This window comes from Lissotriton vulgaris, chromosome 6 (assembly GCF_964263255.1).
Source record: "Lissotriton vulgaris chromosome 6, aLisVul1.2, whole genome shotgun sequence".
Classification (NCBI taxonomy): Eukaryota; Metazoa; Chordata; class Amphibia; order Caudata; family Salamandridae; genus Lissotriton; species Lissotriton vulgaris.
The window spans coordinates 1,883,876,836-1,883,948,604 of record NC_141694.1 but is presented as its reverse complement, the minus strand read 5'-3'; the positions used below and the strand labels follow the sequence as shown (position 1 = coordinate 1,883,948,604).

The 71,769-nt window shown below is 49.8% G+C and overlaps 1 long non-coding RNA gene across 1 annotated transcript; it reads left to right on the top strand.

Moving 5' to 3' along the window:
- Positions 1-11,981: 11,981 nt before the first annotated feature.
- Positions 11,982-68,294, top strand: LOC147709770 (uncharacterized). Its single transcript, XR_015296728.1, has 3 exons — positions 11,982-12,076; positions 34,359-34,511; positions 67,556-68,294. It is a non-coding gene; the product is annotated as an uncharacterized LOC147709770 (long non-coding RNA).
- Positions 68,295-71,769: the final 3,475 nt, after the last annotated feature.

Genomic DNA, 71,769 nt, shown 5'->3' with positions numbered 1-71,769 from the left:
CGCTCTTGGACCACTGACTGCTTGCACCCTGAATCAAGAAGGGCTTTGACCACATAGCCATTCATCCGCATACTCACATAAAAAGAGGACCCCAGTTCGGCGGAATAGAACACTGTCTTGGGCAGATACCCTACTTCCATGGGTTCTTCGGTGGTACGTTTCTTCGGACATAAACGAGCGATGTGCCCCCATTCGCCACAGTCAAAGCACTGCGGTCCACGCATCATGGGGGATTCCATCCTCGGTGGTCGTGGTCTGAACGGTTCCATCAGGGGTTTTGGTTTCTTCTCAGGTTTGGGAGGGGGCAGGTTCTTATTGTTTTTTTCCTGGTCCCATCCTGTGATTCGGGGCTGGGCCCGAGCATAATTCGCCGCCATTTCTATGGCCTGTTCGATGGTAAGTCCCGAGTGTTGGCGTAGCCACCTTTGTGAGCCATAGGGCAGAGCATCCATAAATTGTTCCAAATATATTTTCGCCATCACTTCTTCTTTGGTGCTAGACTCGGGTTTCAGCCATTTGTCGGCAGCCATCTTGAGTCTAAAAAACAAAGTCTTGGGGTTTTCATTGGGGCTTCCCTTTTCCTTACGGAAGCGCACCCTGTAGGCCTCTGGATCTAAGCCCAAATGATCAAGGATGACGTTTTTCACCATCGCGTAGGGGGCATTGCCCATGGGGTTGGCCACCTGATACGCGAACTGTGCCTCACCTGTCAGCAGTGGAGCCAGGAAAAAGGGCCATTTGTCCTCTGGCCACCCCAATGCCCGAGCGGCTCGCTCGAAGTTCATTAGGAACGCATTGGGATCCTCCCCCTGGACGTATTTCTGCAAAGCAATCCCAGAGGGGTTTGGGACATGACTCCTGCCCTCGACAGGTGCAGCAACGATGGAGGGTGGCGGGGTTTTCTGCAGGCCTTCCATATGTGCCGCAATGGTATTCTGGAACATCTCGCGGTCGGCCTGGGCTGAGGTGATTTGTTGCTGTACAGCCCACTCTAGTTTTTCCTGCCCCTTAATGATATGTTGAATTAGGGCGTCCATCTCGGTTTCACAGATGGGCTGCGGTGTTAATCCCACTTCTGACACCAGTTGTAAAGGAGCAGGAGTAGTGGGAGTAACTGAGTCCGAGACTTTGATCAGTGATTTTAAAGAAGGTTTTATTTTGATATAAGCTCTCCGGCTTCTACTAGTAAGTCTTTCCCTAGCAAACGCTGCAGGATCTGTTCTGGTGTTCTTAATAGGCTCCAGGATGTCTTCTCCTGTCAGAATCCGGTTTCGAGAGGGCCCAGTGGTCCGGAAAGGCAATCGACATGTAATGCAAGGGAAGAAAAGGAAATGGTCACTGGGACGTTCACTTCACGTCAGGCAGTGGGGCCGGGGGTGAAGGATAACCAAGTGCTCAAGTGATATGTTTACACAGCGATGCCGAGTGCTCGGGTGCTCGTGAAGGGGAGGGGGTCTCGCATCAACTGTACAATATTTACACTAGTGCTCGGTTATCACTCTGGAGGGTGCAGACGCCGTCCCACCCAACCCGCTACCTTGCCCCGTACCTCTGAAAGCCACACTCCTCCCCCGGGAGCGTGGCGGGGCGACTCGTGGGGTCGTTGGCCTCCTGGCTTGCTGGTGTCGCCGGGGCTCGTCTCGTCTCCTCCGTCCAGGCTCTCCTCCCGACTCAATGGTATCGCTCTCCTTCTCCGGTCTCCGATTGCGACTCCTTCTTCCTCCGGGGATACGCCGTCCGTCCACTTCCTGGGTTGTCCTTCTTTTGGCTCGGCATGGTCCGCCACGTCATCAAGGGGAGGAGTCTCGGCAATCTGAGAGGCGCAGTTAAAGGCGCCCGGTCCTTTAATGTTCTCCTCGTCCCAACTGTACCCGTAGTCTTTTGACAGCCAATCGTCCTCCTGACAGGGGGCTTCGCGCTGTTGAAAGGGGAGAGACATGGGTGTCAAGGGCGTCTCAGTCCACCACTCCCGGGCCTCCCCGTCACAATCTTGTTGAAGAACTCGGAGTGTAATCTAAGAATCTAAAATAGTGGCTTCTGCTGTGTCATCTGCTGTAATGAGCTGCAGAGGAAGAGATTCTGAAATGTGGCTCTGATCGTGTTTAGGCCAGAGACGAGTTTCTGAAATATCGCTCTTGATCGTTTATGCCATTATAGGGGTATGAATGGATTATAGCTGTATAGGGGCATAAGGTTACAGTATTGATTGGGGTCCTAGATTAGAACACGACAGTAAGGGTGTTAAGCCTTTTTCGGTTAAAGATAAAAAGCAGCCCCAGGGACAAGCTTCGGAAACTGATGTTCAGCCCAAGTCCAAAAAACAAAATTGGCCTAAAAAACAACAGAAACAGGGAAAGCAAACGCAACAACAACAAACACAGGTTTCTCGCCCTGCGTCTCTGTTACCTACACAGTCGGAACGTGTTTATGACTTGCGCGACCGCGCGACGATTAAGACACCTGATCGATTTCAGGCTTCTGACCAACGCTCTCCTCGTTCCTTTCAGGACTCATCGGCTCCGACGACGGTGGTGGAGGGGGCGGCAGGGGTCGGGGTGGTCAGCAAGGACGTGACCAGCCCCGCCCGAGGAACGGTTCAGAAAAGCAGGAGGGCTTTACGCCTAGGAGACCACAGTTTGCAAAGAAGAAAGTCGCAGCCTTAACAGCGCATCGATATGCCCCAGATAGTGAGAACGCGGCTTCGGAATCTGACGTGGGCTCTGACCTTGCTGGACAGCGCGGCGGAGATTACTATAGTGAGAGAGGCGCTCCGTCCACTACTGAAGGTGACAGCGACTGATACTTATGTTGTCATTGAAACAGCTGACACTAGTGTTGCTCCCCCTGATAGACTTTTTGAAATTGTCTTGTTAATTGAAGGTGACATACAACAAACCATAAAAGGGGTATTTTGGGAAAATCTTTCGTCTACATATGACATTTTGCTTTCGGAGGCTGACTGGCCCCCACCTTTTGTGCTCGCAGCTCCGCGAGGGGAGGAGGTAATCCTCCCCAGTTTCGCGAACACGGTCTCGAAAGAGGATGCGCTGCATTTTGCAGAAGAGTGGGCTCTAGCTCTGGCGCCGGCTGTGTACCGCAATCAGTGTGGGTGGGATAAATTGTCCCCACGCCACAAGATACCTTTACGGTCTCAGCCGCAGCCTCAACCTCAATATCCCATAAGACGTGAAGCGAAAGCTTCCGTCGCGGCAATCCTTGAACAATTGGAATATCAAGGTGTAATTGAAACATGTGTGTCACCAATGAATAACCCTCTTTTTACTGTAAACAAGCCTGACGGTTCGTATCGTTTGGTTTTGGATTACCGGCATTTGAACTCGCATTGCCGTAACTGTGCAGTACAGAATACTCACGGCTCTGCTCTTGTGAATAGTCTTGTGCGTAAGCGGTTTAAAACCACGCTTGACATTTCTAATGGTTTCTATGCCCACCAATTGGATGCTATGAGTTCCCAATTGACCAGTTTTACATGCGGCGGTGTCCAAAAACACTTTCGGTGTCCCCCTATGGGCTATAAGAATAGTCCTGGGGTCTTTTCCGCCCGCATAGTCTCTCTTTTGGAGAGGATCGACCCGGATGCTTGTTCGTATGTGGATGACATATATCTCACAGACGACAAACTTTGGGAGCATCTGTGTCGTGTAAACTGAATTATTTGTACCTTTGCAAACTTAGGGTACAAATTCAACTTTGCAAAATCGCACATTGCAGAGTACACAGTGTTGTTTCTGGGCTACAAGCTTAACAATGAAGGAAAGGGATTGGCTCCTCACTTCCTTGAGAAATGCGCACAATTGCGCGCTCCGACAACACTGAAGAAATTACAATCTTTACTGGGCTTTTTAAATTTCGGGAGAACTTACACTCCGGAATATGCCCAGCGTATCAAGCCATTGTATACTTTGATACAACCATCTTTTTCCAAATCATGCTGGCTGCCTGAGCACTCGGCTATACTGCAGTCTTTGCAGGCTGATCTGCTCGCTTCTAAATTCTTACTGACTCGTGATAATCAGACCAACCTGGTGATAATAATTATCCCTGGGACGGTAGGTTTCACGTACCTGACTTTTAATGAAGGAGACACAGCACCTATTGCTTACAAGTCACACTTGTACACTTCAGCTGAATTGCGCTTTTCCACTGTGGAGAAAGTTTTGACGGCTGTGCAGATGGCTATTCTTAAGGAACGAGCCCTGTCACAGGGAAAACGCATGTTGGTTGTTACCCCGTGTCCTGCCTTGGAGGCGGTCACAAAAGCCAGTGTACCTAATTCTAAAGCTTTGCACCCTCGGTGGATTCAATGGGCTGCGTCCTTGTCATCTCAGGATGTCACGTTTATTTTTGACGCCACATTAAGGTCGCAGGAGTACTTACAGTATGAATTCGTTCATCCTGCTCCTTTAGCAATGCGACCCCAGGAGGATTTCCATTGCATCATTTACACCGATGGTTCGGCGCAGGTTGCGCATGGCTCTAAACACGCCTACGTTTCCGCATTGTGGTCGGTGCCATGGTGAACGATCAGTTCAAGTCCAGTGTCATGCACACGCAGACACTCGGAGACTGAACTGCACAATTGGCAGAGCTTCGTGCTTTGATGCTTGCATTGGAGTACGCAGATCCTAGGGTGACTACTCTTATCTTAAGTGATTCTTACTACTGTGTCCAGTCTTACAATGAGAACTTGACCTACTGGATTCAGAATGAATTTCGTGATTCCATGGGTAGCACAATAAAACATAAAATGATCTGGGTCCGGGTGGCTGAGCTTAAAGAGCAGTTGCCACTTGTGTTTGTGATTCATACTCTCGGCCATCAGCGCGTAGGAGTCTACGCTGTCGGTAATTTGCTTGCTGATGAAGCAGCAAAATCAGCAGTATCTAAATATTTAGTTGCAGCAGTTACACGGTCCAAAAGTAAAATAGATGATGACATCTTGGCGGCTGTTGCTGCCACTGAGAAGGGAGGTAAATATCCTGCGGGGTTCCCTCCAAAGTACACATGCCAATTAAGTCCCGATAAGGTTCCTTATGTGAAAATTCCTGATGTTGGCAAACGTTTGGTTCCCAACTCGGATCGCAGAGCTACTCTGATTACAGCGGCTCATGAAGGTGTAGCGTCTGTGCATGCGGGCGTCTCAGCCACTGTAACTCAGCTACAACAGAGGTTCTGGTGGCGGGGACTGTACAAACAGATGCGTGATTATGTCCTTCAATGTGACATTTGCCAGCAGATCAAGCCTTCGACTGCTGCGCGTCCGCCACAGACACAGTTGTACATTTCTAATAAACCACTAGGATGTGTTTATTTAGATCACTGAGGTCCTTTTTCTTCTGATACTGCATATAAGTACATCTTAGTAGCAGTTGATCCATGCACACGCTTTGTGTGGGTATGGCCCCATTGCAGCGCTGATTCACGGACTGTCGTAAGAGATTTGCGTGTCTTTGTACGGATTTTTGCCTGTGGTACCTTCCATTCGGATCAGGGTCCGGCTTTCGCCTCTAAGGCGTATAAGGATGCTATGGTTTCGTTGGGGGTCCAAGTCAAGTTTTCGTCTCCGTACAGACCTGAGGGTAACAGTGTAGTGGAACGAATGAACAGTGACTTAAAGCAATCTTTGACAGCTCGAGTTATAGGCACTGGCAGAAACTGGCTGGCCCACCTCAATGGCGTGCAGCGTGCTCTTAATAATCTCCCTAGAAGGTCTCTGGGTGGGCGGACCCCATACGAAATGCTCTTTGGTATCAAGATGTATGTCCCTGACCTCGATGGTCTAGACTGCGTGGCTCAAGCCACGGCCTTTGACGTAGATGAACATTGCAATGTTTTACAGGATGTACAAAAGACCAGAGACAGTCTTGCTAAGGAACATTTGCCCTCCACATCGGATGATGCGTTGCAGATCCCGGTAGTTGGCAGGCTACCCAAAGTTGGAGAACTATTTTGAGAGAAGATCGATAACAAGAAAGAATTTGGTCCTTCCTATCGAGCACCAGTCCCCGTTCTTGGAGTGAAGGGCACAAGAACAGTCATTTTACCACCACTTCCAGGTCGTAAGGAAAACAGGTTTATCTCAATTGACAATGTCAAGATACACAGGGTGGCCAATTCTTCATAGCATACCACCGGCAGTCTCCTGTCCTTCGATTGTGAGAAATTCTGTTTTGGCCATTACTGCAGCTGCTGAGCCAGAAGTGGCCCTAGAGATGTCTGTCATTTCCAATCCTTTAATGAACACTTTCCCAGTTAATAACATTGATGACCTCGATTACACCTATCCTGCTGATTTATCGATGCCTGACTTACAAACACGTTTGGCCACAGACTCAAGATTCTCATTTGACTCTGCTTCAGTGACTTCGACAAAACCCTCACGTTGTGCAATTTATGCCTCTTTATTCAAGAAACATTTTTTGGTTCCCCCTTGAACATATATTTGGCTAGTGCTTTTTTCAGTTTACCTTTTTATGTCATTAGGTTTTCTGTTTTATTTTTTCCGAATCATGGATAGACACTATGTCGAGGAGAGAACAGGCATTCGACATCTTAATGGAACTTTGGCCCCCTTATCATCTTCACATTCTGCACACAGACTGAAAAGAGACTTGAACTTTGTTAACATCACAGCATGGCCGGTTCTTGATGGGATTGTGTGGGATGCAGTTAAATTTCAAATTCATGGCCCAACTGAAGTGGTTAATGTCCCAAATGTATTAAGAGTAAACATGGGGGATGTGGTTAAACAAAACATACGTTCTGATGATTGGAATGTTCAGGCCGTAGAATCATTATTTACTAAAATATTATGCTGCCTTTGATGCTGGAGATTTATATTTAGAATCTGCTAATTATGGTGACTTATTTTGCTTTTCAACATTATGGTAATCATTTCCTGCATAAAACAAGTTCCAGAAGGAGTACTGTAAATTACACACAGTGGGAACATTGCCCAGCACCATTACAAGGCAGCTCCAGTACATTTTTAAAGAAGTACACTTACTTTACAGACTTTGATCAATCAAGTCCTGAGTCCTTTTATTTTAAGATGGCACAGAAGCCCAAGTCCAAAGTTAGACTTACCAATACTAAATTGTTGTATTCGAAGTCCTTTATAGACAAATTAGATGTAGACGGCTATGAGCTATGGAAGGAAACCATTGACCTTAAATCGGTTTGGGGTTCTAAAAATTGGCAGGTACAAGGCACTGAGGCTTTGCACCGTGCATGTCTCATCCCGAATCACATGTTGTTTTTGAATTCTACTATTTCTCAGACAACGTGCTTTGGATTGGCTACTTCAAAAAAGTTAAATACCCCTGCTGTCCCTGATTTGGAAGAATACCCTGGGTGGGATAATTACACAAAGTTTTCCATTAGAGAATTGCAGACATTACTAGGTAATGCATCCCTTAATGTGTCCAGTTTTGATCCAAAGGGTTGGCTGCTGTGGCACAGAAGCTCTGACTCTTGCCAGCATCGCTTTCTGGGTTTAACTGAAGGTTTTACACGAATCAGGCCTGATCCACGTTTTGATCCTGACCACACTGTTACAACATACTCAGTTGGTAAATTATGTCAAAATTGGTTACAACATTCTACATTAGCTGCTGTTAAATTACATCTATCTAAGCTGACTGATGAGGTGGATATTAATGATTTCATTAAAGGCCCGGCAAGTGGTAGATCTAAACGTTGTATTTATGCTGCTTACAATGAAATCTGGAAGCTATCACAGATTGAGGCTGCTAAGCACCTGAGAGCAATTGATCAAGCAAATTTAGAAAAGGTGCTTGCAGTTGTCGATAACAGTATTAACATGCTTTCTTCCCGCATATACACGTTGAATAACATTGTTTCTTCTGTAGTTGATATTGTAAATGATGAGGTGTCTGTTTTATACCATGCCAAAATCAACTTCGTTCTGTAATGCAGTTTGCATGGACTCTACAGACTCTCAAATCTGACTGTGTGCCCTGGAATTACATGAACGTTTCCTCCCTCTTTGCCCCATTTAATTTGACTGACAAACAGCGCATGCTTTCAATGCGAGATGCATCATTTTCCATGTTACACATTGAGAGGTTGGAATCTTTACCGTTCTCTGTTGCTGAGGCCGCTGATGCAACGTGGCTTATCCACGGATTAATTACATTACCATTCGCGTTGTACAAATTCACTAGTTGTATGCGACATGTTGCGATAGGACGATATGAACCGTTAGGAGGTACCTTCCTCCATGAAGCATGGTCTCTTCCCTTCACATATAGGTGCCTGAAAGACAGCAGAGAAGTTTATCTGAATGGTGAAGAATGCACAGAGTCCCCTGACCATTCATTAATATGCAGACACATTCAATTGCATGGTTCCTGCAACCAGGAACAGCCTAACCTGGCCTGTGTTTTGAAAGGGACTCTTGTACCCGCAATAGTTCCCACGTTTACACTTTTGGCAAATGGTAGTTATTTGCTGTTGAATAAGGAGGAGTGTTGTGGTCTTATTGTCGGTATCGCTTATGTGGTAACTGTATCTGAACGTGTTGTGTGCTGCAAAAATGTAATGTATCCCCCCACGCATGGGAATTCAGATGTTTCCATCTGGCCGCGCATCCCAACCTTGAAAGCGGAGTATAATGGTATGGCTAGAATAAGAGCCCTTTTGTCGCAGAAAGAGGTGGCCCTGAGTTCGGCCCGAGAAACATTCGTCCTTTACATAGCTAACACACGCACAGAAGTGCAAGCGCTTTTAAATACTGATTTACCGTTACATTTCAGCCAGTTGGTTCATCAAATCATTAATGCCTCCTCCACTTCCGGCCTGGCTCACTTTTTTAAATTGGTTAGCAGCGGTCTCGTGACTTCATTTGAAAAAATATTTGGGGTCATCCCTGCTTTCTTTCATTCTATTTTTTCAAGTTTATTCGGAGGATTCCCTGTCTTGCTGGCTTTAGCTGCAGGCGTATTGGTGATATTTTGTTTTATTTCAAATGGATGGCCATCCTGCATTAGGAGCAGAAGAGCCCCTCCTGTCAATGTTGTGCATCCGGATGCTTGATTACTATGGCACCCTGCTGCTTGCGACTTTAAGCACGGCGTTTAGATTATCGTTTCGATTTTCCTATTTCACATGTGTCCAGCCTGTGTTTCATTGCCTGAGCTGCGATTTCCACTGGGCCCTTGATTTGTGTCTCTGCTTGATGGTTTCACATGACGTCGATTTTAATCATCTGATGAGCCCCGTAGTTGCTCACGAGTTGGTTTGTTCTGGCGAAAGGATTATGGCCTTGGCAGCGATGCATGGACTAATGGGTCATTGGGATGTAATCGCGGCAGCGCATGAGTTCTTGGCAAGGAGCTTTCTCGAGAACCCACTGAGTTGTCCTCTGATGTTAATAGAGGATCCGGTGACAGAAGAGCAGTATGTTCCTTCCCACTACTTAACTGGATGGCTGAACTGTTTTCGGATAATGACAGTGATTTCATATTGGAGGCTGTGGCTGCATATTTTGCATATTCAGTTCTATCATGAGATGCCATGGAGTTTTTACTTATTTCGGCACGTGCATTTTTATATTTTTGGACAGTGCCTTTTTTCATGTGTGAAAATTTTTTATATTCCTCCCAGACCTATTGACTTATATTTTCAAAGGTTGGAATAGTTACGCTTGGCCACTATAGGCCTTCATATATACGTTTGGATAATACATTAGGGGCCAGATGTAGGACGGTCGGTAACGGCCGAAAATCGGTATTTTCGGCCGTTACCCACCGGTATTCAAGAATTGGCATGTAGGAGCACAATTTTACAGAATCGGTAAATTTACCGAATCGGTAAATTTACCGATTCTGTAAAATACCGAATCAGTATTTTTACCGATTCGGTAAATCTCAGATGTAGGTGGGACTCTTCTGAGTCCCAAAGGCCCTACAAAATCGGTATTTTACCACACAATCCTATTGTGTGGTAAAATACCGAATTCAGGTGTGCATGCACATGTGTGCATGCTCACCTAGCCATGTGACAGACAGACATGCCCTTAGGGCATGTCTGTGTGCCACATGGCACACATGCCTATTTGTGGGGTGACAGAGGGTGTCAAAGTGACACCCCCTGCACCCTTGCAAAATTCGGTATTTACCGATTCTGTAAATACAGAATCGGTATTTCCCATTGATTCCTATGGGCTTCAAAGCCCATAGGAATCAATGGGAAATACCGATTCTGTATTTACAGAATCGGTAAATACTGAATGTTACAGATTCGGTATTTCCACATATGGAAATACCTACATATCCCCCCTTAGATTTTCCGATTTTTAATTACCGAATCAGTAAAATTCGGTAATTAAAAATCGGTAAATCTATTTTACCTACATCTGGCCCTAGATCATTATTATTGAACTCTGTTTTCAGGTTAATTCCCCGTCCTGGTTCTGAGTATACATGTTTTCTGACAGTGCTCTGATCATTGGGGGGGTGTCATATAGGTACTTCTTTTCTACATACTGTGTTAAGTTAGCATGAGTTTATTAAATGTTTGCACGCCGTTTTCATTCTTGCTTCACTTTGGCACACAACACATAATTGTTGTTTTAGCTTTCAACCTAGAAGAGCTTTGTGATTTATTAGAGAAATAATATGTTATTGCTTTGATATCAGTTTTGTTCTACACTCTGTCTGTACAGCGAGTGCTGAAGGCTACACAGATAACTTAACCCAGTGTCGTTGTAAGGTCTGATCTTTGCACCCCTATAGACATAACACACATGCTGCTGCCAAAATCTGGCTCTATGCGAGTTTTATATTGTTGTGCTAAACGCACAAAGACACACTTGATATGCTTCGCATGCAGAGAGCTGGTGGAAGGTGATGTGATCGTCCTGCCACTGAGATTTTGAGGTATGGGCCCGCCCTGCTAAAAACCAAATGAGACCTTCTTAGTTATAAAATACTATGCTAAATATTGAGGTTGTGAATTAGACATTGTTAATTTCTATTCATTCCAGCATCTTAGTATGCTGTCTCCATTCGCCTTTTATGGACTAATAACTATGCTGATAACTTTGTTGCTTATAATACGTTTGCTAGTATTATACAAGATACTGCGTTTGAGAACCTTGTATTAGTTAATAAATATTTCAAACATGCACGTGTCCTCTTTTACTCCACGTTCTGGTTTGTGATGATTATATAACGAAAGAGTGTTCATGTGTTCCACGATTCCTGAGGTACTCTAAGTTCATGTTCTGGTCTGTCTAAGCATTGGGAGTTTGTTATGACCAATGAGAGACTGTAGCTAGCTCAGTAAGGGGATTTTGGGTACTGAGGTGAGTTTTGGGCCATCCTAATTCACCGAGGTTCCAGGTCTCTATGCACAGTTCTGTAGGAGAATGGAATTCCCGCTACAGAACAGAGCTGGCTCTGTCAGAGGCCCCGGGAAGGCTGGGGCCTTTGGCCAGGGCCCACTTTGCCCATGCCAAATGTCTCTGCCAGCAGGAGTGTTACCAGCCCTGACTCTCAAGCTTTGCCCATGTCAAAGGTCTCTGCCAGCAGGAGTGTTACCAGCCTTGACTCTCAAGCTTTGCCCACGTCAAAGGTCTCTGCCAGCAGGAGTGTTACCAGCCCTGACTCTCAAGCTTTGCCCATGTCAAAGGTCTCTGCCAGCAGGAGTGTTACCAGCTCTGACTCTCAAGCTTTGCTTATGCTGTGGGGTGTGTGTCTTACAATGGAACTGTGCCCACGAGGACACATCCTGCTGCGCTCTGCTGTGCGCTGGAAATGCTGGCACCGGCTCCAGGACGTCAAACACCGGGACAGGTGAGGACAGGGGGCGGTGACTCTTAATGGGAGGCAGAGTGGGTGGAAGAAACAGGTCCATCCCACGCCCCCCATTGGCCAGCGTTGCCAAACAAACAGGCAGAGGCCTATAAATATGGTGGCCCCCACCACTTGGAATTCAGAGCATACATCGGATATCAAGATGAAGAGCACTAGCTGTTACCTGCTCGCCCTGGCCCTTGTGCTGGGCCCCGTGCTCCAGATGTGCGCTGTTCGTGAGTACAGACTCTGTGTGGCTTCTCTACACACTGCCCAGGGGCGGCTCCTCTGCTATGGTGGAGGAGTGTCCCCTACTGCAGATGCGGGCGAGGGTGCGAGCTTCCATGGAAGGGGGCTGTGTGCAGCTGCAGCACATGAGGGAGAGGGTGCGATCTTCCTTGGGAGGGAGCTGTGTTCAGCTGCAGCACATGAGGGAGAGGGTGCGAGCTTCCTTTGAAGAAGAGAGAGCTGTGTGCAGCTGCAACACATGAGGGAGAGGGTGCAAGCTTCCATGGGAGGGGGCTGTGTGCAGCTGCAGCACATGAGGGAGAGGGTACGAGCTTCCATGGGAGGGAGCTGTGTTCAGCCACAGCACATGAGGGAGAGGGTGCGAGCTTCCTTGGGAGGGAGCTGTGTGCAGCTTCCGCACACAAGGGAGAGGGTGCAAGCTTCCTTAGGAGTGGCTGTGTGCAGCTTCAGCACATGAGGGAGAGGGAGCGAGCTTCCTTGGGAGGGAGCTGTGTGCAGCTTCAGCACATGAGGGAGAGGGTGCGAGCTTCCTTGGGAGGGAGCTGTGTGCAGCTTCAGCACATGAGGGAGAGGGTGCGAGCTTCCTTGGGACGGAGCTGTGTGCAGCTTCAGCACATGAGGGAGAGGGTGTGAGGTTCCTTGGGAATGAGCTGTGTGCAGCTTCAGCACATGAGGGACAGGGTGCGAGCTTCCTTGGGAGGGAGCTGTGTGCAGCTTGAGCTGTGTGCAGCTTCAGCACATGAGGGAGAGGGTGCGAGCTTCCTTGGGAAGGAGCTGTGTGCAGCTTCAGCACATGAGGGACAGGGTGTGAGCTTCCTTGGGAAGGAGCTGTGTGCAGCTTCAGCACATGAGGGAGAGGGTGCGAGCTTCCTTGGGAGGGAGCTGTGTGCAGCTTCAGCACATGAGGGAGAGGGTGCGAGCTTCCTTGGGAGGGAGCTGCGTGCAGCCGCAGCACATGAGGGAGAAGGTGCGAGCTTCCTTGGGAGGGAGCTGTGTGCAGCTTCAGCACATGAGGGAGAGGGTGCGAGCTTCCTTGGGAGGGAGCTGTGTGCAGCTTCAGCACATGAGGGAGAGGGTGCGAGGTTCCTTGGGAGGGAGCTGTATGCAGCTTCAGCACATGAGGGAGAGGGTGCGACGTTCCTTGGGAAGGAGCTGTGTGCAGCTTCAGCACATGAGGGAGAGAGTGCGAGCTTCCTTGGGAGGGAGCTGTGTGCAGCTTCAGCACATGAGGGAGAGGGTGCGAGGTTCCTTGGGAAGGAGCTGTGTGCAGCTTCAGCACATGAGGGAGAGGGTGCGAGCTTCAGTGGCAGGGAGCTGTGTGCAGCCGCAGCAGATGAGGGAGAGGGTGCGAGCTTCAGTGGCAGGGAGCTGTGTGCAGCCGCAGCACATGAGGGAGAGGGTGTGAGCTCCCTTGGCAGGGAGCTGTGTGCAGCTTCAGCAGATGAGGGAGAGGGTGCGAGCTTCCTTCGGAGGGGGCTGTGTGCAGCTGCAGCACATGAGGGAGAGGGTGCGAGGTTCCTTGGGAGGGAGCTGTGTGCAGCTGCAGCACATGAGGGAGAGGGTTCGAGCTTCAGTGGCAGGGAGCTGTGTGCAGCCACAGCAGATGAGGGAGAGGGTGCAATCTTCCTTGGGAGGGAGCTGTGTGCAGCTTCAGCACATGAGGGAGAGGGTGCGAGCTTCCTTGGGAGGGAGCTGTGTGCAGCTTCAGCACATGAGGGAGAGGGTGCGAGGTTCCTTGGGAAGGAGCTGTGTGCAGCTTCAGCACATGAGGCAGAGGGTGCGAGCTTCAGTGGCAGGGAGCTGTGTGCAGCCGCAGCAGATGAGGGAGAGGGTGCGAGCTTCAGTGGCAGGGAGCTGTGTGCAGCCGCAGCACATGAAGGAGAGGGTGCGAGCTCCCTTGGCAGGGAGCTGTGTGCAGCTTCAGCAGATGAGGGAGAGGGTGCGAGCTTCCTTCGGAGGGGGCTGTGTGCAGCTGCAGCACATGAGGGAGAGGGTGCGAGGTTCCTTGGGAGGGAGCTGTGTGCAGCTGCAGCACATGAGGGAGAGGGTGCGAGCTTCAGTGGCAGGGAGCTGTGTGCAGCCGCAGCAGATGAGGGAGAGGGTGCGATCTTCCTTGGGAGGTAGCTGTGTGCAGCTGCAGCAGATGAGGGAGAAGGTGCGAGCTTCCTTGGGAGGGAGCTGTGTGCAGCTGCAGCAGATGAGGGAGAGGGTGCGAGCTTCCTTGGGAGGGAGCTGTGTGCAGCCACAGCACATGAGGGAGAGGGTGCGAGCTTCAGTGGCAGGGAGCTGTGTACAGCTGCAGCACACGAGGGAGAGGGTGCGAGCTCCCTTGGAAGGGAGCTGTGTGCAGCTGCAGCACATGATGGAGAGGGTGCGAGGTTCCTTGGGAGGGAGCTGTGTGCAGCTTCAGCACATGAGGGACAGGGTGCGAGCTTCCTTGGGAGGGAGCTGCGTGCAGCCGCAGCACATGAGGGAGAAGGTGCGAGTTTCCTTGGGATGGAGCTGTTTGCAGCTTCAGCACATGAGGGAGAGGGTGCGAGCTTCCTTGGGACGGAGCTGTGTGCAGCTTCAGCACATGAGGGAGAGGGTTCGAGGTTCCTTGGGAGTGAGCTGTGTGCAGCTTCAGCACATGAGGGAGAGGGTGCGAGGTTCCTTGGGAAGGAGCTGTGTGCAGCTTCAGCACATGAGGGACAGGGTGCGAGCTTCCTTGGGAAGGAGCTGTGTGCAGCTTCAGCACATGAGGGAGAGGGTGCGAGCTTCCTTGGGAGGGAGCTGTGTGCAGCTTCAGCACATGAGGGAGAGGGTGCGAGGTTCCTTGGGAAGGAGCTGTGTGCAGCTTCAGTACATGAGGGACAGGGTGCTAGCTTCCTTGGGAGGGAGCTGTGTGCAGCTTGAGCTGTGTGCAGCTTTAGCACATGAGGGAGAGGGTGCGAGCTTCCTTGGGAGGGAGCTGTGTGCAGCCGCAGCACATGAGGGAGAGGGTGCGAGTTCCTTGGGAAGGAGCTGTGTGCAGCTTCAGCACATGAGGGAGAGGGTGCGAGCTTCCTTGGGAGGGAGCTGTGTGCAGCTTCAGCACATGAGGGAGAGGGTGCGAGGTTCCTTGGGAAGGAGCTGTGTGCAGCTTCAGTACATGAGGGACAGGGTGCTAGCTTCCTTGGGAGGGAGCTGTGTGCAGCTTGAGCTGTGTGCAGCTTCAGCACATGAGGGAGAGGGTGGGAGCTTCCTTGGGAGGGAGCTGTGTGCAGCCGCAGCACATGAGGGAGAGGGTGCGAGTTCCTTGGGAAGGAGCTGTGTGCAGCTTCAGCACATGAGGGACAGGGTGTGAGCTTCCTTGGGAGGTGTGGGAGAGTAGGGTCTGCTTTCCTATGGTCACCCCACTTTTTGCTTTTTGCTTCACTGGTTTTCGACTTAATGTGGCTGTGGGCCTGCCAATCAGACCCACAGCCCTGCTGTTCTCTTTCTAAATTCACACCAATGCACTTTAGGTGCATTACCAATTGGGAGGGATCACCTTATGAGCCCCTGTACAGTGTACCCTAGGTACCCAGGGCATAGGTGCATCCAAGGCCTAACAGGGGCTGCAGCATGTATTATGCCACCCCTGACTAGCCTTTACATTTGACACAACTGGCTGATCACTCAGCTAGGGCAAGGTGGTGTAATCACCCTTTGCTTTAGATATAGTATACCTATATCTAACCTATATCTAGACACATATATACCTATAAGTCACTCCTATGGCAGGCCTTAACAATCCTGGAGGCAGAGTGCTTGGTTTTATGTGAGATGGTGCTCTAGCATGAGCTGAGCCTGTCTGCAGCTTTCGGAACCATGTCCTTATAGCTGTTCTAGGATATTGCCATACCATATACTCTTAAGTGCATTATGAACCTCGCGGTTAAATGCTAACTCTGGTTTGGCTTTATCAAAACATGTCGAGTAAGGTGTCATACGGTTTGGAATACTACCCCCTCACCAGTTCTGGCAACCGGGGTAGCATTCCACCCTTCTAGAGGGACACAACATGTACCTAACTAGAACCCCGGTTAAAGTTAAACAGAGCCTAAGCATCACAAAATTGATGCTGCTGCTAAGACACAAGTCTGACCTCCTGCTGCTGGGAGTCCTTCCAGCGAGGGAGGCTTGGACAAAGGGTTTCCTGCCTTGGGAGGTGCGAGCACCACCCCAGACAGGATTTTGTGTATTAAACTAGGCAGGGCTGAAAGGAATGAGACATGCCTAGGGCACACAAGGGGGCAGATTCTGATCCTGGATTTTTATTTCCAATACAAATCGGATCTCTATTTTTTTCCATACAAATTGTACAAGTCCCTTCCAACCCGTGTAGTACGATTCGTACGGGAAAAATACATACAGATCGGCCCGAACCTTACAAATCGGATCGGGAAAAGCTGTACGGCACGGACTTGTAAAAAAGACCATACAATTTGTAAAAAGGTGCAGCACATGAGGGAGAGGGTGCGAGGTTCCTGTTGGACAGGCCACATGAAGGGCCGCTCTCCCCCGGCCCAACCAGGCCCGAGCCCGGTCACGCAAGTACCACACACCACCATTGCACGTCCTCCGTCCCCTCAGGGACCCCTGCCCTCGAACACGTTAACCCCGTGGGTCCGATCCGCTGCCGGCCCACGCGCCCAGCCTGGGCCGCCATCTTGGACACTTCACCACGAGGCCGCCTGGCCCCCGATCGACCTCAACCCTGGGCCTAGCCCGGCCTCAGACATTCCGGCACCACCCTCCACCCAGGAGGTGAGCGGGCTACTTGGCAAGTCGATGGGAGAAAGAGGTGCCGATGGCTCTCCCCCGCCAAGTGCCGCTCGCCCATCGCCTCCCCGGGCGCTGGCTCCACCCCCCTGCTGGGTGTCTGGACTCCCTCATCCCGGACCTCCCGACCTCCAAGTGCGAGGGTCCGGACATCAAAGCACGCCAGCCCTATAACTGGGGCAGCTCCAGAGCAGGAAGGCAGTTGTATCTTGGAGTCGAGAGACGTAAAGAGGAACTCATCCTGGACGGACTACTGGCGCTGCCGTAGCTCTGTCCTGTGCACCATCATCCTGCCTGTTGGCGCTGCCACAGCCGTCGTAACCTTCATCCTTCATCGTCGTCGGGATCTGCTGGCGTGGCCGCGGACCGTTGTAACCGTCATCTTCACCGGGACCTGCAGGCTCCGCCGCGGACCGTCGTTTTCCTTCGTCCACCTCGGGACCTGCTTGGCTCCGCCACGGCCCGATCATCTAGAACGCCGAGCTCGAGGATTGAGAGCTATTTTGTACTCATTGGTAACTAAGACTGTCCCGCTACCCCTTTCCTCAACCAAAGACTAGAATCGAGGGGACCCCAGAGTCCAGACCTCCTTGTATCATACCATCGTAACCTAAGAATTGCATATAAAGTCTCGTTAACCTTCAGTCTTGTGTGGCGTCCGTCTGTGGGGGGGAAGTTACTTATCTGTACAGTCGTTGGAGACGGCTCTCCCTGGAGACCTCTCCCCGTAATCTCGGCCGACCCTCCCGGTCCGTCTAACATTGGTGGCCAGCGGCGCGATCCGAATCACCGCATAACGTACAGAGAGTAGCTCACCCCACAACGAACCACAATGACAACTAAAGAAAGCGGATCAACTGAGAAGTTCCAAATGGAAAAACTAGAGGAGTACAGCCATCGTGAACTAAAGCAGTTCTGCATCGAACTAGGTATCGCTACCACCGGACTAAGCACCAAGGACGATTTTAAGCATGCCCTAGAATCTTGGGCAGAGACCGGGGATGCCGAAGCCCCTGAGCAAAGCACCGCGAAAAAAACCAACACGGCCCCTGAAGGGCAAAGAGCCGGTCTCTCGCAAGACGAGATCCAAGAAAGAGAAAAAACCCGACTACACGAGTTAGAAATGGCCCGACTCAAGATGGACGTAGAACTCAAGTTGGCCGAACAAAAAATCAACTTAGAGCACCTACGTCTCCGAGAAGAAAGAGAGGAGAAACAGAGACAAAGGGAGCTCGAGGAAAAGAAACTGGCGTACGAGCACGAACGGAACCTAGCCGAGATCAACCTGCGCAAGCAGAATAAAGAGTTAGGGGTGCCCGAGAGACCACACACCCCAGGGACCACGGAGAAAAAAGTACACATCCCCAAGGATGTTGTCCGAGAATATTTCCGAGAGGACGACATCCAGCAATGGTTTAAGGCCTATGAAATCGCTATGACTGCGCACCGGATCGATAGAAACGATTGGGGAGCCGGCCTATGGGGCAGATTCCTCAATGAGGGCCGCGATACCCTGTTACAGCTCCCAGACCACCAGATGACCTCCTACGACCATATGAAAGCGGCCCTCCTCACCCGCTATGGCCTCACGCCCGAGATGTACCGTCAGAGGTTCCGAGACTGCACCCGCATCCCGGGTACAACTTGGGTGGACTATGTAACGTACTTTAGCCGAGCTTTCGAAGGCTGGATCAGAGGAAACAACGTCACGACATACGAGCAGCTGTTCAATCTGATGGTATGGGAGCATCTGTCCAACAATTGCTTCATTGAACTACGCCAACACCTCCTCGACAGCAAGTTAACCGATCCCCGGCAGCTCGCAGCCGAAGCTGACCGGTGGGAGATCACCAGAGTGGGCCGGAATGGGTCCTACGAGCAGAACAGGAACAACAATGGTCACCACCGACCCAGAGGAGGAGGAGGGGGCCAAGGACGAGGAAGAGACAACACTCCGGCCGCCCCCGCTGCCAGCACCACCCCCCCGGCCAACCGGGGCAGCACCCCGGCGCGACCGGGGTACAGAGCCAATGTCACGTGTCACCGATGCCAACGAGTCGGCCACTATGCAAACGACCCAAGCTGCCCGCAGTATCAGAGTCCAAAACCCCGCCAAGTGGCCGCCGCGGCACTAGGGGAAGAACAGATCTCCGAGGAACAAGAAACAGACGAGCAAGAGGATCAAGAGTGGGAGCCAGCCGCCATGACTCTCGCGTGCTTAGGGGGAAGAGACATGGTCCCGCGGGTCCCCCTACCCGCTAACACCCAGAAGTACGGCCAATGGGTGAGCATCAATGGACGACGGGCCGAAGCCCTTCGGGACACCGGGGCCAGTGTAACAGCCGTCCGCTGTCACCTGGTGACCCCAGAACAATATCTACCGAACATTCTCTGCCCTGTGCGATCAGCCGACAACTCGGAAAGTCTGTGTCGGATGGCCTGCGTCCCCTTTGAGTGGGGAGGGGTCTCCGGCATGTTGAAGGTAACGGTCCGAGACGACGCCCCCGTGGACTGCCTCCTCGGAAATGACCTGGAGAGCTCCCCGTGGGCAGCCGTGGAGCGAAGAGAACACTTGGGGATGTTAGGCGTCCCAGACTGGGCGTGCGTCACCACCCGGTCCATGGCCGTCCGTGCCAACCATCACCCGGAAGAACCAGAATGGCCGGCGCCACCGCCTCCGGTCGCCCCAGCCGAGACCACCGACCATGACACCCCCCCCGAACCTGCTCAACCTTCCGACTTCGCTAACCTTGACCAGTGGGCCCAAGAGGGGGGGCCCACACAAGAACAATTTCGCCAGGAACAGAAGACCTGTCCCTCCCTCGAGGGACTCCGCCAACAAGCGCTCGCCCAAAGTGCAGGGGATACCTCCGGAACTCATTGGGTCTACTGGGACGATGATCTGTTGTACAGCGAGCAAAGAATCGCCGAGCTGGGGGCCAACCGAGTACTAGTAGTGCCCCTCCGCTTTAGAGACTTCCTGCTAAACCTGGCCCACGATGTCCCCCTGGCAGGGCACCTGGGACAAGATAAAACCTACAGTCGCCTAGTGACCCACTTCTTCTGGCCCAAAATGAGAAACGATGTGCACCAGCATTGCCGATCTTGCCCCACGTGCCAAGCCAGTGGGAAGAGCGGCCGCAAACTAAAGGCCCCCTTGCAACCTTTTCCAGTAGTCACGACCCCATTTGAGAGGGTCGGAATAGACATTGTGGGACCCCTGGACCCGCGCACAAAACAAGGCCATCGCTTCATCCTGGTGCTAGTGGACCACGCCACCCGCTACCCTGAGGCTGTTCCTCTCCGGACCGTGACAGCCCCAGTGGTCGGCCGGGCCCTGATGGGGATCTTCTCCCGTGTGGGGTTCCCCCGAGAAGTCGTCAGCGACAGAGGCACGAACTTTATCTCTAAATACATGAAATCCCTCTGGCAACAGTGTGGGGTCACCTACCGATTCACGACCCCCTATCACCCCCAAGGGAACGGACTTGTTGAGCGGTTCAACCGCACGCTAAAAGGGATGATCGGGGGATTGGAAGAGCCCCTCCGTCGCCAGTGGGATGTGCTGCTGCCGTGCCTCCTCTTCGCCTACCGAGAAGTCCCACAGAAATCCCTAGGCTTCAGCCCATTTGAACTGCTATACGGGCACCCAGTGCGGGGGCCGCTCAGCCTGATCAAAGAAGGCTGGGAGATGCCTCCGGCCAAGAACCCTCCAGATGTCTTCCGGTACCTCCTCACCCTCCGCAACCAGTCCCAGCGGTTCAGAGACCTAGCAAAAGCCAACCTAGAGGCCAGTCAGGAGGACATGAAAAAATGGTATGACCAGAACGCCTCATCCATTGAATTCGAACCGGGGCAACAGGTATGGGTAATGTCCCCCACGGAGCCATGCGCTCTCCAAGACAAATGGACGGGGCCCTTCAAGGTAGTCGAGCGCAAGGGTCCTGCCACCTATCTCATCGATATGGAGTCCTCCCGGAACCCACTCCGGGTCCTCCACACCAACAGACTGAAACCCCACTTTGCACGAACAGAACTCAGCCTCCTGATGGCCACAGACAATGGGGTTGAAGACGACTCCGAGCCTCTCCCTGACCTCCTGCGGACCCAGGAGCAAGACGGCTCCGTGGATGGGGTCCGACTCTCGGAGACCCTCACCAGAGAACAACGCCAAGAGTGTCAAGCCCTCCTGTCACAATTCGCCAGTCTGTTCTCCCTCACCCCCGGTGTCACTTCCTGGTGTGTGCACGATGTGGACACCGGAGACAGCCCTCCTATCCGCCACCGGGCCTACCGCGTACCTGATCGGGTACGGGCCTGCATCCAGGCGGAAGTGGCCAAGATGCTCACGCTCGGGGTCATCGAGCCCTCAGACAGTCCATGGGCCAGCCCGGTCGTACTGGTCCCCAAAGCAGCCGCCCCCGGAACCACACCAGAACTCCGGTTCTGCGTCGACTACCGGGGTCTGAATGAAGTCACCAGAACAGACGCACATCCCATCCCCCGGGCAGATGAACTGGTCGACCGAATGGGAGCTGCCCGCTACCTCAGCATCTTTGACCTGACAGCAGGTTATTGGCAGATCGGCCTCACACCCCGAGCACAAGAACGTTCTGCCTTCTCCACCCCCGATGGCCACTACCATTTTACGGTCATGCCCTTCGGCATGAAGAATGCCCCAGCGACTTTCCAACGGCTCGTCAATCAGGTCCTGGCGGGGCTCGAAGGGTTCAGCGCCGCCTACCTAGACGACATCGCTGTGTACAGCCACCATTGGACCGAGCACCTCCACCACCTCCGAGCAGTGCTGCAAGCCCTTCAGCGAGCTGGCCTCACGATCAAGGCCAGCAAGTGTCAAATTGGACAAGGGTCTGTGACCTACCTCGGACACCAGGTGGGAAGCGGCCTAGTGGCCCCTCTACAGCTGAAAATTGCCGCCATCCAGGACTGGCAGCCCCCCATCACCCAAACCGAGGTACGAGCCTTCCTGGGCCTCACGGGCTATTACCGAAGGTTCGTGAAAGACTATGGTACCATAGTGGGGCCTCTCACAGAACTCACGTCAAAGAATCAGCCCAAGAAAGTGAACTGGACCCCAGAGTGTCAAACGGCATTCGAACAGTTGAAGGCCGCCATGTGTTCCGCTCCTGTGCTCCAAGCCCCAGACTACAGCCGGGAGTTCGTCGTCCAGACGGACGCCTCCGACCAGGGCATTGGGGCGGTCCTGTCTCAAGTGAACCCCGAAGGCCTTGATCAACCGGTGGCCTTCATCAGCCGGAGACTCCTACCACGGGAGCAACGCTGGAGCACCATAGAGAGGGAAGCCTTCGCTGTGGTATGGGCCCTCAAGAAGCTCCGGCCCTACCTTTTTGGCACCCACTTTCGGGTGCAGACCGACCACCGACCCCTGCAGTGGCTGATGCATATGCGGGGGGAAAACCCAAAGTTGCTACGCTGGTCCATCTCCTTGCAAGGTATGGACTTCACAGTCGAACACCGGCCTGGGCCAGATCACGCCAACGCGGATGGCCTGTCCCGGTTTTTCCGCCTCGACGAGGAGAGTCCCCAAGAGGATGGGTAACTCTCCCCGCCTTCAGCTGGGGGGGACGCATGTTGGACAGGCCACATGAAGGGCCGCTCTCCCCCGGCCCAACCAGGCCCGAGCCCGGTCACGCAAGTACCACACACCACCATTGCACGTCCTCCGTCCCCTCAGGGACCCCTGCCCTCGAACTCGTTAACCCTGTGGGTCCGATCCGCTGCCGGCCCACGCGCCCAGCCTGGGCCGCCATCTTGGACACTTCACCACGAGGCCGCCTGGCCCCCGATCGACCTCAACCCTGGGCCTAGCCCGGCCTCAGACATTCCGGCACCACCCTCCACCCAGGAGGTGAGCGGGCTACTTGGCAAGTCGATGGGAGAAAGAGGTGCCGATGGCTCTCCCCCGCCAAGTGCCGCTCGCCCATCGCCTCCCCGGGCGCTGGCTCCACCCCCCTGCTGGGTGTCTGGACTCCCTCATCCCGGACCTCCCGACCTCCAAGTGCGAGGGTCCGGACATCAAAGCACGCCAGCCCTATAACTGGGGCAGCTCCAGAGCAGGAAGGCAGTTGTATCTTGGAGTCGAGAGACGTAAAGAGGAACTCATCCTGGACGGACTACTGGCGCTGCCGTAGCTCTGTCCTGTGCACCATCATCCTGCCTGTTGGCGCTGCCACAGCCGTCGTAACCTTCATCCTTCATCGTCGTCGGGATCTGCTGGCGTGGCCGCGGACCGTTGTAACCGTCATCTTCACCGGGACCTGCAGGCTCCGCCGCGGACCGTCGTTTTCCTTCGTCCACCTCGGGACCTGCTTGGCTCCGCCACGGCCCGATCATCTAGAACGCCGAGCTCGAGGATTGAGAGCTATTTTGTACTCATTGGTAACTAAGACTGTCCCGCTACCCCTTTCCTCAACCAAAGACTAGAATCGAGGGGACCCCAGAGTCCAGACCTCCTTGTATCATACCATCGTAACCTAAGAATTGCATATAAAGTCTCGTTAACCTTCAGTCTTGTGTGGCGTCCGTCTGTGGGGGGGAAGTTACTTATCTGTACAGTCGTTGGAGACGGCTCTCCCTGGAGACCTCTCCCCGTAATCTCGGCCGACCCTCCCGGTCCGTCTAACAGTTCCTTTGGAGGGAGCTGTGTGCAGCTGCAGCACATGAGGTAGAGGGTGCGAGCTTTAGTGGCAGGGAGCTGTGTGCAGCCGCAGCAGATGAGGGAGGGGGTGCGAGCTTCCTTGGGAGGGAGCTGTGTGCAGCTGCAGCAGATGAGGGAGAGGGTGCGAGCTTCCTTGGGAGGGAGCTGTGTGCAGCTGCAGCAGATGAGGGAGAGGGGGCGAGCTTCCTTGGGAGGGAGCTGTGTGCAGCCACAGCACATGAGGGAGAGGGTGTGAGCTCCCTTGGGAGGGAGCTGTGTGCAGCTGTGGCACATGAGGGAGAGGGTGCGAGCTTCATTGGCAGGGAGCTGTGTGCAGCCGCAGCAGATGAGGGAGAGGGTGCACGCTTCAGTGGCAGGGAGCTGTGTACAGCTGCAGCACATGAGGGAGAGGGTGCGAGCTCCCTTGGGAGGGAGCTGTGTGCAGCTGCAGCACATGAGGGAGCGGGTGCGAGCTTCAGTGGCAGGGAGCTGTGTGCAGTTGCAGCAGATGAGGGAGAGGGTGCGAGCTTCAGTGGCAGGGAGATGTGTGCAGCCGCAGCACATGAGGGAGAGGGTGCGAGCTCCCTTGGCAGGGAGCTGTGTGCAGCTTCAGAAGATGAGGGAGAGGGTGCGAGCTTCCTTCGGAGGGGTCTGTGTGCAGCTGCAGCACATGAGGGAGAGGGTGCGAGCTTCAGTGGCAGGGAGCTGTGCGCAGCCGCAGCAGATGAGGGAGAGGGTGCGAGCTTCCTTGGGAGGGAGCTGTGTGCAGCTGCAGCAGATGAGGGACAGGGTGCGAGCTTCCTTGGGAGGGAGCTGTGTGCAGCTGCAGCACATGAGGGAGAGGGTGCGAGGTTCCTTGGGAGGGAGCTGTGTGCAGCTGCAGCACATGAGGGAGAGGGTGCGAGCTTCAGTGGCAGGGAGCTGTGTGCAGCTCAGCAGATGAGGGAGAGGGTGCAATCTTCCTTGGGAGGGAGCTGTGTGCAGCTTCAGCACATGAGGGAGAGGGTGCGAGCTTCCTTGGGAGGGAGCTGTGTGCAGCTTCAGCACATGAGGGAGAGGGTGCGAGGTTCCTTGGGAAGGAGCTGTGTGCAGCTTCAGGATATGAGGCAGAGGGTGCGAGCATCAGTGGCAGGGAGCTGTGTGCAGCCGCAGCAGATGAGGGAGAGGGTGCGAGCTTCAGTGGCAGGGAGCTGTGTGCAGCCGCAGCACATGAGGGAGAGGGTGCGACCTCCCTTGGCAGGGAGCTGTGTGCAGCTTCAGCAGATGACGGAGGGGGTGCGAGCTTCCTTCGGAGGGGGCTGTGTGCAGCTGCAGCACATGAGGGAGAGGGTGCGAGGTTCCTTGGGAGGGAGCTGTGTGCAGCTGCAGCACATGAGGGAGAGGGTGCGAGCTTCAGTGGCAGGGAGCTGTGTGCAGCCGCAGCAGATGAGGGAGAGGGTGCGATCTTCCTTGGGAGGTAGCTGTGTGAAGCTGCAGCAGATGAGGGAGAGGGTGCGAGCTTCCTTGGGAGGGAGCTGTGTGCAGCTGCAGCAGATGAGGGAGAGGGTGCGAGCTTCCTTGGGAGGGAGCTGTGTGCAGCCACAGCACATGAGGGAGAGGGTGCGAGCTTCAGTGGCAGGGAGCTGTGTACAGCTGCAGCACACGAGGGATAGGGTGCGAGCTCCCTTGGAAGGGAGCTGTGTGCAGCTGCAGCACATGAGGGAGAGGGTGCGAGGTTCCTTGGGAGGGAGCTGTGTGCAGCTTCAGCACATGAGGGACAGGGTGCGAGCTTCCTTGGGAGGGAGCTGCGTGCAGCCGCAGCACATGAGGGAGAAGGTGCGAGTTTCCTTGGGATGGAGCTGTGTGCAGCTTCAGCACATGAGGGAGAGGGTGCGAGCTTCCTTGGGACGGAGCTGTGTGCAGCTTGAGCACATGAGGGAGAGGGTGCGAGGTTCCTTGGGAGTGAGCTGTGTGCAGCTTCAGCACATGAGGGAGAGGGTGCGAGGTTCCTTGGGAAGGAGCTGTGTGCAGCTTCAGCACATGAGGGACAGGGTGCGAGCTTCCTTGGGAAGGAGCTGTGTGCAGCTTCAGCACATGAGGGAGAGGGTGCGAGCTTCCTTGGGAGGGAGCTGTGTGCAGCTTCAGCACATGAGGGAGAGGGTGCGAGCTTCCTTGGGAAGGAGCTGTGTGCAGCTTCAGCACATGAGGGAGAGGGTGCGAGCTTCCTTGGGAGGGAGCTGTGTGCAGCTTGAGCTGTGTGCAGCTTCAGCACATGAGGGAGAGGGTGCGAGCTTCCTTGGGAGGGAGCTGTGTGCAGCCGCAGCACATGAGGGAGAGGGTGCGAGTTCCTTGGGAAGGAGCTGTGTGCAGCTTCAGCACATGAGGGACAGGGTGTGAGCTTCCTTGGGAGGTGTAGGAGAGTAGGGTCTGCTTTCCTATGGTCACCCCACTTTTTGCTTTTTGCTTCACTGGTTTTCGACTTAATGTGGCTGTGGGCCTGCCAATCAGACCCACAGCCCTGCTGTTCTCTTTCTAAATTCACACCAATGCACTTTAGGTGCATTACCAATTGGGAGGGATCACCTTATGAGCCCCTGTACAGTGTACCCTAGGTACCCAGGGCATAGGTGCATCCAAGGCCTAACAGGGGCTGCAGCATGTATTATGCCACCCCTGACTAGCCTTTACATTTGACACAACTGGCTGATCACTCAGCTAGGGCAAGGTGGTGTAATCACCCTTTGCTTTAGATATAGTATACCTATATCTAACCTTTATCTAGACACATATATACCTATAAGTCACTCCTATGGCAGGCCTTAACAATCCTGGAGGCAGAGTGCTTGGTTTTATGTGAGATGGTGCTCTAGCATGAGCTGAGCCTGTCTGCAGCTTTCGGAACCATGTCCTTATAGCTGTTCTAGGATATTGCCATACCATATACTCTTAAGTGCATTATGAACCTCGCGGTTAAATGCTAACTCTGGTTTGGCTTTATCAAAACATGTCGAGTAAGGTGTCATACGATTTGGAATACTACCCCCTCACCAGTTCTGGCAACCGGGGTAGCATTCCACCCTTCTAGAGGGACACAACATGTACCTAACTAGAACCCCGGTTAAAGTTAAACAGAGCCTAAGCATCACAAAATTGATGCTGCTGCTAAGAACAAAGTCTGACCTCCTGCTACTGGGAATCCTTCCAGCGAGGGAGGCTTGGACAAAGGGTTTCCTGCCTTGGGAGGTGCGAGCACCACCCCAGACAGGATTTTGTGTATTAAACTAGGCAGGGCTGAAAGGAATGAGACATGCCTGGGGCACACAAGGGGGCAGATTCTGATCCTGGATTTTTATTTCCAATACAAATCGGATCTCTATTTTTTTCCATACAAATTGTACAAGTCCCTTCCAACCCGTGTAGTACGATTCGTACGGGAAAAATACATACAGATCGGCCCGAACCTTACAAATCGGATCGGGAAAAGCTGTACGGCACGGACTTGTAAAAAAGACCATACAATTTGTAAAAAGGTGCAGCACATGAGGGAGAGGGTGCGAGGTTCCTTTGAAGGGAGCTGTGTGCAGCTGCAGCACATGAGGTAGAGGGTGCGAGCTTTAGTGGCAGGGAGCTGTGTGCAGCCGCAGCAGATGAGGGAGGGGGTGCAAGCTTCCTTGGGAGGGAGCTGTGTGCAGCTGCAGCAGATGAGGGAGAGGGTGCGAGCTTCCTTGGGAGGGAGCTGTGTGCAGCTGCAGCAGATGAGGGAGAGGGGGCGAGCTTCCTTGGGAGGGAGCTGTGTGCAGCCACAGCACATGAGGGAGAGGGTGTGAGCTCCCTTGGGAGGGAGCTGTGTGCAGCTGTGGCACATGAGGGAGAGGGTGCGAGCTTCATTGGCAGGGAGCTGTGTGCAGCCGCAGCAGATGAGGGAGAGGGTGCGCGCTTCAGTGGCAGGGAGCTGTGTACAGCTGCAGCACATGAGGGAGAGGGTGCGAGCTCCCTTGGGAGGGAGCTGTGTGCAGCTGCAGCACATGAGGGAGCGGGTGCGAGCTTCAGTGGCAGGGAGCTGTGTGCAGCCGCAGCACATGAGGGAGAGGGTGCGAGCTCCCTTGGCAGGGAGCTGTGTGCAGCTTCAGAAGATGAGGGAGAGGGTGCGAGCTTTCTTCGGAGGGGTCTGTGTGCAGCTGCAGCACATGAGGGAGAGGGTGCGAGCTTCAGTGGCAGGGAGCTGTGCGCAGCCGCAGCAGATGAGGGAGAGGGTGCGAGCTTCCTTGGGAGGGAGCTGTGTGCAGCTGCAGCAGATGAGGGACAGGGTGCGAGCTTCCTTGGGAGGGAGCTGTGTGCAGCTGCAGCACATGAGGGAGAGGGTGCGAGGTTCCTTGGGAGGGAGCTGTGTGCAGCTGCAGCACATGAGGGAGAGGGTGCGAGCTTCAGTGGCAGGGAGCTGTGTGCAGCCACAGCAGATGAGGGAGAGGGTGCGAGCTTCAGTGGCAGGGAGCTGTGTGCAGCCGCAGCACATGAGGGAGAGGGTGCGAGCTCCCTTGGCAGGGAGCTATGTGCAGCTTCAGCAGATGAGGGAGGGGGTGCGAGCTTCCTTCGGAGGGGGCTGTGTGCAGCTGCAGCACATGAGGGAGAGGGTGCGAGGTTCCTTGGGAGGGAGCTGAGTGCAGCTGCAGCACATGAGGGAGAGGGTGCGAGCTTCAGTGGCAGGGAGCTGTGTGCAGCCGCAGCAGATGAGGGAGAGGGTGCGATCTTCCTTGGGAGGTAGCTGTGTGCAGCTGCAGCAGATGAGGGAGAGGGTGCGAGCTTCCTTGGGAGGGAGCTGTGTGCAGCTGCAGCAGATGAGGGAGAGGGTGCGAGCTTCCTTGGGAGGGAGCTGTGTGCAGCCACAGCACATGAGGGAGAGGGTGCGAGCTTCAGTGGCAGGGAGCTGTGTACAGCTGCAGCACACAAGGGATAGGGTGCGAGCTCCCTTGGAAGGGAGCTGTGTGCAGCTGCAGCACATGAGGGAGAGGGTGCGAGGTTCCTTGGGAGGGAGCTGTGTGCAGCTTCAGCACATGAGGGACAGGGTGCGAGCTTCCTTGGGAGGGAGCTGCGTGCAGCCGCAGCACATGAGGGAGAAGGTGCGAGTTTCCTTGGGATGGAGCTGTGTGCAGCTTCAGCACATGAGGGAGAGGGTGCGAGCTTCCTTGGGACGGAGCTGTGTGCAGCTTCAGCACATGAGGGAGAGGGTGCGAGGTTCCTTGGGAGTGAGCTGTGTGCAGCTTCAGCACATGAGGGAGAGGGTGCGAGGTTCCTTGGGAAGGAGCTGTGTGCAGCTTCAGCACATGAGGGACAGGGTGCGAGCTTCCTTGGGAAGGAGCTGTGTGCAGCTTCAGCACATGAGGGAGAGGGTGCGAGCTTCCTTGGGAGGGAGCTGTGTGCAGCTTCAGCACATGAGGGAGAGGGTGCGAGCTTCCTTGGGAAGGAGATGTGTGCAGCTTCAGCACATGAGGGAGAGGGTGCGAGCTTCCTTGGGAGGGAGCTGTGTGCAGCTTGAGCTGTGTGCAGCTTCAGCACATGAGGGAGAGGGTGCGAGCTTCCTTGGGAGGGAGCTGTGTGCAGCCGCAGCACATGAGGGAGAGGGTGCGAGTTCCTTGGGAAGGAGCTGTGTGCAGCTTCAGCACATGAGGGACAGGGTGTGAGCTTCCTTGGGAGGTGTAGGAGAGTAGGGTCTGCTTTCCTATGGTCACCCCACTTTTTGCTTTTTGCTTCACTGGTTTTCGACTTAATGTGGCTGTGGGCCTGCCAATCAGACCCACAGCCCTGCTGTTCTCTTTCTAAATTCACACCAATGCACTTTAGGTGCATTACCAATTGGGAGGGATCACCTTATGAGCCCCTGTACAGTGTACCCTAGGTACCCAGGGCATAGGTGCATCCAAGGCCTAACAGGGGCTGCAGCATGTATTATGCCACCCCTGACTAGCCTTTACATTTGACACAACTGGCTGATCACTCAGCTAGGGCAAGGTGGTGTAATCACCCTTTGCTTTAGATATAGTATACCTATATCTAACCTATATCTAGACACATATATACCTATAAGTCACTCCTATGGCAGGCCTTAACAATCCTGGAGGCAGAGTGCTTGGTTTTATGTGAGATGGTGCTCTAGCATGAGCTGAGCCTGTCTGCAGCTTTCGGAACCATGTCCTTATAGCTGTTCTAGGATATTGCCATACCATATACTCTTAAGTGCATTATGAACCTCGCGGTTAAATGCTAACTCTGGTTTGGCTTTATCAAAACATGTCGAGTAAGGTGTCATACGATTTGGAATACTACCCCCTCACCAGTTCTGGCAACCGGGGTAGCATTCCACCCTTCTAGAGGGACACAACATGTACCTAACTAGAACCCCGGTTAAAGTTAAACAGAGCCTAAGCATCACAAAATTGATGCTGCTGCTAAGACACAAGTCTGACCTCCTGCTGCTGGGAGTCCTTCCAGCGAGGGAGGCTTGGACAAAGGGTTTCCTGCCTTGGGAGGTGCGAGCACCACCCCAGACAGGATTTTGTGTATTAAACTAGGCAGGGCTGAAAGGAATGAGACATACCTGGGGCACACAAGGGGGCAGATTCTGATCCTGGATTTTTATTTCCAATACAAATCGGATCTCTATTTTTTTCCATACAAATTGTACAAGTCCCTTCCAACCCGTGTAGTACGATTCGTACGGGAAAAATACATACAGATCGGCCCGAACCTTACAAATCGGATCGGGAAAAGCTGTACGGCACGGACTTGTAAAAAAGACCATACAATTTGTAAAAAGGTGCAGCACATGAGGGAGAGGGTGCGAGGTTCCTTTGGAGGGAGCTGTGTGCAGCTGCAGCACATGAGGTAGAGGGTGCGAGCTTTAGTGGCAGGGAGCTGTGTGCAGCCGCAGCAGATGAGGGAGGGGGTGCGAGCTTCCTTGGGAGGGAGCTGTGTGCAGCTGCAGCAGATGAGGGAGAGGGTGCGAGCTTCCTTGGGAGGGAGCTGTGTGCAGCTGCAGCAGATGAGGGAGAGGGGGCGAGCTTCCTTGGGAGGGAGCTGTGTGCAGCCACAGCACATGAGGGAGAGGGTGTGAGCTCCCTTGGGAGGGAGCTGTGTGCAGCTGTGGCACATGAGGGAGAGGGTGCGAGCTTCATTGGCAGGGAGCTGTGTGCAGCCGCAGCAGATGAGGGAGAGGGTGCGCGCTTCAGTGGCAGGGAGCTGTGTACAGCTGCAGCACATGAGGGAGAGGGTGCGAGCTCCCTTGGGAGGGAGCTGTGTGCAGCTGCAGCACATGAGGGAGCGGGTGCAAGCTTCAGTGGCAGGGAGCTGTGTGCAGTTGCAGCAGATGAGGGAGAGGGTGCGAGCTTCAGTGGCAGGGAGATGTGTGCAGCCGCAGCACATGAGGGAGAGGGTGCGAGCTCCCTTGGCAGGGAGCTGTGTGCAGCTTCAGAAGATGAGGGAGAGGGTGCGAGCTTCCTTCGGAGGGGTCTGTGTGCAGCTGCAGCACATGAGGGAGAGGGTGCGAGCTTCAGTGGCAGGGAGCTGTGCGCAGCCGCAGCAGATGAGGGAGAGGGTGCGAGCTTCCTTGGGAGGGAGCTGTGTGCAGCTGCAGCAGATGAGGGACAGGGTGCGAGCTTCCTTGGGAGGGAGCTGTGTGCAGCTGCAGCACATGAGGGAGAGGGTGTGAGCTTCCTTGGAAGGGAGCTGTGTGCAGCCGCAGCAGATGAGGGAGAGGGTGCGAGCTTCAGTGGCAGGGAGCTGTGTGCACGTTGACGCTCCCTCTGGGTTGTCCTGCACACAGACAGTGCTCACGGATACATGTGTCTGCACACTGATGCTTTCGGTGCTCTGTGTAAGGCTGGACTCTGATGCTTTTGGTGCTCTGTGTAAGGCTGGACTCTGATGCTTTTGGTGCTCTGTGTAATGCTGGACTCTAATGCTTTTGGTGCACTGTGTAAGGCTGGACTCTGATGCTTTTGGTGCACTGTGTAAGGATGGACTCTGATGCTTTTGGTGCTCTGTGTAATGCTGGACTCTGATGCTTTTGGTGCACTGTGTAAGGCTGCACTCTGATGCTTTTGGTGTGCTGTGTAAGGCTGGACTCTGATGCTTTTGGTGCTCTGTGTTAGGCTGCACTCTGATGCTTTTGGTTCACGGTGTAAGGCTGGACTCTGCTTTTGATGCTCTGTGTAAGGCTGGACTCTGATGCTTTTGGTGCTCTGTGTAAGGCTGCACACTGATGCTTTTGGTGCGCTGTGTAAGGCTGGACTCTGATGCTTTTGGTGCTCTGTGTTAGGCTGCACTCTGATGCTTTTGGTTCACGGTGTAAGGCTGGACTCTGCTTTTGATGCTCTGTGTAAGGCTGCACTCTGATGCTTTTGGTGATCTGTGTAAGGCTGGACTCTGATGCTTTTGGTGCTCTGTGTAAGGATGCACTCTGATGCTTTTCGTGCTCTGTGTAAGGCTGGACTCTGATGCTTTTGGTGCTCTGTGTAAGGCTGGACTCTGATGCTTTTGGTGCTCTGTGTAATGCTGGACTCTGATGCTTTTGGTGCTCTGTGTAAGGCTGCACTCTGGTGCTTTTGGTGCTCGGTGTAATGCTGGACTGTGATGCTTTTGGTGCTCGGTGTAAGGCTGGACTCTGATGCTTTTGGTGCTCGGTGTAAGGCAGCACACTGATGATTTTGGTGCACGGTGTAAGGCTGCACACTGATGCTTTTGGTGCACGGTGTAAGGCTACACACTGATGCTTGTGGTGCACGGTGTAAGGCTGGTCTCTGATGCTTTTGGTGCTCTGTGTAAGGCTGCACACTGATGCTTTTGGTGCGCTGTGTAAGGCTGAACTCTGACACTGATGCTTTTGGTGCTCTGTGTAATGCTGAACTCCGATGCTTTTGGTGCACTGTCTTAGGCTGCACACTGATGCTTGTGGTGCACGGTGTAAGGCTGGACTCTGATGCTTTTGGTGCACGGTGTAAGGCTGCACACTGATGCTTTTGGTGCACGGTGTAAGGCTGCACACTGATGCTTGTGGTGCACGCTGTAAGGCTGGACTCTGATGCTTTTGGTGCTCTGTGTAAGGCTGCACACTGATGCTTTTGGTGCGCTGTGTAAGGCTGGACTCTGAGGCTTTTGGTGCACTGTGCAAGGCTGCACACTGATGCTTTTGGTGTGCTGTGTAAGGCTGGACTCTGATGCTTTTGTTGCGCTGTGTAAGGCTGCACACTGATGATTTTGGTGCACTGTGTAAGGCTGGACTCTGATGCTTCTGGTGCTCTGTGTAAGGCTGCACACTGATGCTTTTGGTGCTCTGTGTAAGGCTGCACACTGATGCTTCTGGTGCTCTGTGTAAGGCTGGACTCTGATGCTTTTGGTGCCCTGTGTAAGGCTGCACACTGATGATTTTGGTGCACTGTGTAAGGCTGGACTCTGATGCTTCTGGTGCTCTGTCTAAGGCTGCACACTGATGCTTTTGGTGCTCTGTGTAAGGCTGCACACTGATGCTTCTGGTGCTCTGTGTAAGGCTGGACTCTGATGCTTTTGGTGCTCTGTGTAAGGCTGCACTCTGATGCTTTTGGTGCTCTGTTGCTCTGTGTAAGGCTGGACTCTGATGCTTCTGGTGCTCTGTGTAAGGCTGGACTCTGATGCTTTTGGTGCTCTGTGTAAGGCTGGCTTTTGGTGCTCTGTGTAAGGCTGCACACTGATGCTTCTGGTGCTCTGTGTAAGGCTGGACTCTGATGCTTCTGGTGCTCTGTGTAAGGCTGCACACTGATGCTTTTGGTGCACTGTGTAAGGCTGCAGACTGATGCTTTTGGTGCTCTGTGTAAGGCTGGACTCTGATGCTTTTGGTGCTCTGTGTAAGGCTGAACTCCGATGCTTTTGGTGCTCTGTGTAAGGCTGAACACTGATGCTTTTGGTGCTCTGTGTAAGGCTGGACTCTGATGCTTTTGGTGCGCTGTGTAAGGCTGCACACTGATGCTTTTGGTGCTCTGTGTAAGGCTGAACTCTGATGCTTTTGGTGCTCTGTTGCTCTGTGTAAGGCTGGACTCTGATGCTTTTGGTGCGCTGTGTAGGCTGGACTCTGATGCTTTTGGTGCGCTGTGTAAGGCTAGACTCTGATGCTTTTGGTGCTCTGTGTAAGGCTGGAATCTGATGCTTTTGTTGCTCTGTGTAAGGCTGGACTCTGATGCTTGTGGTGCTCTGTGTAAGGCTGACTCTGATGCTTTTGGTGCTCTGTGTAAGGCTGGACTCTGATGCTTTTGGTGCACTGTGTAAGGCTGGACTCTGATACTTTTGGTGCATGTGTAAGGCTGCACACTGATGCTTTTGGTGCTCTGTGTAAGGCTGGACTCTGATGCTTTTGGTGCTCTGTGTAAGGCTGGACACTGGTGCTCTGTGTAAGGCTGGACACTGATGCTTCTGGTGCTCTGTGTAAGGCTGGACACTGATGCTTTTGGTGCTCTGTGTAAGGCTGGGCTCTGATGCTTTTGGTGCTCTGTGTAAGGCTGGACACTGGTGCTCTGTGTAAGGCTGGACACTGATGCTTCTGGTGCTCTGTGTAAGGCTGCACACTGATGCTTTTGGTGCACTGTTTAAGGCTGGACTCTGATGCTTTTGGTGCGCTGTGTAAGGCTGCACACTGATGCTTCTGGTGCTCTGTGTAAGGCTGGACTCTGATGCTCTCTGTGCTCTGTGCTCAACCATCTTCTGCATTGTACAAACTGGCTCCAATGATCAAGGAAACTCTTCAGGGGCTGTCTCTGAACGATGAAGCCGCCGACTAACCGATTCTTACATTTTGTTCATTACAGAGGGAGACCTCAAGTGTGGTGCGCTAGATGAGGCTGTGATAGCAGCGTGCGAGAAAACCTTTGATCTCAACAATCAATGCGGCACGGACAGAGTCTGCACTCCGCCAAAGAAATGCTGCCAAAGGAACTGCGACTTGAATTGCTTTCCATTAGGTACGGGGGCAATGCAGGGGTCTCATGGCAACGCCTGGAGGGAGGGGGGCTCACACACTTCCGGCTGCTTTGGGTCCGGCAGCCCCACGGAACTGGCACAAAGCAGGGGCCTGATCTTTACCATAAGTGTAATACTGAACATACATTCAGACGTGTAGGGCTGCAGGCAGAGGGGGCATCCATGGCATTGTCAGAGTCCAGCCTGTGCCTCTCTGAGAATAAACCCATCACAACTTCACACTTCACAGGTGACCCAGAGCAGGCCCAGGCGCACCTGATAGAGAGACGTCATCCCTGATGTGAAGGTTAGGGAGAAATATCTATATATGTATAATAATGAACCTCAATACATGGCATGCCGGAGCCATGGTTAGGGGTCCCAGGGCAAAAAAAGGTTCCTTCGAACTCTATTCAGATGAAGAAAAGCAGTGCAAGCTTCCTGCACACACGGAACATGCGCAGCACTGACTGCAGCAGTGCAAGCTTCCTGCACACATGGAACACGCGCAGCACTGGCTGCAGCAGTGCAAGCTTCCTCCACACACAGAACAGGGGCAGCACTGGCTGCAGCAGTGCAAGCTTCCTCAACACACAGAACAGGGGCAGCACTGGCTGCAGCAGTGCAAGCTTCCTCAACACACAGAACAGGGGCAGCACTGGCTGCAGCATTGCAAGCTTCCTGCACACACAGAACAGGGGCAGCACTGGCTGCAGCATTGCAAGCTTCCTGCACACACGGAAAAGGGGCAGCACTGGCTGCAGCAGTGCAAGCTTCCTGCACACACGGAACACGCGCAGCACTGGCTGCAGCAGTGCAAGCTTCCTGCACACATGGAACACGCGCAGCACTGGCTGCAGCAGTGCAAGCTTCCTCCACACACGGAAAAGGGGCAGCACTGGCTGCAGCAGTGCAAGCTTTCTCCACACACAGAATAGGGGCAGCACTGGCTGCAGCAGTGCAAGCTTTCTCCACACACAGAATAGGGGCAGCACTGGCTGCAGCAGTGCAAGCTTTCTCCACACACAGAATAGGGGCAGCACTGGCTGCAGCAGTGCAAGCTTTCTCCACAAACAGAACAGGGGCAGCACTGGCAGCAGCAGTGCAAGCTTCCTCCAGAAACAGAACAGGGGCAGCACTGGCTGCAGCTGTGCAACCTTCCTCCACACACAGAACAGGTGCAGCACTGGCTTTAGCAGTGCAAGCATCCTCAACACACAGAACAGGCGCAGCACTGGCTGCAGCAGTGCATGCTTCCTCCACAACCAGAACTGGGGCAGCACTGGCTGCAGCAGTGCAAGCTTCCTCCACAACCAGAACAGGGGCAGCACTGGCTGCAGCAGTGCAAGCTTCCTCCACACACAGAACAGGAGCAGCACTGGCTGCAGCAGTGCAAGCTTCCTCCACACACAGAACAGGTGACGCACTGGCTGCAGCAGTGCAAGCTTCCTCGACACACAGAACAGGCGCAGCACTGGCAGGAGCATTGCAAGCTTCCTCCACACACAGAACAGGGGCAGCACTGGCTGCAGCTGTGCAACCTTCCTCCACAACCAGAACAGGGGCAGCACTGGCTGCAGCAGTGCATGCTTCCTCCACACACAGAACAGACGCAGCACTGGCTGCAGCAGTGCAAGCTTCCTCCACACACAGAACAGGGGCAGCACTGGCTGCAGCTGTGCAACCTTCCTCCACACACAGAACAGGTGCAGCACTGGCTTTAGCAGTGCAAGCTTCCTCAACACACAGAACAGGCGCAGCACTGGCTACAGCAATGCAAGCTTCCTCGACACGCAGAACAGGCGCAGCACTGGCTGCAGCAGTGCAAGCTTCCTCGACACACAAAACAGGCGCAGCACTGGCTGCAGCAGTGCAAGCTCCCTCCACACACAGAACAGGGGCAGCACTGGCTTCAGCAGTGCATGCTTCCTCCACAACCAGAACAGGGGCAGCACTGGCTGCAGCAGTGCATGCTTCCTCCACACACAGAACAGACGCAGCACTGGCTGCAGCAGTGCAAGCTTCCTCCACACACAGAACAGGTACAGCACTCGCAGGAGCGTTGCAAGCTTCCTCTACACACAGAACAGGGGCAGCACTGGCTGCAGCTGTGCAACCTTCCTCCACACACAGAACAGGTGCAGCACTGGCTTTAGCAGTGCAAGCTTCCTCAACACACAGAACAGGGGCAGCACTGGCTGCAGCAGTGCATGCTTCCTCCACAACCAGAACAGGGGCAGCACTGGCTGCAGCAGTGCATGCTTCCTCCACACACAGAACAGGCGCAGCACTGGCTGCAGCAGTGCAAGCTTCCTCGACACACAGAACAGGCGCAGCACTGGCTGCAGCAGTGCAAGTTCCTTCACACATGGAACAGGGGCAGCACTGGCTCCAGCAGTGCAAGCTTCCTCCACAACCAGAACAGGGGCAGCACTGGCTGCAGCAGTGCAAGCTTCCTTCACACACAGAACAGGGGCCGCACTGGCTGCAGCAGTGCAAGCTTCCATCACACACAGAACAGGCGCAGCACTGGCTGCAGCAGTGCAAGCTTCCTCGACACACAGAACAGGCGCAGCACTGGCTTTAGCAGTGCAAGCTTCCTCAACACACAGAACAGGGGCAGCACTGGCTGCAGCAGTGCATGCTTCCTCCACAACCAGAACAGGGGCAGCACTGGCTGCAGCAGTGCATGCTTCCTCCACACACAGAACAGGCGCAGCACTGGCTGCAGCAGTGCAAGCTTCCTCGACACACAGAACAGGCGCAGCACTGGCTGCAGCAGTGCAAGTTCCTTCACACATGGAACAGGGGCAGCACTGGCTCCAGCAGTGCAAGCTTCCTCCACAACCAGAACAGGGGCAGCACTGGCTGCAGCAGTGCAAGCTTCCTTCACACACAGAACAGGGGCCGCACTGGCTGCAGCAGTGCAAGCTTCCATCACACACAGAACAGGCGCAGCACTGGCTGCAGCAGTGCAAGCTTCCTCGACACACAGAACAGGCGCAGCACTGGCTGCAGCAGTGCAAGCTTCCTCGACACACAGAACAGGTGCAGCACTGGCTGCCGCAGTGCAAGCTTCCTCGACACACAGAACAGGTGCAGCACTGGCTGCAGCAGTGCAAGCTCCCTCCACACACAGAACAGGGGCAGCACTGGCTGCAGCAGTGCAAGCTTCCTCGACACACAGAACAGGCCCAGCACTGGCTGCAGCAGTGCATGCTTCCTCGACAGACAGAACAGGCGCAGCACTGGCTGCAGCAGTGCAAGCTTCCTCTACACACAGAATAGGGACAGCACTGGCTGCAGCAGTGCAAGCTTCCTCTACAAACAGAACAGGGGCAGCACTGGCTGCAGCAGTGCAAGCTCCCTCCACACACAGAACAGGGGCAGCACTGGCTGCAGCGGTGCAAATTTACTGCAGAAACAGAGATAGTGGCACCAGTACAAGCACCCACAACATGCATAGCACTGACTGTAGCAGTGCATGCTTCCTTCATGCATAGAACAGGGACAGCACTGGCAGGACCATTGCAAGCTTTCTTTACACACAGTAGAGCGTACTACCCAAACGGAACAGGCACAGAGCAAGTATCAGCGGTTCAAGTATGATTCACACATCCATACCAGTGACACCAGTGGTAGTAGCAGTGCAAGCTTCCTCCGCACATGGACCTCATGCAGGATTACACATACACCTCACAATGCAACACATTACACATTCAAACATAGCAAATACATCACACAAACCCACATTCCACCTCCAGGGGTAAAACGGTGCAAACTTTCTGTTGCATTGTTCTGATGTTTTGGACAATCAATAATCTTCAGTTATGATTTAGTCACACTTGGCATCGATTCATTCACCTTTAACGTTCTGTTGCTTTAATTGATCTGTGTCTAATCTGCTACTCTTAGAACAGTCAAATAAGGTTTATGCAGTTCCATACAGAGAAAAAAAAGAGAGTCAAAAAGAGGTAAAAAATTCCCATTTTAGCTCCTATGGGAACTGTTGCTCTCATCTACAGCCAAACCCAATGAACATATGTACACCAACTTGGCAGGAATTTCAAACTTCACTCAGAAGGTGTGTTTTCGTTGATTCGATCCAAATTCCCTCAATACTTTTAGAGGAATTAGCGTTTGAAAAAGGTAGAGAATAGGCCTGAAAGGGTTAACACTTTGTATATCCTCTTTACATCTTTTTTTGGGAATTTATTGATTTTAGGAACAAAATCACATTACTCTTTAGTAACTTGACCCATCCCCCACTCCCACTAAACAAAGAGATGTAAATCCATAAATGACACTGGATCACGTAAACACACCTACTCTCATATCAAATTAGAGCAGACAAACATCACAGACACATATAAAAAGTATTTTCTTCTTTATATCTTGTCAGTTGAAAAGTCATTTATTGATTTGCTTTTTGCTTTGGCTCTGTTTGACATGCATGACGTTTCGCAAACACATAGGGCCTGATTACTAGTTTGGCGGTGCGATGCCAGGTCTGCCCCGCAGCCGCACCGCCAAACCCGTGGTCACGCCCTATGTGTTTGCGAAATGTCATGCAAACGTTGAGTCTCCTCCTATATGGCGGGCTTTTTTCTAATGTTCCCACAGCGCTGCCCTGAAAATGGACACCGTAATGGGAACGCTAAAACAGTTCCTGCATGGCATGGACCGTAAAGCCAATCAGGAGCTGGTCTGCATGGACACGGGGGGGCACATGTTGAGCCCCCGTGTGTGCATCCACAGGGTGTGATGCATCCACAGAGTGTGATGCATCCACAGGGTGTGATGCGTCCACAGGGTGTGTGCATCCACAGGGTGTGGTGCATCCACAGGGTGTGATGCATCCGCAGGGTGTGTGCATCCACAGGGTGTGATGCATCCGCAGGGTGTGATGCATCCACAGGGTGTGATGCATCCACAGGGTGTGATGCATCCGCAGGGTGTGATGCATCCACAGGGTGTGATGCATCCACAGGGTGAGATGCATCCACAGGGTGTGATGCATCCACAGGGTGTGATGCATCCACAGGTGTGTGTATCCACAGGGTGTGATGCATCCACAGGGTGTGTGCATCCATAGGGTGTGATGCATCCACAGGGTGTGATGCGTCCACAGGGTGTGTGCATCCACAGGGTGTGGTGCATCCACGGGGTGTGATGCATCCGCAGGGTGTGTGCATCCACAGGGTGTGGTGCATCCACAGGGTGTGATGCATCCACAGGGTGTGATGCATCCACAGGGTGTGATGCATCCACAGGGTGTGATGCATCCGCAGGGTGTGATGCATCCACAGGGTGTGATGCATCCACAGGGTGAGATGCATCCACAGGGTGTGATGCATCCACAGGGTGTGATGCATCCACAGGTGTGTGCATCCACAGGATGTGATGCATCCACAAGGTGTGTGCATCCACAGGGTGTGTGCATCCACAGGATGTGATGCATCCACAGGGTGTGTGCATCCGCAGGGTGTGATGCATCCGCAGGGTGTGATGCATCCACAGGGTGTGATGCATCCACAGGGTGTGATGCATCCACAGGGTGTGTGCATCCACATGATGTGATGCATCCACAGGGTGTGATGCATCCACAGGGTGTGATGCATCCACAGGGTGTGATGCATCCACAGGGTGTGTGCATACACAAGGTGTGATGCATCCACAGGGTGTGTGCATCCACAGGGTGTGTGCATCCACAGGATGTGATGCATCCACAGGGTGTGTGCATCCGCAGGGTGTGATGCATCCGCAGGGTGTGATGCATCCACAGGGTGTGATGCATCCACAGGGTGTGTGCATTCACAGGATGTGATGCATCCACAGGGTGTGTGCATCCACAGGGTGTGATGCATCCACAGGGTGTGTGCATCCACAGGGTGTGATGCATCCACAGGGTGCGATGCATCCACAGGGTGTGATGCATCCACAGCGTGTGATGCATCCAGAGGGTGTGATGCATCCACAGGGTGTGTGCATCCACAGGGTGTGATGCATCCACGGGGTGTGATGCATTCACAGGGTGTGTGCATCCACAGGGTGTGATGCATCCACAGGGTGTGATGCATCCACAGGGTGTGTGCATCCACAGGGTGTGTGCATCCACAGGGTGTGATGCATCCACAGGGTGTGATGCATACGCAGGGAGTGATGCATCCACAGGGTGTGATGCATCCACAGGGTGTGATGCATCCACAGGGTGTGTGCATCCACAGGATGTGATGCATCCACAGGGTGTGCATCCACAGGGTGTGATGCATCCACAGGGTGTGATGCATCCGCAGGGTGTGATGCATTCACAGGGTGTGATGCATCCACAGGGTGTGATGCATCCACAGGGTGTGATGCATCCACAGGGTGTGTGCATCCCCAGGATGTGATGCATCCACAGGGTGTGTGCATCCACAGGGTGTGATGCATCCACAGGGTGTGTGCATCCACAGGGTGTGATGCATCCACAGGGTGTGATGCATCCACAGGGTGTGATGCATCCACAGCGTGTGATGCATCCAGAGGGTGTGATGCATCCACAGGGTGTGTGCATCCACAGGGTGTGATGCATCCACAGGGTGTGATGCATCCACGGGGTGTGATGCATCCACAGGGTGTGTGCATCCACAGGGTGTGATGCATCCACAGGGTGTGTGCATCCACAGGATGTGATGCATCCACAGGGTGTGTGCATCCGCAGGGTGTGATGCATCCGCAGGGTGTGATGCATCCGCAGGGTGTGATGCAGCCGCAGGGTGTGATGCATCCACAGGGTGTGATGCATCCACAGGGTGTGATGCATCCACAGGGTGTGTGCATCCACAGGGTGTGATGCATCCACAGGGTGTGATGCATCCACAGGGTGTGATGCATCCACAGCGTGTGATGCATCCAGAGGGTGTGATGCATCCACAGGGTGTGTGCATCCACAGGGTGTGATGCATCCACAGGGTGTGATGCATCCACGGGGTGTGATGCATCCACAGGGTGTGTGCATCCACATGATGTGATGCATCCACAGGGTGTGATGCATCCACAGGGTGTGATGCATCCACAGGGTGTGTGCATACACAAGGTGTGATGCATCCACTGGGTGTGTGCATCCACAGGGTGTGTGCATCCACAGGATGTGATGCATCCACAGGGTGTGTGCATCCGCAGGGTGTGATGCATCCGCAGGGTGTGATGCATCCACAGGGTGTGATGCATCCACAGGGTGTGATGCATCCACAGGGTGTGTGCATTCACAGGATGTGATGCAACCACAGGGTGTGTGCATCCACAGGGTGTGATGCATCCACAGGGTGTGTGCATCCACAGGGTGTGATGCATCCACAGCGTGTGATGCATCCAGAGGGTGTGATGCATCCACAGCGTGTGATGCATCCAGAGGGTGTGATGCATCCACAGGGTGTGTGCATCCACAGGGTGTGATGCATCCACGGGGTGTGATGCATCCACAGGGTGTGTGCATCCACAGGGTGTGATGCATCCACAGGGTGTGTGCATCCACAGGGTGTGTGCATCCACAGGATGTGATGCATCCACAGGTGTGTGCATCCGCAGGGTGTGATGCATCCGCAGGGTGTGATGCATCCACAGGGTGTGATGCATCCACAGGGTGTGATGCATCTACAGGGTGTGTGCATCCACAGGATGTGATGCATCCACAGGGTGTGCATCCACAGGGTGTGATGCATCCACAGGGTGTGATGCATCCGCAGGGTGTGATGCATTCACAGGGTGTGATGCATCCACAGGGTGTGATGCATCCACAGGTGTGATGCATCCACAGGGTGTGATGCGTCCACAGGGTGTGTGCATCCACAGGATGTAATGCATCCACAGGGTGTGTGCATCCACAGGGTGTGATGCATCCACAGGGTGTGTGCATCCACAGGGTGTGATGCATCCACAGGGTGTGATGCATCCACAGCGTGTGATGCATCCAGAGGGTGTGATGCATCCACAGGGTGTGTGCATCCACAGGGTGTGATGCATCCACAGGGTGTGATGCATCCACGGGGTGTGATGCATCCACAGGGTGTGTGCATCCACAGGGTGTGATGCATCCACAGGGTGTGTGCATCCACAGGATGTGATGCATCCACAGGGTGTGTGCATCCGCAGGGTGTGATGCATCCGCAGGGTGTGATGCATCCGCAGGGTGTGATGCATCCGCAGGGTGTGATGCATCCACAGGGTGTGATGCATCCACAGGGTGTGTGCATCCACAGGATGTGATGCATCCACAGGGTGTGTGCATCCACAGGGTGTGATGCATCCACAGGGTGTGATGCATCCACAGGGTGTGATGCATCCACAGGGTGTGATGCATCCACAGCGTGTGATGCATCCAGAGGGTGTGATGCATCCACAGGGTGTTTGCATCCACAGGGTGTGATGCATCCACAGGGTGTGTGCATCCACAGGGTGTGATGCATCCACAGGGTGTGATGCATCCACAGGGTGTGATGCATCCGCAGGGTGTGATGCATCCGCAGGGTGTGATGCATCCACAGGGTGTGATGCATCCGCAGGGTGTGATGCATCCGCACGGTGTGATGCATCCACAGCGTGTGATGCATCCAGAGGGTGTGATGCATCCACAGGGTGTGATGCATCCGCAGGGTGTGATGCACCCACAGGGTGTGATGCATCCACAGGGTGTGATGCATCCAGAGGGTGTGATGCATCCACAGGGTGTGATGCATCCACAGGGTGTGATGCATCCACAGGGTGTGATGCATCCAGAGGTTGTGATGCTTTCACAGGGTATGATGCTTCCACAGGGTGTGATGCATCCACAGGGTGCGATGCATCCGCAGGGTGTGATGCATCCACAGGGTGTGATGCATCCGCAGTGTGTGAAGCATCCACAGGGTGTGTGCATCCACAGGGTGTGATGCATCCACAGGGTGTGATGCATCCACAGGGTGTGATGCATCCACAGGGTGTGATGCATCCACAGGGTGTGTGCATCCACAGGGTGTGATGCATCCACAGGGTGTGTGCATCCACAGGGTGTGTGCATCCACAGGGTGTGATGCATCCACAGGGTGTGATGCATCCACAGGGTGTGATGCATTCACAGGATGTGATGCATCCACAGGGTGTGATGCATCCGCAGGGTGTGTGCATCCACAGGGTGTGTGCATCCACAGGGTGTGTGCATCCACAGGGTGTGATGCATCCACAGGGTGTGATGCATCCACAGGGTGTGATGCATCCACAGGGTGTGATGCATCCACAGGGTGTGATGCATCCGCAGGGTGTGTGCATCCACAGGGCGTGATGCATCCACAGGGCGTGATGCAACCACAGGGTGTGTGCATCCACAGGGTGTGATGCATCCACAGGGTGTGATGCATCCACAGGGTGTGTGCATCCACAGGGTGTGTGCATCCACAGGGTGTGATGCATCCACAGGGTGTGATGCATCCACAGGGTGTGATGCATCCACAGGGTGTGATGCATCCACAGGGTGTGATGCATCCATAGGGTGTGTGCATCCACAGGGTGTGTGCATCCACAGGGTGTGATGCATCCACAGGGTGTGATGCATCCACAGGGTGTGATGCATCCACAGGGTGTTATGCATCCACAGGGTGTGTGCATCCACAGGGTGTGATGCACAAGGAGGCCCTGGAGGGCCCCTTTTGTTTCCTCCCTGCCACAGTTTTCATGGTGGAACCGCCATGAAAACCGCGGTGGAGAAGAAGCTATTAATATGCTTGGCAGAACTGCGGCCGTCCTGATAAAGCATATTACTGCCTCTACACTGCCACACCACTACCAGGGAATGGCTGATCCCTGGAGCTACGGGGGCAATGTTGGTCTGACCGCCTTATTGTGATAGGGAGGTCCGGAGACCGCCACCGCTGCGCCCCCACGAGTCTGGAGGTCAATGGACCGCCAGACTCGTAATTAAGCCCTTAGTATGTGGCGATTACTCTTGTATTTTCAACTTTGTGCAGATCCACCAAGGGGGGACTGGCAGGCTAAACATAAAGGGGTGCTAACAAGTGCTGATTTTCTAGTAAACTTGCCACTGCATGACCCATCTGCAGACAATCTGGCAGATGCCAACAAGTATGCGTTTCTACTGGTATGTCATGTGTTACCGAGGTGGCTCTCACTTTACGACTCCAGGGTCACACCCTTCATGTTTTCTGGCCCATTTTCATTATAAGAGAGTGAATAAAAGCTCATTATTCACTCTGAGTGTACAAAGAAATGGCATCAAGCAGCAGACTGAGGCAGCTAGTGACAGTGTCTGACGGCTGGTGCAGGCAGAGTAGGGCTCCAGCACTAGCCATCAGAGAGATTATCCAGGGCTGGCGAAACCCCCAGGCCTGCCGGCAGGACCCTGGCGCACCTCAGTGCCTCCCCACCTGTGATGTGCTAAAGAGCCATATCTAAATGTATCTCAAACGCTCCGTCCATCATCCCCTTTGGTATCGCTTTGTTCGCCATAAGTTGGAAAGGTATGCTCAGACAAGATAAAAGATGATTTTAAAGTTATGTTTAATGGCAGCACGAATGACCTTCATCTGTGTCCTGTTCCAGGCTGAACTGAGCTCCCAACAGTCTATTAACTTGGCTCCTCAGCTCTGGAACACAGAACACTTACAAAAGAAAACATGGCACATGCACCACAGTAATGAACTTAAAGATACAGAATACAGAATATAACAAGACCCTTGCTCACTTTGCCACTGGATTCAAGATAGCCTGGCTGATGAGGGTTATGCACCCGAAACCGGTCCCAGGATGCTTGTTTCCGGTCCAGGGAAGGCATGGCTTGGCAGTTCGGGCTAGACTGTTCCCATGAGGCACAGGGTCAGACTGATTTGCATATGGCCATGTCTGAACTGGGGTGGCGGAGTGAGCTAAAGAATGGTGATGAATCAAACCCAGATCAGTTGACTGGGGGTGAGTGTTTGATTTGCTCAAATGCTCCGTCCATCATCCCCTTTGGTATCGCTTTGTTCGCCATAAGTTGGCAGGGTATGCTCAGACGTGAGACCCTTGCTCACTTTGCCACTGGATTCAAGCTAGCCTGGCTGATGAGGGTTATGAACCCGAAACCGGTCCCAGGATGCTTGTTTCCGGTCCAGGGAAGGCATGGCTTGGCAGTTCGGGCTAGACTGTTCCCATGAGGCACAGGGTCAGACTGATTTGCATATGGCCATGTCTGAACTGGGGTGGCGGAGTGAGCTAAAGAATGGTGATGGATTAAACCCAGATCAGTTGACGGGGGGTGAGTGTTTGATTTCCTCAAACACTCCGTCCATCATACCCTTTGGTATCGCCATATCTAAATGAAGCCCTGCAGTGACTGTGTCTACACATCAATCAGCCAGTCAACCCACCCATTCCCAACTCGTCACATACTGGCACATGCATCAACAATGCCATTTGCGATTCCTTTTCAGCGAAAATAAAGATTCACTAATAAGGAATAGCAAAAGGCTATACATGTAGAAATTGCTTACAAATTTGCGATTTCTAAACATTCCTTAATTGCGACTCGCATAATTGCGAGTCGCAATTAAGGAATAACTCCCCATTCATTCCTATGGGCCTAGAGGCCTATAGGAATGAATGGGAAGACATTCTCAATTTGCGATTCTCAATTAGAGAATCGCAAATTGAGAATGCAATTTCAAGAGTGCCAGGGTGTCAAAAGTGAGAGTCGTATCAATAGTATCAAACTCCTGTGTAACAAGTATCACATATTTACTGAAATAGAGACCAATCTTATGGAAGGCAAAGGAGACACGGAGAGGTTATGAAATCTGTTCTTCAAAAAGTTTTATATAGATTCAGTAAAGTGAATTTTGAGTCAAAATATGGGGAGACATACATAAAAGGCAAAGAAGAAGTGAAAAGGGGTATATATCACTTCACCACATCAATTCACAACTTAAACATCAAACTCCAATCAATTTATAACAACAACCAAAAGAAATCAATTGGTGATGGTTGTATGCCTGTGCCCAAGCAACAGTAAAGGAGATGATGTAGCTGTCGACGTTTCGGTCTTATATTGCTGCCGTCGTCAAGACCATCATCAGGACCATGAAGTTCATTTGCAGGTAAAATAAACCCCCTGACAAGGGCACGGACGCTCGAGTCTGCTGGTCGGAAAAAAATGTAGGCTGACTACATTTTTTTCCGACCAGCAGACTCGAGCGACGACGAAAGGCAATCCCTGCCTTACTCGGAACACCACCCCCTGCAGGACTTGTACTGCCACAGAGCATTCTAAAACACAGGGGCCACTACCTACAAGACAACACATATCAGTGATTGTTCTATAGTACCAGCGTCCGTGCCCTTGTCAGGGGGTTTATTTTACCTGCAAATGAACTTCATGGTCCTGATGATGGTCTTGACGACGGCAGCAATATAAGACCGAAACGTCGACAGCTACATCATCTCCTTTACTGTTGCTTGGGCACAGGCATACAACCATCACCAATTGATTTCTTTTGGTTGTTGTTATAAATTGATTGGAGTTTGATGTTTAAGTTGTGAATTGATGTGGTGAAGTGATATATACCCCTTTTCACTTCTTCTTTGCCTTTTATGTATGTCTCCCCATATTTTGACTCAAAATTCACTTTACTGAATCTATATAAAACTTTTTGAAGAACAGATTTCATAACCTCTCCGTGTCTCCTTTGCCTTCCATAAGATTGGTCTCTATTTCAGTAAATATGTGATACTTGTTACACAGGAGTTTGATACTATTGATACGACTCCCAACTGAGTTTTAACATTACACAAACAAATCCCTTGTAGCATTTCTTCGACTTAAAATAACCATTGCCCAAGCCTACAAGGGTTCATTGGGTTTCCCCTGTTACGTTTAGGGTGTCAAAAGGACACCGTGTTACACCCCTGAAATCTGCATATGAGAATATCTTGCGCACACACATGCCCCAAGGGTATGTATGTGTGTAAAATGGAACTTTGAAAAATGCACTTAAGTGCATTTTTCAAAGTTTTTGCTAATTACCATGAAGTTCAAATTCATGGTAATTTGCTCCCCCTATTAGCAAAATCACTAGTTTTTTTTTTACTTTAATGCATTGCATTTAAGGAATCTCAATTTGTGATTCCTTAAATGCAATGGCAATTTAAGGAATCGCAATTTAGAGATTACTTGGATGATGCAGCCCAAATACAAAAATACAGGTCGCAAAGGCACAGATTCTGAGAATCTGCCCATTTGCGACCGGTTTTTTCTTTGATGCATGTGGGCCATAGTTGGCAAACGGTGGGGTGAAAGAGATGACTGAAAGCTCAGATCTGTGACTGCAAATCCGAGGTTTAAGGTTCATGCTTCTGCCCTGATAGCAGAAAGAAGGACTCCAAACAGGAACAAAGAAGCAACAGGGAGAGTACAAAACAACCTTTAAACGCTTTGTATGTATGCATGAGAGCGTGTTCTTGTGAGTGAGTGCATGTATGAGCGAAATGTCTGTGTGTCTATGTGTGACTGTGTGAGTGTCAGTGAAGGAGTGAGTCAGAGTGAGTGAGAATGAGAGACAGGACAAGTGAGCACAAGTGAGGATGAATGAGAGTGAGAGAGAAGGACTGGATGAGTCACTATCTGAATGAGTCATAGTCAGAGAATGAGTGAGATAGAGTGAGAAAGAGTGAGAATGAGTGAGATAGATGGAGTAAGAGTGAGAATGAGTGAGATAGAGTGAGTCAGAGTGAGAATGAGTGGGACTGAGGAAGTATACGTGAGATTAAGTGTGTAGGAGTGAATCAGAATAAGATTGAATAAAATCAGGAGGTGTTAATCAGGCAGCGCTTACGAGTCAGGAGGTGGCTGAGTGAGAATGAGTGAGACGGAGTATGGGTGAGTCAGAGTGAGACTGAGTTGAACGGAGACTCAGTGAGAATGAATGAGTCACAGTGAGATTGAGCGAGTCAGAATGATTTAGGATAAGATGGACTTAGTGCGACTAGGTGAGTCAGAGTGAGATTAAGTTAATCAGAATGAGTGAGAGAAAACAAGACTGAGTGAGATTAAGTGAGACAGAGTAAAACACTGGGTGAGTCACTGAGACAGACTGGGTCAGAGTGAGTACAGGTAAGTGAAAGTACTAATGTCATTAAGTAAATGAGGGTAAGGGACAACGATTGATAGAGTAAGACTGAGTGCCAGTGAGTGTGAACAAACACCACTCACACTCTGAGAAGCAGCCAGGCTTACTCATTAGAACTTGGAACAAGGATTGCACTTCACTACTTTTAAAAATCACCAGCCACCACTGCTGTGTCAGCTCATCATAGGGAGGGAAAAAGTTAAAGACTGTCTATAAAGTGTTGTTTTGCTTATATCTTTGGTGTTTGATGAATTAGCATCAAATGCAGCAGTCAGTAGGCACGATCCACCAGGACCAGTGTTTCAGGTTTTATTAGGCAGATCTAATGAGAAGAGAATAAAACGAAGGATTCAACTATGTTTTAATGTACTTATAACTTTGGCACAGTTTCACTATCAACACAAATTGTGGCAGCCATCTTGTATGTTTAGCCAACCCCCAGGGACCACCACCTCCTCTGGGCTCCAATCTAATTAGAGAAGTGTGGGAGGGGGGTCCTGCCCCTCCCCACACTGACCCGGGGACTACAACCTCCTCTGGGCACTAAATATGTTAATGTGGGGGTCCGTTGCAGATCCCCGGGGACCACCGCCTCCACAGGGCTTTAAACTTGTTGAAGCCCTCCATGTCCCTGGGGACCGCCACCCCCCAGGGCCGGCTCCAGTAATGGAGTGCCCACCCCAGGGACATTGCAGTTTGCTCCCACCCTGTCATTGCAAACTCTGCTTCGCTTCATGGAGCGAGAGCAGACAACCTTCTCTCGCTTTCATGAAGCAAAGCAGATTGCTTTTGGACAAGGGTAGCTGCATGTCAGCAGCTCCCCTTTGTCCAAAAGCAATTTGGGCTCCCGCAGGAGGCAGGGAGCCAACTGGGACCACGGATCAGAGGTGGTCCAAGGCCATGCCCCTTTTTACACCACTCTGCAAACGCGCCTCTTGGCACACTGCTGGAGGCGCGTTTGCAGAGTGATGGAGAAAGGGGGCATGGCCTGTGTCCACCTCTCATCAATCCCACTATCTGGGGCCTACTGAAGGTATCAGGTAGGCTAGTTGGACCCTAAGAACCCCCAGCAGCAATAGGGACTTTAATCCCCATCGAAGAGCACGCCAGGGATCGTGTTTGCAGACTGGTGGTCAAAAGGGGCGTGGCCTGCAATGAGTACTTACCAATGCTGCTGTGTGGGACTAACTGGAGGTAATAGGAGGGATAGTTGGCCCCCAAGGTTGTTCTCGGGGTCCAACTACCCCTTCTGTTACCTCCTGTAGAGGTCTTCGGGGGCCAAGCCCCCCTTTCTCCACCACTCTGCAAACGCCCCTCCTGGCACACTATATGTTCGGGGATGAAGTCCACTATTCTCCTGAGGGACTTTGGGGGCTAAGAAGCCCTCCTGGTACCTCCTGTTAGTCCTACGCAGCATAATTCCTAAGGGCTGGTCGGAGGTACCGCCCCCTTTCTCCACCACTCTGCAAACGAGACTACCAGTTAAAGAAGCATTTGTAATGTAATAGATCTCGCATTTGAAAGAGTTAGATGTTGGTGTTGTAAATGTAAACATTTTTACTAATGTTTTTTGAAGTTGAGTGGATGTATGTTGTGTGTAGTGGAATTATGTGGTATGTTGTACAGTGAAATTATGTGAATAGAAAGTATGTGGTATTTAGTGTATAGGTATTATGTAGAGTGGGATTATGTGTTATAGAGAGTAATTATGTGGTATGGTAGTCTGTGTTATGGAGTGATAACCTCAGGTTTAGTCTTCCTCGTTTCCGTAGAAGCTAAACTATGAACTCAATAAGACAAAAAAAAGAAGGAATCACTGAGGAGCACTTCTGGACCTAGTCAGAGGAAGGAGCAGGGCCACTGGAATTATGCAACTGCTTGGCTGCACTGACTTTCGCACAATTAAACATTTTCCGCATTAGCCATATAATCCATCATCTGCTGCCTAATCTACAGATTTGAACAAAAAAAGCCTTGTTTCTAGCTCAAATGTCTCAAACATTATCAAAAATGCAGCGACAAGTGTTACAGCGTGGTGAAGGTCAGTTGCAAACCTAGAATGGTCACCTGTTTCTTATTGCTAAATGGGGGTGCTAAATTGGTACTAATGGTGTGCAAGCAAATCTTGCCACGTTCTGCATTTCTGTTACTTACTTTTGTACCTTTCTTTCTTTTTCTGCCCTTCTCTTGCCTCTTTCTGCTAATCTCTTCTACTTTCTGCACCTCTTTTGCCTCTTTCTGCAGCTCTGTTGCCTCTTTCTGCACCTCACTTGCTTCTTTCTGCACCACTGTTGTTTTTTTCTGCACTTTTCTTGCCTCTTTCTACACCTCTGTTCCGTCTTTCTGCACCCATCTTACCTCTTTCTGCACTTCTCTTCCCTCTTTCTGCATCCCTTGCTTCTTTCTGCACATCTGTAGCTTCTTTCAGCAAATTTCTTGCTTGTTTCTCCACCTCTCTTACTTCTTTCTGCACCCCTCTTGTGTTTTTCTGTACCGCTCTTCCCTCTTTCTACAGTTCTCTTGCATATTTCTGTACCTCTGTTGATTCTCTCTGCACTTCTCTTGCCTTTCAGCATCCCTCTTTGCACCTCTGTTTGATCTTTCTACAGTTCTATTGCCTCTTTCTGCACCTGTCTTGCCTTTCCCTGCACATCTCTTGCCTCTTTATTCACTTCTCATTCTTTCTGCACTTCCCTTGCCTCTTTCTGTACTTCCCTTGCTTCTTTCTGCACTTCTATTGCCTTTTTCTGCACTTATCTTGCCTCTTTCTGCAACCATCTTGCCTCTTTCTGCACCTCTGTTGCTTCTTTCTGCACTTCTCTTGCTTCTTTTTGCTCCCTTATTACCTCTTTCGGCACTCAAGTTCCCCTTTTCTGCACCTCTCTTGTCTCTTTGTGTACCTCTCTTGTCTTTTTACGTACCTCTTTGCCTCTGTCTGCACTTGGCTTGGCTCTTTCTGCACCTCTGTTATTTCTTTCTACACTTCTCTTCCCTCTTTCTGCAATTCCGTTCCTTCTTTCAGCACTTCGCTCACCTCTTTATGTACCTCTGTAACTACTTTCAGCACTTCCCTTGTTTCTTTCTGTACCCCAGCTTGCTCTTTCATATTTTTGCATCCCTATTCACTCTTTCTGCAACTCTCTTGCCTCTCTTTTTCTGCAGTGATCTTGCCTCCTTCTGCACCTCTGTTACTTCTTTGTGCCTTTCTCTTGCCTCTTTCTACATCCATTTTGCTTCTTTCTGCACCCCTCCTTCTACTTTTTGCACCTCTCTTGCCTTTATCTGTACTTCTCTTTCTACATTTCTGTTGCTTGTTTCTGGATGTCTCTTTTGTACCTCTCTTCCCTCTTTCTGTACCTCCCTTGCCTCTTTATGCACCTCTGTTGTTTTTTTCTGTAATTCTCTTGCTTCTTTCAGCACCTTCCTTGCCTCTGTCTGCAACAATGTTGGGTCTTTCTGCAGTTCCCATGCTTCTTTCTGCACCTCTCTTGCCTTTTTCTGCACATCCTTTGCCTCTTTCTGCTCTGTTCTTGCCTCTTTCTGCACTTCTCTTGCTTCTTTCTGTACTACTCTGGCCTATTTCTTCACTTGTATTGCCTCTTTCTGCACCTCTGTTGATCTTTCTGTACTTCTCTTGCCTCTTCCTGCACCTCTGTTTCTTCTTTCTGCACCTCTCTTCCTTCTTTATGCACCTCTCGTCCCTCTTTATGCACATCTCTTCCCTCTTTATGCACCTCTCATTCCTCTTTATGCACCTCCATTGCCTCTTTGTGCATCTCTGTTGTTTTTTTCTGCACTTCTCTTGCCTCGTTCAGCTCCCCCCTTGCCTCTGTCTGCACCAATGTTGGGTCTTCTGCAGTTCTCTTGCTTCTTTCTGCATTTCTTTTGCTTCTTTCCGTTCTTCTCCGGCCTCTTTCTGCACTTCTATTGCCTCTTTCTGCACCTCTGTTGCTTCTTTCTGCATTCCGTGTGCCTCTTTTTGCACTTCACTTCCCTCTCTCTGCCCTTTGCTTCCTTTTTCTGCACCTTTCTTGTTTGTTTCTGCAACTCTCGTCTGTTTTATCACTTCTCTTGCTTCTTTATGAACCTCTATTGCTTTTTTCAAGACTTCTCTTGCCTCTTTCTGCACTTCCCTTGCCTCTTTCTGCACCCCTCTTGTTGTTTTTTTCTGCACTTCTATTGCCTCTATCTGCCCCTCTGTTGCTTCTTTCTGCATTCCTTGTGCCTCTTTTTGCACTTCACTTCCCTCTCTCTGCCCTTTGCTTCCTTTTTCTGCACCTTTCTTGTTTGTTTCCGCAACTCTCGTCTGTTTTATCACTTCTCTTGCTTCTTTATGCACCTCTATTGCTTTTTTCAAGACTTCTCTTGCCTCTTTCTGCACTTCTTTTGCCTGTTTCTGCAACTCTCTTCTTTTTTTATCACTTCTCCTGCTTCTTTCTACACCTCTATGCGTCTTTCTGCATCTCTGTTGCTTCTTTCTGCACTTCTCTTGCCTCTTTCAGCACCCCTCTTGTCTCTGTCTGCACCAATGTTGATTCTTCCTGCAGTTCTCTTGCTTCTTTCTGCACCTCTCTTAGCTTTTTCTGTGCATCTCTTGGCTCTTTCTGCTCTTCCCTTGCCTCTTTCTACACTTCCCTTGCTTCTTTCTGCACTTCTCCGGCCTCTTTCTACACTTCTATTGCCTCTTTCAGTACCTCTGTTGATTTTTTCTGCACTTCTCTTGCCTCTTCAGCGCCCCTCTAGCCTCTGTCTGCACCCCTGTTGGTTCTTTCTGCAGTTCTATTGCCTCTTTCTGTACCCGTCATGCCTTTTCTGTGCATCTCTTGCCTCTTTATGTACTTCTCGTGCCTTTCTGCACTTCTCTTGCCTCTTTCTGCGCTTCCCTTGCATCTTTCTACGCTTCTCTTGGCTTTTTCTGCACTTCTCTTGCCTCTTTCTGCAACCTTGTTGCCTCTTTTGGCACTCAACTTACCTTTTTCTGCACCTCTCTTGTCTCTTTGTGCACCTCTCTTGCCTCTTTATGTACTTTGCTTGCCTCTTTCTGCAACTCTGTTGTTTCTTTCTGCACTTCTCTTCCCTCTTTCTGCATTTCTGTTCCTTCTTTCAGCACTTCTCACACCTCTTTCTGTACCTCTGTTACTTCTTTCAGCACTTCTCTTGCCTCTTTCTGTACCCCTTTTCCATCTTTCTGTACCTCTTGCCTCTTTCTCCACCCTATTCCCTCTTTCTGCTACTCTTTTGCCTGTTTCTGCAACTCTCTTGCCTCTTTCTGCAGTACTCTTGCCTTCTTCTGCCCCTCTGTTGCTTCCTTGTGCGTTTCTATTGCCTCTTTCTGCATCCATTTTGCTTCGTTATTTACCTCTCCTGGTTCTTTCTGCACCCGTTGCTTCATTATGTACCCCTCTTCCCTCTTTCAGGACCCCTCCTTCCACTTTCTGTACCTCTCTTGCCTCTATCTGTACTTCTATTTCTACTTTTCTGTTATTTGTTTCTGGATGTCTCTTGCCTCTTTCTGTACCTCTCTTGCTTCTTTCTGCACATCTCTTTCCTCTTTCTACAACTCCCTTGCCTCTTTCTGCACCTGATGCTTTTTTCTGTACTTCTCTAGCCTTATCTGTGTATTTTTGCCTCCTGCTCTTCTCTTGCCTTTGTCTGCACTTCTCTTGCTTCTTTCTGCACTTCTCTTGCTTCTTTCTGTACTTCCCCGGCCTCTTTACGCACTTCTATTGCCTCTTTCTGCACCTCTGTTGGTTGTTTCTGCACTTCCCTTGCCTCTTTCTCCACCTCTGTGGCTTCTTTTATCACTTGTCTTGATTGTTTTTCCACCTCTCTTGCTTTTTTCTGCACCCCTCTTGCATCTTTCTGCAGCCCTCTTCCCTCTTTCTGCACCTCTCTTCCCACTTTCTACAGTTCTCTTGCCTCTTGCTGTACCTCGGTTGGTTCTTCTGTACTTCTCGTTCCTCTTTAGCATCCCTCTTGCCTCTGTCTGCACCTCTGTTGGTTCTTTCTTTCTGCAATTCTCTTGCCTCTTGCTGCACCTGTTTTGCCTTTCTCTGTGCATCTCTTGCCTCTTTCTGCACTTCTCTTGCTGCTTTCTGAGCTTCTCTTATTTCTTTCTGCACTTCTATGGCCTCTTTCTGCACTTCTATTGCCTCACTCTGCACCTCTGCTGGTTCTTTCTTTACTTCTCTTGTCTCGTTTTGCCCCCTCTTGCCTCTATCTGCACCTCTGTTGCTTCTTTCTGCACTTCTCTTTCTTGTTTCTCTACCTCTCTTGCATCTTTCTGCACCACTCTTGCGTGTTTCCGCACCCCTCTTGCCTTATTTCTGCAATTCTCTTGCCTCTTTCTGCACCTGTTTTGCCTTTCTATGTGCCTCTCTTGCCTCTTTTTGCACTTCTCTTGCTGCTTTCTGAGATTCTCTTGCTTCTTTCTGCACTTCGCAGGCCACTTTCTGCACTTCTATTGCCTCAGTCTGCACCTCTGCTGGTTCTTTCTGTATTTCTCTTGCCTTTTTTTGCACCTCTGTTGCTTCTTTCTGCACTTCACTTCCGTGTTTCTCCACCTCTCTTGCTTCACTCCGCATCCCTCTTGTGTGTTTCTGCATCCCTCTTGCCTTTTTCTGCACATCTCTTGCCTCTTTCTACACTTCTCATGCCTCTTGCTGCACTTCTCTTGCCTCTTTCTGCACTTCTCTTCCTTCTTTCTGTACTTCTCTTGCCTCTTTCTGCAACCTCTGTTGCTTCTTTCTACACTTCTCTCTGGACTTATCTTGCCTCTTTGTGCGCTTCTCTTGCTTCTTTCTGTACTTCTCTTGCCTTATTTTCCACTTATCTTGCCTGTTTCTGCAACCATCTTGCCTCTTTCTGATCCTCAGTTGCTTCTTTTTGCCCTCCTCTTGCTTCTTTCTGTACTTCTCTTGCCTCTTTAGCATCCCTCTTGCCTCTGTCTGCACCTCTGTTGGTTCTTTCTTTCTGCAATTCTCTTGCCTCTTGCTGCATCTGTTTTGCCTTTCTCTGTGCATCTCTTGCCTCTTTCTGCTCTTCTCTTGCTGCTTTCTGAGCTTCTCTTGCTTCTTTCTGCACTTCTCCTGCTGCTTTATGAGATTCTCTTGCTTCTTTCTGCACTTCTCCGGCCTCTTTATGCAATCATCTTGCCTCTTTCTGCACCTCTGTTGCTTTTTTCTGTACTTCTCTTGCTTCTTTTTGCACCCTTGTTGCCTATTTTGGCACTCAACTTACCTTTTTCTGCACCTCTCTTGTCTCTTTGTGCACCTCTCTTGCCTCTTTATGCACTTCGCTTGCCTCTTTCTGCAACTCTGTTGTTTCTTTCTGCACTTCTCTTCCCTCTTTCTGCATTTCTGTTCCTTCTTTCAGCACTTCTCACACCTCTTTCTGTACCTCTGTTACTTCTTTCAGCACTTCTATTGCCTCTTTCTGTACCCCTTTTCCATCTTTCTGTACCTCTTGCCTCTTTCTGCACCCTATTCCTTCTTTCTGCAACTCTTTTGCCTGTTTCTGCAACTCTCTTGCCTCTTTCTGCAGTTCTCTTGCCTTCTTCTGCCCCTCTGTTGCTTCTTTGTGCCTTTCTCTTGCCGCTTTCTGCATCCATTTTGCTTCTTTCTTTACCTCTCCTGCTTCTTTCTGCACCCGTTGCCTCATTCTGTACCCCTCTTCCCTCTTTTAGGACCCCTCCTTCCACTTTCTGCACCTCTCTTGCCTCTATCTGTACTTCTCTTTCTACATTTCTGTTGTTTGTTTCTGGATGTCTCTTGCCTCTTTCTGCACCTCTCTTGCTTCTTTCTGCACATCTCTTTCCTCTTTCTACATCTCCCTTGCCTCTTTCTGCACCTGATGCTTTTTTCTGTACTTCTCTTGCCTTTTTCTGTGTATTTTTTGCCTCCTTCTGCTCTTCTCTTTCCTTTTTCTGCACTTCTCCTGCTTCTTTCTGCACTTCTCTTGCTTCTTTCTGTACTTCCCCGGCCTCTTTATGCACTTCTATTGCCTCTTTCTGCACATCTGTTGGTTGTTTCTGCACTTCCCTTGCCTCTTTCTCCACCTCTGTGGCTTCGTTTAGCACTTGTCTTGATTCTTTTTCCCCCTCTCTAGCTTCTTTCTGCACCCCTCTTGCGTCTTTCTACACCCCTCTTCCCTCTTTCTGCACCTCTCTTCCCACTTTCTACAGGTCTCTTGCCTCTTTCTGTACCTCTGTTGGTTCTTCTGTACTTCTCTTGCCTCTTTAGCATCCCTCTCGCCTCTGTATGCACCTCTATTGGTTCTTTCTTTCCGCAATTCTTTTGCCTCTTTCTGCACCTGTTTTGCCTTTCTCTGTGCACCTCTTGCTTCTTTCTACATTTCTGTTGCTTGTTTCTAGGCTTCTCCTGCCTCTTTCGGCACCTCTCTTGCTTCTTTCTACATCCCTCTTCCCTCTTTCTGTGCACCTCTCTTGCATGATTCTGCACCTCTCTTGCCTCTTTCTATAGTTCTCTTGCCTTTTCTGCATCTCTGTTGCTTCTTTCTGCACTTCTCTTGCCTCTTTCTGCATCCATGTTGCTTCTTTCTGCACCCTCCTTCTACTTTCTGCACCTCTCTTGCCTCTATCTGCAATTCTCTTTCTACATTTCTGTTGCTTGTTTCTGGATGTCTCTTGCCTCTTACTGCATCTCGTGTGCTTCTTTTTGTACCTCTCTTCCCTCTTTCTGCACCTCCCTTGCCTCTTTTTGCACCTGTGTTGCTTTTTACTGTACTTCTTTTGCCTCTTTCAGCACCTTCCTTGCCTCTGTCTGCACCAATGTTGGGTCTTTCTGCAGTTCTCATGCTTCTTTCTGCACCTCTCTTACCTTTTTCTGCACATCCTTTGCCTCTTTCTGCACTTCTCTTGCTTCTTTCTGTACTACTATGGCCTATTTATGCACTTTTATTGCCTCTTTCTGCACCTCTGTTGAACTTTCTGTACTTCTCTTGCCTCTACCTGTACCCCTCTTGCCTCTTTCTGCACCTCTGGTTTTTTCTTCTGCACTTCTCTTGCCTGCAACTCTATCGCCTCTTTCTGCAGTTCTCTTGCCTTCTTCTTCCCCTTTGTTGCTTCTTTGTGCCTTTCTCTTGCCTCTTTCTGCATCCATTTTGCTTCTTTCTTTACCTCTCCTGCTTCTTTCTGCACCTGTTGCCTCATTCTGTACCCCTCTTCCCTCTTTTAGGACCCCTCCTTCCACTTTCTGCACCTCTCTTGCCTCTCTCTGTACTTCTCTTTCTACATTTCTGTTGTTTGTTTCTGGATGACTCTTGCCTCTTTCTGCACCTCTCTTGCTTCTTTCTGCACATCTCTTTCCTCTTTCTACAATTCTCTTGCCTCTTTCTGCACCTGATGCTTTTTTCTGTACTTCTCTTGCCTTTTTCTGTGTTTTTTGTGCCTCCTTCTGCTCTTCTATTTCCTTTTTCTGCACTTCTCCTGCTTCTTTCTGCACTTCTCTTGCTTCTTTCTGTACTTCCCCGGCCTCTTTCTGCACTTCTATTGCCTCTTTCTGCACATCTGTTGGTTGTTTCTGCACTTCCCTTGCCTCTTTCTCCACCTCTGTGGCTTCTTTTAGCACTTGTCTTGATTCTTTTTCCCCCTCTCTTGCTTCTTTCTGCACCCCTCTTGTGTCTTTCTACACCCCTCTTCCCTCTTTCTGCACCTCTCTTCCCACTTTCTACAGTTCTCTTGCCTCTTTCTGTACCTCTGTTGGTTCTTCTGTACTTCTCTTGCCTCTTTAGCATCCCTCTCGCCTCTGTATGCACCTCTGTTGGTTCTTTCTTTCCGCAATTCTCTTGCCTCTTTCTGCAACTGTTTTGCCTTTCTCTGTGCACCTCTTGCCTCTTTCTGCACTTCTCTTGCTTCTTTCTACATTTCTGTTGCTTGTTTCTAGGCTTCTCCTGCCTCTTTCGGCACCTCTCTTGCTTCTTTCTACATCCCTCTTCCCTCTTTCTGTGCACCTCTCTTGCCTGATTCTGCACCTCTCTTGCCTCTTTCTATAGTTCCCTTGCCTTTTTCTGCATCTCTGTTGCTTCTTTCTGCACTTCTATTGCGTCTTTCTGCATCCATGTTGCTTCTTTCTGCACCCTCCTTCTACTTTCTGCACCTCTCTTGACTCTATCTGCAATTCTCTTTCTACATTTCTGTTGCTTGTTTCTGGATGTCTCTTGCCTCTTACTGCATCTCTTGTGCTTCTTTTTGCACCTCTCTTCCCTCTTTCTGCACCTCCCTTGCCTCTTTATGCACCTGTGTTGCTTTTTACTGTACTTCTTTTGCCTCTTTCAGCACCTTCCTTGCCTCTGTCTGCACCAATGTTGGGTCTTTCTGCAGTTCTCATGCTTCTTTCTGCAACTCTCTTACCTTTTTCTGCACATCCTTTGCCTCTTTCTGCACTTCTCTTGCTTCTTTCTGTACTACTATGGCCTATTTATGTACTTTTATTGCCTCTTTCTGCACCTCTGTTGAACTTTCTGTACTTCTCTTGCCTCTACCTGTACCCCTCTTGCCTCTTTCTGCACCTCTGGTGTTTTTTTTCTGCACTTATCTTGCCTTTATCTGCAACTCTATCGCCTCTTTCTGCAGTTCTCTTGCCTTCTTCTTCCCCTTTGTTGTTTCTTTGTGCCTTTCTCTTGCCTCTTTCTGCATCCATTTTGCTTCTTTCTTTACCTCTCCTGCTTCTTTCTGCACCTGTTGCCTCATTCTGTACCCCTCTTCCCTCTTTTAGGACCCCTCCTTCCACTTTCTGCACCTCTCTTGCCTCTCTCTGTACTTCTCTTTCTACATTTCTGTTGATTGTTTCTAGATGTCTCTTGCCTCTTTCTGCACCTCTCTTGCTTCTTTCTGCACACCTCTTTCCTCTTTCTACAACTCCCTTGCCTCTTTCTGCACCTGATGCTTTTTTCTGTACTTCTCTTACCTTTGTCTGTGTATTTTTTGCCTCCTTCTGCTCTTCTCTTGCCTTTTTCTGCACTTCTCTTGCTTCTTTCTGCACTTCTCCTGGTTCTTTCTGTACTTCCACCGCCTCTTTTTGCACTTCTATTGCCTCTTTCTGCACATCTGTGGCTTCTTTTAGCACTTGTCTTGATTGTTTTTCCCCCTCTCCTGCTTCTTTCTGCACCCCTCTTGCGTCTTTCTGCACCCCTCCTCCCTCTTTCTGCACCTCTTTTCCCACTTTCTACAGTTCTCCTGCCTCTTTCTGTACCGCTGTTGGTTCTTCTGTACTTCTCTTGCCTCTTTAGCATCCCTCTCGCCTCTGTCTGCACCTCTGTTGGTTCTTTCTTTCCGCAAATCTCTTGCCTCTTTCTGCACCTGTTTTGCCTTTCTCTGTGCACCTCTTGCCTCTTTCTGCACTTCTCTTGCTTCTTTCTACATTTCTGTTGCTTGTTTCTAGGCTTCTCCTGCCTCTTTCGGTACCTCTCTTGCTTCTTTCTACATCCCACTTCCCTCTTTCTGTGCACCTCTCTTGCCTGATTCTGCACCTCTCTTGCCTCTTTCTATAGTTCTCTTGCCTTTTTCTGTATCTCTGTTGCTTCTTTCTGCACTTCTCTCGCCTCTTTCTGCATCCATGTTGCTTCTTTCTGCACCCTCCTTCTACTTTCTGCACCTCTCTTGCCTCTATCTGCAATTCTCTTTCTACATTTCTGTTGCTTGTTTCTGGATGTCTCTTGCCTCTTACTGCATCTCTTGTGCTTCTTTTTACACCTCTCTTCCCTCTATCTGCACCTCCCTTGCCTCTTTATGCACCTGTGTTGCTTTTTACTGTACTTCTTTTGCCTCTTTCAGCACCTTCCTTGCCTCTGTCTGCACCAATGTTGGGTCTTTCTGCAGTTCTCATGCTTCTTTCTGCACCTCTCTTACCTTTTTCTGCACATCCTTTGCCTCTTTCTGCACTTCTCTTGCTTCTTTCTGTACTACTATGGCCTATTTATGCACTTTTATTGCCTCTTTCTGCACCTCTGTTGAACTTTCTGTACTTCTCTTGCCTCTACCTGTACCCCTCTTGCCTCTTTCTGCACCTCTGGTGTTTTTTTTCTGCACTTCTCTTGCCTCTATCTGCAACTCTATCGCCTCTTTCTGCAGTTCTCTGGCCTTCTTCTTCCCCTTTGTTGCTTCTTTGTGCCTTTCTCTTGCCTCTTTCTGCATCCATTTTGCTTTTTTCTTTACCTCTCCTGCTTCTTTCTGCACCTGTTGCCTCATTCTGTACCCCTCTTCCCTCGTTTAGGACCCCTCCTTCCACTTTCTGCACCTCTCTTGCCTCTCTCTGTACTTCTCTTTCTACATTTCTGTTGTTTATTTCTGGATGTCTCCTGCCTCTTTCTGCACCTCTCTTGCTTCTGTCTGCACATCTTTTTCCTCTTTCTACAACTCCCTTGCCTCTTTCTGCACCTGATGCTTTTTTCTGTACTTCTCTTGACTTTTTCTGTGTATATTTTGCCTACTTCTGCTCTTCTCTTGCCTTTTTCTGCACTTCTCTTGCTTCTTTCTGCACTTCTCTTGCTTCTTTCTGTACTTCCCCGGCCTATTTCTGCACTTCTATTGCCTCTTTCTGCACATCTGTTGGTTGTTTCTGCACTTCCCTTGCCTCTTTCTCCACCTCTGTGGCTTCTTTTAGCACTTGTCTTGATTGTTTTTCCCCCTCTCCTGCTTCTTTCTGCACCCCTCTTGCGTCTTTCTGCACCCCTCCTCCCTCTTTCTGCACCTCTCTTCCTACTTTCTACAGTTCTCTTGCCTCTTTCTGTACCTCTGTTGGTTCTTCTGTACTTCTCTTGCTCTTTAGCATCCCTCTCACCTCTGTCTGCACCTCTGTTGGTTCTTTCTTTCCGCAAATCTCTTGCCTCTTTCTGCACCTGTTTTGCCTTTCTCTGTGCACCTCTTGCCTCTTTCTGCACCTCTCTTGCCTCTTTCTATAGTTCTCTTGCCTTTTTCTGCACTTCTGTTGATTCTTTCTGCACTTCTTGTGCCTCTTTCAGCTCCCCTCTTGTCTCTGTCTGCACCTCTGTTGATTCTTTCTGCAGCTCTCTTGCCTCTTTCTACACCTGTCTTGCTTTTTCCGTGAATCTCTTGCCTCTTTTTACACTTCTCATGCCTATTTCTGTAATTCTCTTGCCTCTTTCTGCACTTCTCTTACCTATTTCTGCACTGCTCTTGCTTCTTTCTGCTCCTCTCTTGTTTCTTTTTGTACTCCAGTTGCCTCTTACTGCACTTGTCTTCCCTCTTTGTGCACCTCTCTTGTCTCTTTGTGCACCTCTTTGCTTCTTTCTGCACTTCTCTTGCCTCTTTCTGTACCTCTGGTGCTTCTTTCTGCACTTCTCTTCCCTCTTTGCACATTTCTGTTCCTTCTTTCAGCACTTCTCTTGCCTCTTTCGGTACCCCTGTTCCCTCTTTCTGCACCTCTCTTGCCTGTTTCTTCAACTCTCTTGCCTCTTTTTGCAGTTCTCTTTCCTGTTTGTGCAACTCTCTTGCCTCTTTCTACTCTTCTCTTGTCTCTTTCTACACTTGTCTTGCCTCTTTCTGCACTTCTCTTGCCTCTTTCTGCACATTTATTACTCTTTCTGCATCTCTCTTATTTTTTTCTACACTTCTCTTGAAATGGGAAGTGCAAGCTGTTAATTTTAAAGGTCTGCATGCTCTCATGACTGAGGTATATGTCTACTTTTACATGTATTCTCACATGTGTTATGGATCTGAAGATAATAGCTTAAAATGGGGTCGCTTCTCTTATAGATGGTCAAATCTTGTTAGTTCTGCTCTGTCATTCGGTTGCACAGGCAGACATGTTTTATGTAGGTGTTATAGAGCCCCTCAAATGTACTATTGAATATGCATGTGCCCTGTATTAGGAGCAGAAAGGGATACATGCACCATCTTGTACACAAATTTACAGAGTATGTTGTCTGAAACACAGATATTCAAGTTTTTGTACATTTAATTTTATGTAACATGTCACCAGGTAAAAGCAGAGACACACACATGCATACCTTCACAAACTTGGGCAGACTTGCAAAAGTGATAGGGTTAGGATTGCTGTTTTACATTTGGTAGGCCAACAAATTCTGAACAGTCGATGAACAGTAAACCTTCAAGAGAAAAGGGAGGTTTAAGACATCTTGGGAAAAGGATTAATAATTAGGCTACTTTGTACGAATCTGTGGAAAGGTACAGTCGAAGTAGGCTTCTTTCTGCACCTCTGTTGCTTCTTTCTGTACTTCTCTTGCTTCTTTTTGCACCTTTCTTACTCTTTCTGGACTTATGTTGCCTTTTTCTGCACTTCTCTTGCTTATTGTTGCACCTTTCTCGCTCTTTCTGCACATGTCCAACCTATGTAGGCATATTTAGAAATTAGGATTTAAAAAACCTTAGACATTCACTGAAAAAAACAGAGGTTTCAGGAAAATTATAGTTAGGAATTAGCAGTTAAAAAGCCTTTCAAATTTACTGAAAAAACACAGGTTTCAGGGATGTTATAGTTAGTTGGACTTTCACTCGTAAAGAAAAACAGAGAAATGTGTCCGTTATAGGTTACAAATGGGGGTGGGGTCGCACACTACTCACACACCGGCGGTATCGCCCCTAAGGACTCGGGTTAATGTAGCTACGTGTTCCGTGATGCATCTTCTTTCGATTCTCTGCTATCTTCGCTGTCTTCGCCATCCCTGGACACGTGTTTCAGGGTATCACCCCTTGTCAGCAGGGATAGGCCGTGTTCTGGGGTTGCCGGTGGCTGCCAAATATCTGCCAGGTTTAGTACCACTCAGGCGCGCAGGTGCGGGGTCCCAGGCTCGTCAGCCAACTGCTCAAGGGAGCTTTAACATTACAAATGGGGGTGGGGTCGCACACTACTCACACACCGGCGGTATCGCCCCTAAGGACTCTGGTTAATGTAGTTACATGTTCCGCGGTGCATCTTCATTCGATTCTCTGCTATCTTCGCTGTCTTCGCCATCCCTGGACACGTGTTTCGGGGTATCACCCCTCGTCAGCAGGGATAGGCAACCCCAGAACACGGCCTATCCCTGCTGACGAGGGGTGATACCCCGAAACACGTGTCCAGGGATGGCGAAGACAGCGATACTGCCGGTGTGTGAGTAGTGTGCGACCCCACCCCCATTTGTAGTGTCCGTTATAGGTAGTGGAGCTAACTATAACTCACACACCCGCAATGCTCTCGCTGGGTAATCTGCAGGGCTGGTGTAAACCAGAGGACATAGGTCCATGTCCCTGTGATAATTTTTCATCACAGGATACACTGCACTTTATAATGTTCTGTGACTCTTACAATGAAATTCGCAGGAGATTTTTAGTTCCTCAATTGAGGGGAAAGGCCTTTTTACAGGTTAGACCGGCATTTCTTTATCTCCAACTGCTAAATAAGACATGGGATATTTTTAATATTAAGCAAAAAGAATGTAAAAAGAATGTGTGGGCAATGCACTGCGTGGTTGAAAAAGATTCGGAGACCTCGTTAGTCCCCTCACAGAATCCCGTTAGCGCTTAGCTCAGCCTCTGTTAGCCAGCCGTTATCACGTTTACACTCGCCCACGGAGTGTTCCTTCAAACGCTAATTTATTTCATTCTATTCGTTACAGCACCGCATTAAAGCTGCATTTATACGTGAGCATTTTTCAGTTCATTCTGTTACTCCCCGATTGCCGCAACCCGCTTACAGACTCATTTTCACTTTCCCTGGGTGCGCCCTTTATTCTACAGTACTTTCAGCCGACTTGGCAACCCATACTACTTTTACCGGTTTCCTCTATACTCATCACACACGCATGTTTTTTTAATCACCACTGGGAAACGTTTGTTTTTAAACATCGTTATATGACCACAATACCATGTAATTTTGATGCAAATGTAGATCGTTCTTATTTTCAGAGCTCCTTGAGAAAGGGCAACTGGCCCGAAATGCATTGGAGCGACGATGATTTTGTATAAAGTCATGTGAATTGGATGAAATTAATCCACTAATGAAAGACTAGCAACAATACATTTAAATTAAAGAAACTTTGAAAAATCAACGGAGTCTATCCATATTTGAACCAGAGGGAGTGCCCAAATACTGGGATGTGCACACTGACTGTGTTCACACACATCTAAGACTCATATTTTTAATATTGCCAGTTTTCTAGTTGCAGTGGTTCGTCTTAGGAAAAAAAGGTATCCAATGCTAAACATTACATGAAAATGTGTGTTTTATTTTTTTATGAAATTTTAAGCTTTAATGTATTTTATAATTGATCCTGTTGTATTAATTCTTCTTTTAACATCGCCCATACGTCTTATTGATCATATTATTGTATTATATTGTGTATCGTGTACTGTACTTTTATGATTTTAATTTATCGAATAAAGTGATTTCACTGACTGACTGACTGACAGTACAGGCATAGTAACAATCAATTTTTTTTGTAAACAGTCCGTAATAACATGGATTTTCCTTCTTGGAGTCGAGACTTCCTAAAGCTCTGAGGGAGAGAAAGGGTCCACAAAAGTGCATGTGCATTCAATATAATAAATTAATAACCATCATACAAAAGCAGGAGCCTAGAGTTAGTAAAGTCTGCCTGACCTCCAATTGACGAATACGGACTTTAAAAGTGCCTGTGCCTAAAGTGCAAAGGGATCTGAAGATTGAATACAATGATCCAAAATCTGGTTTGGTTCAAACTATCTAAGAAAATAATAAGAGCGATAAAAACAATTATAATGAAGACCAGGAAGTATAGCAGCAAAAGTTTATGCCGTAAGAGTTAATGGCATGACCTGTCATGCAGTACAGTTCCATGTTTAGTACAAAACAAAATTAATGGATAGCTACTTATATAAAATCATTTAGGAAATATTAAAATACAAAAGGATTACGTCAGTTACATGGTCAAAGCGTGTTATCTACTAATCCATATTTTACCTAGAAAGTTTGCAACGTCACAGAGAATTAGTATGCTGGAGTCAGATTTTCAGGCATGCAACGCATCACTGTGACAGCGGGTACCTAGCTGTTTGCAAATAGGAGCTATCCGCCTAGATCTCAATTGGTGGTACCTAGTGCATGCCAAAAGTATGTGACTATCATATGCACTCATACACCCATACAGACACTCACAAACCGCCAATCACCCATTGAATTACTCACACACCTAGGCATTCATGCAAACAATCAATCACACTTCCCTTTACTCACCTATACAGTTATACAAACACCACTTCCCTTATTTATATTTCCGGGGTGCAACAGGGTGTCCTTTTGACACTCTAGTTATGATGGGATAAACTCTCATCTAGTTGCGCACTGTTCACATGGTGTTGTCCTACACCTTAGTTAATTATACATTATCAACTCTGTATACAATTGTCAATCAGTTATTTAATATCATAATCTGATTCTCTTAAATCAATCAACTAGTAATACATTCCATAATCTTTGTACAATTGTAAATGACTTTTTGTCACAATATTTACTTTTATGCAATATTCTCTATAATGACATTTCATAATCAATCATGATTTGAAACATTTCACATTTTTTCAATTCCTGCCCAATGCATTTCGGCACTGAATAGTGCCTTCATCAGGGGATGATCTCTCAATATTGTTTGTGTGCTCAGTCAGCCAATGCTTTCTGGGATTTGGTGTTCTTATCTGGACTGGTTATAACGACCTGGTTATAAAATGTCATTATAGAGAATATTGCATAAATGTAAATATTGTGACAAAAAGGCAATTACAATTGTACAAAGATTATGGAATGTATTACTAGTTGATTGATTTAAGAGAATCAGATTATGATATTAAATAACTGATTGACAATTGTATACAAAGTTGATATTGTATAATTAACTAAGGTGTAGGACAACACCATTTGAACAGTGCGCAACTAGATGAGAGTTTATCCCATCATAACTAGTGTTTCAACCACAGGCGTGACAAACCTGAATAGTTGCAGCACCACTAGATTAGATTGAAAATATTAGTTTAGATAGGAGTGCTCCTCACACACCCCCTGAACTGTTCTTTTGACACTCTGGCACCCTTGAAATTGCATTCTCAATTTGTGATTCTCTCATTGCAAATCGCATATTGAGAATGTCTTCCCATTCATTCCTATGGGGCTCCTAGCCCACAGGAATGAATGGGAAGGAATTCCTTATTTGCGAATCTCAATTTATGATTCACAAATAAGGAATATGTTGGATTCGCGGAATTTTAGTAAATCCTACATACATTGCATTTTGCGATTCTCTAATTGTGATTCAGACACTCAGGCACCCATACAGGTACTCAGACAACCAATCATTAACCCATATAGACACTTGTGTAGTTACTCACCAACCCATGCAGCCGCTTACACACCAACTGACAGACTAATACAGATATTCACACAGATTAGTCACTAACCCATACATTCAGTAAAACACGTTTAATCAGTCACTTATACAGTCAGTCACGCACCTACTAAATCATCCATTCAAACACTTAGTCATTCTTCAATACACCTTGGTGTGTGTATATAGATATATAATGAAAGAGTGAAGCTATAAAAACAGAGGAGCTTATTAAATGGACTCACTCATGTTTGTTAAAAGGGCCCTCACTCACCAACCTAGTTGATGACATGCTTCATCATTGGGCCCCCAGCAGAGAGGCCGAGTGCCTCTCCGGTGTGTTATGACGCCTGATTGCAGCAGAGCAGGTTTTTTTGGGTGACAAGTGCTGGTGCATAAGGTGAGATTAAAATGGGCTTACTGCTTCCCAAGAAAATTTTAAGTAGGTGGAGAGTAAGGCCAGGTTAAAAAGTCAAAGTGGATGCTGTGATTGAGTAAATTGCTCAAGTGCATCCAAGGTTTAGCTTGTCTATATCTTTACAGCTTCATAATTGTATTGATTGTATTCTTCATTTGCTCCTTAGATATTTAATCTGCTCCTCCACCATCCCCTCTCAATGACAGCTCCTACTACGCCTGCGCTTGTCAATGGAGGCGCCGGACAGATCTCGCTCTTCTGTGACCGGCATCAAGAATCCTTTCCAGAGTCCACTGCATGAAGGACCCTTCGATGAGGGAAGGATGTGCTTTGCTGACACCTCTGCGTCTTTCTGATCATACCCCTTTAGACAGAATATTAGACAGCCCTGTGTGAACCCAAAGCATTCAGGAACTCCCTGTACATTGAAGATTACTTGTGGCAGACAGACACGTGTCTGGATAAGATCAACCCCATGACTTCTGAAGATAGATTTGCATAGCCCATCTCTGACAATACCTTTTAGCTTGATCAGCGGTGGGGGCTCTTTAGGGATCATATGGAGACCGATGCACATCATGAGTGTCTGATAAGAGTATTTGTTGAGCCAGACACAAAGCCTGATTTACTTTTGACAATACCAGCTGACCCCCTTGACACTGTCCCTTGGATGAGGGCAGAGCTCCCCTTGACACTGTCCCTTGGATGAGGGCAGGGGCTATAGGTAGATTCAGATCCAGGTGTTGTGTTACTTTGCCTTCTGTCTTTCTTCCATCTGTATCCTTATCTTGTACACTGTGTTACTGTTTCAGAGAAAAGGAAGAATGCCTTGCTTGTAGTTCTGTAATTGATTTAAAAAATGTTGAAACTTCAAATACGCAATAAAATCTTAATGCTTTACCATTGTGGGGTGTCATTCTTATTTGCACTGCACAGAGATTTTATTACTGTACATTGCACTAAAGTAAACAGTGAGGTTTTAATGGACAAACCCTTTGAGAGCCAAAAACCTTTACTTTATTGTTTGCTCTGGTTCATTGGCCCATTAATGTAAGTAAATACAAAATGTATGCCACAATTTAAAAGTATAAAATCTTGATAGTATACTTCAGCTAAACAAATTCTTTTGCTTCATAAATGCTAAAGAAAAACAATTGAATCACAGAAATCATATCATTCACGACATTAAAAATAAACTCCATAAAAATATTTACACCCTTTGCATTCAATCTAACATCAGGACTTGATTAATTTTAAGCTTATACCTCATGCCTTCTGCAAAAAGCTGGATAGAGCAAACAGTATGCAAGTATTAGTATCTGTTTTGAATGTCATCAACATCAGCCTTTTTTGGCTGAGTTCACACCATGAAAGTATATTAACAACATTAGAAAATATCTTAATAAAAATGCAAAACTAGACAAAACGTCGTAAAATGATTCATTTAAAACCTCAGTTGGATATTAGAAATGACAAAAATAGGGTGGGGAAGAAGTAAAAAAGAATCAAAGGGACTGATTTGGATCTTGGCAGATGGGATACTCCATCACATAGGTGACGGACATGCCGTCCGCCGAAATATGAATCCCATAATACCTTATGGTATTTAGATTTGACATCCACTGAAATCTGAATCAGGCCCTCAGTAGTCAGACAGCTTGCAAACCAAACCAAGTTGACTGTTCTGGTTGGTTAAATAAATCACAAACAGTCTACTAAAACCTCAGTTTTGGATCTGGTGAGTATTCCGCCTGTGGGTTGAAAAAGCCTCCGAGGAGCCAAGAGATATACATAGGGCGATGGATAACAATGAGTGTCTTCTTTCCAAGGCTGATATGTTCAGTAGTTTATACATACATGTAATAGATTGGTTCCATGGTAATACGCAAATAACACAGTAGTAATTAACTGATCGTCATTAAAAGACAAAAGCTAAAAACATGTAAAGTACGGTCCATAGTCCATCCAAAACTAACTAGGGTACACAATTCAATATCTCTTCATTCGATCACATAGCAATGGATCATAAAAAAGACATGAAAGGGCACAATATACAAAAGCGGCAAAACAAAAATAGCTACAAAAGAGTAAAATAAGAAGGCATTAGATAAAGTGCAAAAGATATCAATGTAAAAATGCTAAGACCCTAAAAACAGTGAATACATCAAGTACCAAGTGTATATGTGCCATCAATATATTTAAATGTATAAAAGAGTAACAGATTCAAACACATCATGCCCAATAAATACCATTATTAAAACAGCATTGACTTTCGCAACTGTAGAGCGTTCCTTGAAAAGAACCAACTGCTCTGCATACCAATTGGCATTCCAGCTGCTGAAGAAAAAGTAGCACAGCTGTCCACCTCCTGAAGTTTGGATTTCATAAAAGTGGAATTACCTTTTGACCAAGAGGCCATAAAACGTACAAAACAATACTAGGTGCAACAGCGACTAGGTGAGGTCTCATCACGAGGGCATAGTAAAATGTCGGCAGATACAAATTGTCCTTAGGGGAACCACAGAAATCATCTGCTAGAGCAGGTTCGAAAGTGTGTTAATAGCACCCTTTCCCAGGAATTCTGTACAAGAACCAGGAAGGGAGGTACAGCGTCCACTGTTTGGACAAGGGGGAAATCTCTGACAGATAGTTTCCCTTCTTCCTCCCTCTCTTGACCGGCCTTTCTATGGGAGAGGAAGCAATCCTCTATCCACCCTTTACCCTCCTTAGTAATGCTTCTAGGGTGGTCAAAGACATGAGGAAAGCCTAAGGCAAGGGTGGTCTCTCTAATACATCTGAGCCACGGGGATGCTAGGACCATGGTGACAGGAGAGGCAGTCAGAGATAAAGAGACGGCTAACATCAGCATCTTAATTTAGCCAAATAGAGCACCATAGAAATAAGGGAGTGAGGCGTATATGATCCTTGACATATTCCAGTCCAAACTCCTGATGGACTATAAAATGCGAGGTAGATGACGGAACCCCCAAGGGCAGTCAACAGACTCTGTTCTCTTCCACTAGTGCCCTTATGATGTCCCTTGGCCTCATATTCATGAACCATATATCAGGGAAGGAAGACACTTCCTCATGAAAATGTCTAAAATAGGAATAATAGGCTTGCCCCCAAGGTAGTCACTAGAGAGAAGACAGACCCAACCGAGCAAGAATACCGGCTTACTCTACTCAAAACACACAGGGACCATGAACAACCTTAATGAACATCATCCCCAAATACGGGAACTGGCTCGCTCTAGCAATGGATTCCTGACAAACACAAATGGGGCAGGTTTTGATCTTATGTGGTCCACATACCATTATGAGTGTCTGACAGATTAGTCTGCAGACCTAGCTTCTCCAAAAAAACAACAAGGAATGTAATCAACTGCTTCAAGCCATTTGCAGTCCTGGCCAGTAGCACAGCGTCATCCGCATAAAGGAGAGCCGGCGTGGGCTCACTTCTCACTACGGGCACATCAGCCCCCACATTTACTACAACGGAATCAAACTAATTAATGTAGAGCAGGTATAGGATCAGGGAAAGCAAACACCCCTGCCTGACCCCACAATTACCTGAGAAGGTTTGTGTGCACTCAGCATTGTTGCCATATCTCACTGACAATTTCAAGTTGTTGTAAAAATGCAACAAGATCCGCCTCCGGGCATGAAGATGTTAACATGACCCTTGATCCTTGATATATTGTAGTCCATGACTGGTTAACAAAGTCAAAGGCGCTGGATAAATACAAGAAGGCCAGTTGAAGGGAAGAACCCATGGCATCCTTATATTTAGCTACTAGCGGCTGAGGATTAAGGGAGTGCACAGTAGTTCCAAGGCCTGTCCTGAACCCATACTGCACTGGGGAAATTATGTCATTTCATGATGTCCACTCTAACAAGCGATCCAGTACTATGCGCCCAATTATTTTTGTGACTGAATCAAGGAGGGTGATGGATTGATAGCATGCATGGTCCACCAAGCTGCCCTTCTTCAAAACTGGAACAAAATCCTATTTGCACCAAGATACGGGAATGCATGTCTTAGACACAGTGTTAAAGACATTGGCATGTAAAGGTGACCAAAATTCCATATTTGTCTTATAGGTCCATAGAGACCCCATGTGGTCCAGGGGTCTTTTTGACAAGGCTATTTTTATTAGATTTAAAACCTCTTTATTAGTAAAGATAATGCCTAATGGCAAGGGTACATCAAGCAGCCCGTCTACCTCACAGCTGGTATTGGATAAATAGATATTACTAAAAAGCATGTTCCATATATCAGGCCGATATGAGAAGTTGCTAAGTCAGGGGGGTAAAGACTGCACTAACTGTCTTCCAATCGACTTGGGTGCCCCTAGCATGAAAAGCAACCTCTAAGGTT